Here is a 71,549-nt window from a genome sequence, read left to right as displayed (position 1 = left end):
ACCTGGGTTCAAATCCCAGCTCCCCTGCTTACTATGACCTGGGGCAAGAAGCTTGCCTTCTCTGAGCCTGTCTTCTCACCTGTAAAATGGGATAATGAATCACACCTCATAGGATTGTTGTGAAGCTTAAGTGAGACAAGATTTAAATGAGCTTTTGGTAAACGCCCAATGAGTGCTGGCCCCCTTCTTTGGGTTTCTTGTGTCTGCTGGGGCATAGGAGCCTGAAAGGGTGGCGGTGGGCTGGGGTCCTTCTGCCAGGAGAAAACCAGCCCTTGAGGGCTAGAGCTGTGATGTTCCCACCTCGACCTCCCCTTCCTCCCCACATTCTGCACCACAGTCCAGCACTGGGTGATGGACTGCCCCACGCCAGCCCTCGCCTCTCTCCCCAACTGCCCTGGGCCCCTTGGGGGTACAAGGCCTAGGGAGCCTCCTCCCAAGCCCCTGCCCTGCCCACCAGCTCCCCCATCTGGAAGAGCAGAGGTCTCAGAGCACCCTGCTGAGGGGACACCGTGATGAGGGACCCTGGGCAGGAGGGTGGGGTCTGGGAGCTGGGAAAAAATGACAAGGCATGGCCCTTGAGTTCTCCAGTCTGGACCCTGTCCCCCTACACCCACAGGCTACGAGGCCCTGGCCGAGGCCCCATGCCCCACAGTGCTGCCACCACAGCCATCGGAAGATGTCGTGTCCGGCGGCCCCGAGGACTGCGGCTTCTTCCCCAACGGGGCCTTTGACCACTGCCTGAGTCATATCCCCTCCATCTACACAGACACCTGAAGGAACGCCTCCCACACCTGCCTGACTTCCACCGCAGACGCTCCCTTGCCCACCCCGCCGTCTGTTCCCACCTTCGGGGCACCCAGCCCGAGCAGCCAGGCCACTGCTCCGCAGAACGCAGGGTGCCTGGTCTGCGGCAGCTGTGCAGCACTGGCCGGGAGTGAGCCTCTGAGCCTGAGCCAGGTGCTCAGAGGTGCCCGTCAGGATCCGTGACCTGTGGCATCCCTTGACTGTGTCTTCCTTTTGTTTCCCCAATGGTTTCAAAATCACAGACCTCGTGTATATAAAATGTACAGAACTTGTTTTCCATTCCCCTGCCAGTTTTATATTTTTGGTTTTACAAGAAAAACATTAAAAACTGGAAATGAGACCTGGGAGCCCGGTTCTGCTTTGTGATTCAGCCTAGAGGCCGAGACCAGGAGAGCAGTGGAGGAGTGTGTAACAGAGCCGAGGTGCGGAGCCGAGGTGCGGAGCCCAGCTCGGTCCCCGGGTTCCCTCGGCAGGGACGGGGGCCCGCATCACGGGGCCGCCACCACGTGCTGTGGGCCTTACAGACACCAGCACTGGTCCCAGGACATCAATGAAAGGCAGGCTCATCCCCGTTGGCAGACAAGCAGACCAAGGCTGGGACTGAAATTGGAATCCCTATATGACCCAGACCTTTGCTCTCTGCACTGACTCCTCAGCTGGTGGAAAAACGTGCTTCAATTCTGGCACTGGCTTTGGGTAAACAGGGGAAGCCAGGGGAGGGCAGAGCAGGCCTTCCAGGGACAGAGCCCGAACAGCCTCCAGAGGGCAAGGTGCAGAGGCAGGGCCCCTACAGGCGGGCGGGGGTGGAGAGAACATCCTTTTTACATAGAGCCCCACCCACCCTGAGTGGCCCAGGAGGGAGGGAAGCAGAGGCCAGTTCGGAGGGCACCAAGGCTCCCACAAGGCGGCTGCCCTTCCCACAGCCCAGGCCTATGCAGGTGCCCTGGACAAGTGTCCTGTGTCTCACCATGTCATCCTGAAGGTCAGCTTGTTAAAAGCAAGTCCTCAGGGAAAATTCCTGCCTCCTTACTGCTGAAGTGAAATAAAGCAAGGGAGGGCATGTTTACTGAGCACCTACTTTGTGCAGGGCTCTCCTCCCACCCCACCCCACCCCGGCTCTGGGAAACGGCCCTGTGGAGGGTCTTTCTATCCCCATTTAGATGAGAGGAACAACCAGGATTCAAACCCAGGTCAAAGGGACACCTCTTCGTACTGCATGGCTGCGTTAGGCAAAGCAAGATGGAAAGATCCAGCAATCCCTTCTTTATAAAGAAGAGAGGAAACTAGGATTCAGAGAAGCCACCCAACCAAGTGGAGACAGAACCTGTGACGCGTGCCTGGCTCCCCCCACCCCCCTGCCAACCTATCTCTGGGGCTCCCTTCGTGCTGGCTCCCGGCTGGCTGCAGCCAATGAGGAGCCCAGCATGGCAGGGAGGGCAAGAAGGAGGGTCCCCGGCAGGCTATATCTTCCACTGAAGGTCAGGGGCCCTCTCACATGGCCCCCAGCCTACCTGTTCAGGCAGGGGCTGACACTGGAATTGCTCCCACTCTTAGGGAAATCAGCACACTGCGCTGTCTCTTGCTTGCCTGACACCCGGCTCACAGCCTTGTGTGTAGTCCCTTCATTGAACCTTCCTCAACTGCCCAACACTGAGAGGACCATCTGCTTCCTGCCAGAGCTGGACTGACAGTTCCTCCCATTTTACAGATGCAGAAACTGAGGGACGGTGAAGTTAAGTCACTTGCCCTCACAGCACAGCCAGCAGATGGTGAGGTGGGATCCCAGCCTAGGCCTCGGGCTCCAGAGCGTATGCTCTCACCCAGTGCACCTCTGACTGCTTGAAGACTCGGGGTGACCTGGCTCCCACCTCCTCTCCCAGCTCCAGCCTCCCGGAGCAGGCCAGTTCCTCCCCAGTGACATCGGGAGGAACGGGCACGATGTCACTCAGCACACTGGCATTATGGGATGGAGATCCAGGGCTCTTGACTCCCACCCAGGCTCCCCTCGTCCCCTGGTCCCGTCCCCCACTGGTTTTATGGAACTAATTAGGTCGTGGTAAAATTCCTTTAACAGGGATGCTCAGGAATCAATACTGCATGTCATTGTGAGCACTTAATCCACTCCAGATAAGCAGAATTAAGCTGTACAATGAGGACATATTTCTATTAATAATGAAAAGGGCTGAGTCGTGAGCAGGAGAACACACAGGGAGCTGGCAGTTGGATCCTATTTAATTTCAGAGAGCCAGAGAAAGGGAGAAAAGGAGACAAAGGCAGGAGAAGCAAAGGACAAAGAAAGAAAAAAGACAAGTGAGCTGGGGACCAGGCGGGTGCTGAGAGCCGGCACGCAGTAGGGCTCAGTAGGTCATAGCTTTCATAAGCGCCCATGAGCTAGAAATGTGATTGCTCCCCTCCCCTGCTGGGATCTCCTCAGAGCCTCCGCTCCTCCTCGTGGCATCCTCAGGGGATCCTCTGCCCTGATGCCCCAAGCCTGCAGGGTCCCTCCAAGTCTAGGGGAGCACAGCAGCAGGCAGGGCCCTCTGGGAGACTGGACCTGAGCGCCTTCCCAGCCAGTGCTGTTTGCATCCCTTATTTAGAAAACACGGAGAACCGTGGCCCCTCCTGAGCTCTGACCCTGTGCCAGGGACTCCGCCGCAGGAGTCACACCATCACAGGGGACATGGGGGTTACCGCCCCTAATGAGGAGGCGTGCCTGCTGCCCACCCTCCCAAGGGAGGACCCGGGTCAGGTGGAGGGCGTGGTGTTTCTCACTTGGGGAGCCCGTCCAGGGTGGCCAAGGCTGGGGGCCCTGTGGGGTCTGTAGGGCAGTGGAGCTGAGTCAGCCCGGGGGCCCTCAAGGAGGACCCAGAGTACAGACACACAGGCCTGCAGAGACAGTGACCACGCTCCCCTTCCAGCACAGCCACTCCAGACAGCCCCGCAGCCCTAGCCTTTGTCCAGGCCAGGCTGAGACTGCCTGCCTCCCTTATGCCTGGTCTCTGTCTCCATCGGGGCCCTCTGTCCTCCATCTCCCTGTCTCTCTGACCTCCGTCTCCCTGTCTGTCCTCCATCTCCCTGTCTGTCCTCTGTCTCCATCTCCCTGTGCCTCTGTCCTCCGTCTCCCTGTCTGTCTTCTGTCTCCCTGTCTCTCTGCCCTCCGTCTCCCTATCTGTCCTCTGTCTCCCTGTCCCTCTGTCCTCCGTCTCCCTGTCTGTCTTCTGTCTCCCTGTCCCTCTGTCCTCCGTCTCCCTGTCTGTCTTCTGTCTCCCTGTCCCTCTGTCCTCCATCTCCCTGTCTGTCTGCTGTCTCCCTGGCCCTCTGTGGCTCTCCTCCCTCCCGTTTCCCTCTCCCCGTCTCACCATTTCTCTGCAGCGCCCTTTTTCCCTCCCTCCTCCTCCAATTCTCTCCTTCCTCCCTTTCTCAGCTCCTCCCAGCCCATTCCTTTTGTTTCTCTTTTTCCTCCATTTTCTCTTTCCCTTTCTCTTTAAATTGCGAGGTCTGATCCCAGATAAGGAGGCTTCCTTCTCTCTCTCTCCCGACCCTCCCGTGTGTGCTTCCTTCTTTCTCACTCCCGTCTGAGTCTCTGTGGTCCAGGGGCCGAGGGGGTCTTGCCCAAGGCCCCATCGAGCCTTGATGGCCAAGGGGCAGAGGAGGGCTGAGAGGCAAGCCTAGAGGAGGTTGGTGGGAGAGGTTTTTGGGGCAGCGGCCAGTTGGGGTTTTCCCCAGCAATATTTTATGCAGCATTTATATGTGTTTGGAGTGGGGATGGTAGAGGAGCGTGGTGTCAACTCAGATCATCCTCTGTCGGAAGTGGAATCTCCCAGCCCTGTGCTTCGGTACTTGTTTTCTTCTGTGGTTAAAAACCAGCCCCCGACCAGTTGTTGTTTCAGTCTCCTCTCAAGTCGCGTGTCCCCGGCCGCCCTACCCACGCAGATGCCCCACAGTGGCAGTGATGGTGAGGGCTTCTCTTGTGACTTCAAAGCTTCTGGATTCCTCTGCCTGCAAGTCCCGCACACCCACATTCAGGCCTCTGCCCATGATTCCTGGTCCATCCATCCCGGCGCCGCCGGCAGCAGGCCCAGAGCAGCGCGAGTTGCAGCCCATTTGGTTGAGTAGGAGGCAGCGGGACTCGGGTGGGCAGGAAGGAGCGCCGCCTGGTGGTGGCGGCGACCCGGCCCGCATCCCTTGGCTGGTCCCTCTGGCTGTCCCCGGGCTCCCGGCGCTTCTAAGCTGTTTCACCTCTGGCTCCCTGAGCCACCGCTGACCCCTGCTGTGCCACTGCTGCCTCCAGCTGCCCTATTTCTGCCGCCGGGACCGGAGCCCATGACATTGACGCCCTCCTCAGCCTGAATTCCACCTGCCAGGGGTCTCTGGAGTGAATGGGTTTTAGGACCTCCCCTTTTGCCTTCATAGCCAGGCCCAGGGTTCCCCTTGATGCTGGGCACATACCTGGATCTGCCCTCCAGGGACTCCCCTGCCTCCCCATCCTCTGTTCCTGGTGGTCTTTGTGGTCCCCCGTGACCCAGACCATCAGGGCTGAGAGCACCTGCTGAGGCCACCTGCTCCACCCTCCTCACTTCACAGATGGGGAAAGACCCAGAGAGACTCCATTTCTGCAACCGCTTCCAGCCTCCACCCACACTCCCTAATCCAGCCTAAAGGGCGTGGAGAATGGGGCTCCAGGCAAAGGAGCAGTCAGGAGGGATGTGCCAGGTTTATACCCGAGATGCCACCTCCCGCCTGCGCCCATGGAGGAACGGATTGGGGAAGCTCCCACTAGAACGTTTGCCCTGTGAGGGCAGGTCCTGACCTGTCCTCCTCACTGCTGACTGCCCAGCTTCTAGGACAGCGCTGGGCACACAGAGGTGCTCAACACCTATTTGTTACATACATTGATGGAGCAGAGAGATGGGAGCAAGAAAACAAGGGCCCGTCTGCACAGAACCTCGTGCACAGTATGGCCACAACAAACACTTGTTAATTCAGCTGCCTGACCAAGCCCTAATTTTCAAAATGAGGAGACAGTCCCAGAGGGGACGTGATGTGTCCAAAGTGACGGAGCAGGTCAGTGACCATCAGGGGAGAACCCTGGCCTCCTGGACCCAGCCTGTGCTCTGTCCACATACCCTGCCGGCCCACCAGAAAAGCTGCTGCAGTCCATGTTTTATGGCTCCTACGGCACTTGCATGACGTTGCTGCGACATGCTGCAAGGTAAGTGCGATGGCCCCATTTTACAGAGGAAAGAACTGAGGCTCAGAGAGGTGGTTCGCCTGAGGCTGCCAAGAGAGTCAGGGCAGACAGAGCTGGCATCCCAGTGCGGGTCCTGGGGGGCAACCAGAAGAGTTCTGGCACATGCCCCTCTGCGCCACCCAGAGTGGACCATTATGCTTTTACAAGTGCCAGTTTATATACTTTCCTGGGTCGTCAGCCCTGCCAGGGATTTATAAGTTTCTAAGTGATCGTGTCTCTGGGGGAAAATGCAAATGGAAAGTGAACCGGGCAGGAGTTGCCAGCCCTCATCAGCCCCAGGGCTGGGGAGCCAGAGCTCTTCTTTGATTTATTCCCAGGGGTCCCGGGGGCTGTGGTGCAGCCGGACCCTGCAGAAGGGCCACCAAGAGGCCAGCGAAACAGCCCCTGTGCCAGGCTTCCACCAAGGACATGTGTCCTATCTGTGCAGGAGCCTGGGGGCTGCCTGAGCTCCCACGGGGCCAGGGCTTGGACTGGGGTCTGGTGGGTGATTTCAGGGCCTAGGAAGAACGGGAGCAGCCAGGTTTCAACGTAATTTGGGGAGGGGGGAGGTGCAGAGGGGATAGAAACAGGCTTCACCTTGAGTTGAAAGCACTGAAGCTGGAGGAGGGTCCACTCTACTATTCTCTGGGGGTTCGTTTTACTTCTCTGTACTTTTGGGTATGCTTGAAATTTTCCAGAAAAGAACTGATGTGGTCCTGGTGTGACCAGGCTGGGATTTTTCTCGCTGGCCTGGCAGCCTGGATGGGTCCAGGAGGCAAGTCCAGGCTAGGGCCCTGCTGGGGGAGGGGCTGGAGCCTCAGTTCACCTTCCCTGTATGACTGTCTTGTCACTGCAGGGACCGTGTTGGGGCCCTGTGTCCCCAGTGCCCAGTGCAGGGCCTGGCCCACAGTTGGGATTTAATAAACGCTTCTTTGTTTGGGTTAATATGCCAGTGACACACATGTGTGTGCAGAACTTGGGCCAGGACAGGGAGAGGTCTGCTCACCTCCTACCTGACAGTGGCCGCACGTGCTGGAGGCATGCTCAGGAGGCCTTGGCCCCAACCCCAAAGCTCTGCGGGGAGCCCTGGAGAGAGGGAGCTGGAGACCCTCAAGCAAGCAAGACTGGGATGCCAGGGAGTGGGGCTGGGGGCAGAGCTCAGATTTCTAAAAGGCAAAGCCCTCGAAAGCAGAGCGGACTACTTTGGGATGAAGTGAACTCCCCATCCCTGGGGGTGTACAAGCAAGAGTGTGCAGGAAGCCATGAAGCAGTCCTGTCACTCGGTCAAAGGCTCGACTGCACAATCTCGAAAGGCCTCTCGGGCTCACTCAGGACTCTGAGGCAGCCGCTGTCTCACACCCACCCAGGTTTCAGCAGGGCCAGCCACCCAGCATCACTGTCCCTGAGGCTGGACGGAGGGAAGCGTGTGTCCAGGTGATTAACTGCACACCTGCAGGGAAAGCAGGTGGCCGAGGCTTGGGTTACTGCCTCAATATTTCTCAGAGGTTCAGGGCTGTCAGGCCTCAAGCCCAGGACAGCAGCAAGGGGAGACCAGGATGGGACCTCTGCTCTCAGCCGCCTCTCGTTCCCCCGCAGGCAGCCAGGCATCAGGAGACTACACCTGGTCTGGAGGCTGCAGGGAAGATCAGTGGTGATCCAGGGGCTGCACACTGAGCACACGAGCATCTGTCGGCCTTTGGAGCCTTGGGGGCAGCCAGGCCACAGTTGGGGCGGCATCTCACCAATGCCCTAACTTCCCAGATGGGGAAACCGAGGCTCCGAGGGGTCAGACTGGCCCTGAGGTCGGGAGGTGAGAGATAGGTATTATTGACAAGAGGAAAATTAAGTCCCAGAGAAGGAAAGGCTGTGCCTGAAGCAGCTCAGCAAGTCCCTGGCAGTGAGGCCAGAGCCTCCCCCGCCTGGGCACCCAGCAGCTCCCTCAGGAACGAGCCATCTGAGGGCAGCCGAGTCTTGGAGCAGCAGGGACAGGAGCCCAGATGACCTGTGGGTCACCACGCTGCTCAGAAACCAGCTTACCCACCTACCTGATGCCTGATGCTGCGCAGCCTCCTCTGCCGACTGTGCGGCCAGACCATCCGAGAGCCTCCAACAGCTTCAGTGCCCCGGGAGGGAGGGCTGGGGATGCTGGTCCTGAGATTACACTAATGGCCGTCACTTAGCAGGGGCCGCACCGTCAGTGCTTGATGTGTGTAATCTGTTTAATCTCCACGCAGCCCTGCAGCGAAGGTCTATTCTCATCCCCGTTTTATAGATAAGAAATCTAAAAGCCAGAGAGGTGAAGTCAGTTGCCCAGGATCACACACGGCCAAGCCAGATTTTGGACTCATGTCCTTCTGACTGCAAAGCCCTCACCCTTGGTCAACCTCCGAGCCCCAGTACTTTGCTCTCCCCAAACTCCTGGGGTGAATGGCACATGCCAAGTTGAGATGAAATCCCAAGGTTGGGAGTCAACCCCAGTTTATCACCTGCCTCTGCCACTGACTTGTTTCACACTTGGGGTGTCTGTTTCCTCATCTGTAGAATGGGAATGATACTCACAGCCCCCCTGGCTCCTGGAGAATCAAGAGCTCTAATGGAACAGGAGATCTGCTTGGCAAACTGGGAAGGCCTGTGCCGGGGCGAGCTGGCGCTTTCACAGAAGTTTGGCACTTTGCACTCACCCAAGCTTTCCTCCGGGTTAGTTGTGCCTCCACCCCGGACTGGTGAGCAACCTGAGACAGGGCCCAGGGGAGGTGTGGGGGAGGTGGTGGGTGTCTCCTGCTAGAAAGCAAAGGGGGAGGTGGGGGGTGGCCCCAAGTTGAAGTCATAAGTTCTGCGTGGGGCGGGCTGCCAGCAGCACAGGCTCGTGGTCCCTCCCCAGCAGGCGCTGCGTGTTGTGCAGCCGTCTCCATGGATCCTGGCTTTACAAGGTGCCTGCATGCCCCAGAGAGGCCTGGAATGTGACTGGCACCGCTGCTCTACTTTTATTGATGGAGAAACTGAGGCTTAGGAAGTCTGTGGCTCCCAAAAGATGGTGAGGCCCAGAGCACTGACAGCAGGCGTTCTTGTGTCCTCAGATCTGCTCAGACTGGGGCCCTGGGCAGGTCTCCTCACTGAGTCTGGGCTTCTATTCTGTAAAATGGGATGATGGCCCTCCCCTAGTAGGCAGATTAAATGGGGTGATATTGTCACATAGTAGGATCTTAAGAAATGTAACTACTTTCTTCCATTTGAGGGCTGCCCATTTAGATAAATGCCCTGAGCATTCTCCTCATAACTCTAAACTCAGGGTCATGATACAAGCGGGAAACTGAGGCCCAGGAATTGGTCTGACTTGGCTGGGGACACATGGTAACTTGGTGGTGGATCTGGTTTCAGGGCTCCAGGGCAGCGCTCTCATCACCCCATGTTGTCTTGGGCAGAAGCCTCACTGGCCAGAACACTCCAGTCTCTCTACCCAGGGCTTGGGACCTCTATTCAAATTCTGGGTGTGCAGCCTTAGACAAGTCACATGCTCTCTCTGAGCCTTAGTGTCCTCAACTGAACAATGAAAACCATGATTACACATAAGGTTGTGCTGAGGAAGACATAAGAAATCAGAGGTGGCAGTATTTGGTGACTGTGGAAAGCCACAGTGGTGGTGAGGGATGAGAAGGCGTCAGCCTCCATCTATCAATTCAGCAACTGAGTAATTCACTATACATCACTTTGTTCTAAAAAGAATTTGAAGATGCTCCAAGTATTCTTACACTCATCCAGCAAGGTAGGCTTCTGTAAAGGTGTTTCAGGGACCCACACCTGGAAGCACCCCCAGCGTGACCTACCTTCCCATCGCTTACAAGTCTCTCCTCTCAATTTTTCTCTGTGCATTTAATGTGCTCTTGAAATAGACTTTCCTCCATGGAGCCCTCTTGATGGCCACTGGACGTATGCACAGGAACAGGCACTGCTTTTAGCATCTCCCTGAGTAGGTTGATAATTAAGGAGGGAAAATCTTGCTGTTGCCAGAAACAAAGATAGAATGCAACCTTGCCAGCGGATGGGCCTGGGCTGTCCAAAGGCAAGGCCATCACTCCAAGGTCAAGACATCTTCTACAATCCAGACCGCTTACTCCCTCCCACTGGCCAAAAAAGAGCCTGCCTTAGCCTCCCCAACTTTCAGACCTTGCATATGACAACAAGAGTTTTTTTTTTTTTTTTTTTTTTTTTTTGTGGTACGCGGGCCTCTCACCGTTGTGGCCTCTCCCGTTGCGGAGCACAGGCTCCGGACGCGCAGGCTCAGCAGCCATGGCTCACGGGCCCAGCCGCTCCGCGGCATATGGGATCCTCCCAGACCGGGGCACGAACCCGTATCCCCTGCATCGGCAAGCGGACTCTCAACCACTGCGCCACCAGGGAGGCCCGACAACAAGAGTTTTTTGAGCCCCCTCTGTGTGTCAACCACATGACATACATTAACTCGTTCACTCTTCAAACAACCTAGAGAGAAACAATCCAAACTCAGAGCATCAGAACAGGGCTGCTGGACCCTAAGATTGCTCCTCTTCCTCTGAGTCCCACTTCCTTCAAGTTGGCCTTTTTTTTTTTTTTGCGGTATGCAGGCCTCTCACTGCCGCAGCCTCTCCCGTTGCGGAACACAGGCTCCGGAAGCTCAGGCCCAGAGGCTGCGCCACCAGGGAAGCCCCTCAAGTTGGTCTTTGTGTTTTGTTCACAATGCAGCTTCCAGCACCAGAGCAGAGTGAATGCTCAACAGCCCACATGACAGCGTGCAAAGGCTCTAGATGAGCTCACAGGGTCATGGGCTCAGAGCCAGGAGAGACAAAGGGAAGTGGGGCCTGCACAGGTCACTCTACAAGTGGGAGAGTGGCAGAGACTGGATGCACAGGCTTTCTAACTCCCAGCCAGGGCTCTGGGATACACACAGCCCCTCCAAGCTCGTCAGTCTTTCCATGACCTTTTTCTCAGGGCATCTCATCTCCTAATGATGGGAGTTCCTTGAGGCCAGGTCATTCAAGTCTTCCTTTCACACAACGAATGCTCAGTATGCCACACAGCATGGATGCCCACAGTTTGGCTAGAGATCCCCATGTGGCTGTCAGGCTCCACTCAGGGATATGGCCCCAACTCTCGAATCCCAAGACCTCCAGGTCTGTCAACAAGACACAGAGTTTCACCCAGGCCTCAGAAGGGATTGAAGGGAAATCAGTTGAACCCCCATTTTACAGATAGGAAAGGGCAGGGACTTGCCACTGAGTGTAGAACTCAGGGAAGGAAAACAGGAGCCATGTCTCAGGCTTTGTCAGCTGGTCACTCTCCTTTTTCCCTTCTCCCCCAGGCAACAGTTCCAAGACTCTGTTTCCCTACCTGTAAAATTAGAGGATTGGGATTTATAGTTGCTAAGGTTTTCTTTAGCCCTTTTTGGGTTCTAGCACTCTGTAACTAGTATTTACAATAGGTATCATTTATTAAACGTGGAAAGAATAGTCTCTTCAACAAATGGTGCTGGGACAACATGCAAAAGAATGAAGTTAGACCCCTACCTCACATCATTAACAAAAATTAACTTAAAATGAATCAAAGACCTAAAGGAAAAAATAGGAGTAAATCTTCACAACCTTGAATTAGGCAATATTTTCTTAAATATGACATTAAAAGCACAAGCAGCAAAAACAACAAAGATAAACTGAACTCCACTAAAATGAAAATTTTTTGTGCTTCAAAGGATACCATTAAGAAAGGGAAAAGACCCTCTCAGACCCTCTCCAACCAGGCTTGGCCTAAACCCCACCCACACACCCTCACCCAGGGTCTTACCTCCAAACTCCAGAACTCCACACTCCAGAGCACCCCCTTTGGATGTGCTGCCTCTCCGCTTCCTTACAGGTCCTAAGCAGAGGCTCCGCTCCACGCTTCAGTGTTGCCCTGCCTAGGCCCCACCCCCAAGGCCTTTTCGGCTGCGTGGGTCCTGAGCCTAGGCCCCGCCCCACCCTAAACCCCACCCCTGTCTAAAGGTAGTTTAGTTCTACCACCTGCCTAAACTCCACCTCTGTAGCCAAGGCCTTTTTTTTTCTTCTTCTTCTTTCTTCTTTTAGGTTGGAGTTCTGTTTTACCTTGTTGTTGTTGGTTCATTTATATTTTTATTTTTTCTAATAAATCTTTTATTTTTCTACTTTTATGTTGTTCTTTACACTTTGTTATTGTTCTGCTCATTTTGGCTTGTTCCCCCTTTTTTTTTTTCTTTTTCTGTTGTGGTTTTGTTTTACCTTGTTGCAGTTGATACAATTATATTTTTCCTAATATATTTTTTATCATTCAAATTTTATTTTATTTTTTATTCTTTGCTGTTGTACTGCTACTTTTCTTCTTTCTGTTTTGTTTCTTTTTTCTGTGTGTGTGTGGTACACGGGCCTCTCACTGTTCTGGCCTCTCCCGTTGCGGAGCACAGGCTCCAGATGCGCAGGCTCAGCGGCCATGGCTCACGGGCCCAGCCACTCCGCGGCATGTGGAATCCTTCCAGACTGGGGCACGAACCTGCGTCCCCTGCATCGGCAGGCAGACTCTCAACCACTGCGCCACCGGGGAAGCCCCTTCTTTCTGTTTGTTTGTTTGTTTTTTGTTTTTGGTTTTGGTTTTTTTTGTGGTTTTTTTTGCCATGTCATGCAGCTTGCAGGATCTTGGTTCCCAAACCAGAGGTCAGCCCAAGCTCCTGTGGTGCAAGCACTGAGTCCAAACCGCTGTACTAATGGAGAACCTTAGAGCCCAGGGAATATTAATCGTAGTGAGGCCTCCCAGAGGGCCTCATCTCAGCACCAAGACCTGGCTCTACCCAACTTCCTGCAAACTCCAGTACTGGATGCCTCAGGCCACACAATTAGTAAGACAGGAATACAGCCCCACCCATCAAAAAAAAAGTGAAACGACAAAATAATATGTTGCAGACAAAGGAGCAAGGTAAAAACCTACAAGATCAAATAAATGAAGATGAAATAGGCAACGTACCTGAAAAAGAATTCAGAGTACTGATAGTGAAGATGATCCAAAATCTCGGAAACAGAATGAAGAAAATACAAGAAACGTTTAACAAGGATCTAAAGAACTAAAGAGCAAATGAACAGTGATGAATAACATAATAATTGAAATTAAAAATACTCTAGAAGGAATCAATAAGAGAATAACTGAGATAGAAAAATGGATAAGTGAGCTGGAAGATAAAATGGTGGAAATAACTGCTGGGGAGCAGAATAAAGAAAAAAGAATGAAAAGAATTGAGGACAGTCCCAGAGACCTCTGGGACAACATTAAATGCACCAACATTCGAATTATAGGGGTCCCAGAAGAAGAAGAGAAAAAGAAAAGGTCTGAGAAAATATTTGAAGAGATTATAGTCAAAGACTTCCCTAACATGGGAAAGGAAATAGTCACCCAAGTCCAGGAAGCACAGAGAGTCCCATATAGGATAAACCCAAAGAGAAACACACAGAGACACATATTAATCAAACTATCAAAAATTAAATACAAAGAAAAAATATTAAAAGCAGCAAGGGAAAAGAAACAAATAACGTACAAGGGAATCCCCATAGGTTAACAGCTGATCTTTCAGCAGAAACTCTGCATGCTATAAGGGAGTGGCAGGACATATTTAAAATGATGAAAGAGAAAAACCTACAACCAAGATTACTCTACCTGGCAAGGATCTCAGTCAGATTCGACAGACAAACCAACAGCTTTACAGACAAGCAACAGCTATGAGAATTCAGCACCACCAAACCAGCTTTACAACAAATGCTAAAGGAACTTCTTTAAGCGGGAAACACAAGAGAAGAAAAAGACCCACAAAACAAACCCAATTCAATTAAGAAAATGGTAATAGGAACATACATATCAATAATCACCTTGAATGTAAATGGATTAAATGCTCCAACCAAAAGACACAGACTGGCTGAATGAATACAAAAACAAGACACTTATATATGCTGTCTACAAGAAACCCACTTCAGATGTAGGGACACATACAGACTGAAAGTGAGGGGATGGAAAAAGATATTCGATGTGAACAGAAATCACAAGAAAGCTGGAGTAGCAATACTCATATCAGATAAAATAGACTTTAAAATAAAGACTGTTACAAGAGATAAGTAAGGGCACTACATAATGATCAAGGGATCAATCCAAGAAGAAAACATAACAATTATAAATATTTATGAACCCAACATAGGAGCACCTCAATACATAAGGTAAATACTAACAGCCATAAAAGGAGAAATCAACAGTAACACAATAATAGTGGGGGACTTTAACACCCCACTCATACCAATAGACAGATCATACATACAGCAGATAAATAAGGAAACACAAGCTTTAAATGAAACAATAGACCAGATAGACTTAATTGATATTTTTAGGATATTCCACCACAAAGTGGAAGAATACACTTTCTTCTCAAGTGCACACAGAACGTCCTCCAGAATAAATCACATCTTGGGTCACAAATAAAACCTTGGAAAATTTAAGAAAATTGAAATCGTATCAAGCATCTTTTCCAACCACAATGCTATGAGATAAGAAATCAATTACAGGAAAAAAAAAACAGTAAAAAACACAAACACATGGAGGCTAAACAGTGCACTACTAAATAACCAAGAGATCACTGAAGAAATCAAAAAAGAAAATTTAAAAAATACCTAAAAACAAACGACAGTGAAAACGATGATCCAAAACTTATGGAATGCAGTAAAAGCCGTTCTAAGAGGGAAATTCATAGCAATTCAAGCTCAGCTCAAGAAACAAGAAAAATCTCAAATAAACAATCTAACCTTACACCTAAAGTAACTAGAAAAAGAAGAACAAACAAAACCCAAAGTTAGTAGAAGGAAAGAAATCATAAAGATCAGAGCAGAAATAAATGAATAAGAAATGAAGGAAACAATAGCAAAGATCAATAAAACTAAAAGCTGGTTCTTTGAGAAGATAAACAAAATTGATAAACCCTTAGCCAGACTCATCAAGAAAAAAACAGGAGAGGACTCAAGTCAATAAAATTAGAAATGAAAAAGGAGAGATTACAAATAACACTGCAGAAATACAAAAGATCATAAGAGACTACTACAAGCAACTATATGCCAATAAAATGGACAACCTGGAAGAAATGGACAAATTCTTGGAAAAGTACAACTTTCCAAGGTTGACCCAGGAAGAATTAGAAGATATAAACAGACAAATCACAGGTAACTAAATTGAAACAGGAATTAAAAATCTTCCAACAAATAAAAGTCCAGGACCGCTGGCTTCACAGGTGAATTCTATCAGACATTTAGAGAAGAATTAATTCCTATCCTTCTCAAACTCTTCCAAAAAATTGCAGAGGGAGGAACACTCCCAAACTCGTTCTACAAGGCCACCATCACCTTGATACAAAAACCAGACAAAAATATCAAAAAAAAAATTATAGACCAGTATCACTGATGAACATAGACAAAAAATCCTCAACAAAATACTAGCAAACAGAATCCAACAGCATATTAAAAGGATCATACACCATGATCAAGAGGGATTTATCCTAGGGATGCAAGGATTCTTCAATATAAGCAAAACAATCAATGTGATACACCATATTAACAAATTAAAGAATAAAAACCATATGATCATCTCAATAGATGCAGAAAAACCTTTTGACAAAATTCAACACGCATTTATGATAAAAACTCTCCAGAAAGTGGGCATACAGGGAAACTACCTCAACATAATAAAAGCCATATACAACAAACCCATAGCAAACATCATTCTCAATGGTGAAAAACTGAAAGCATTTCCTCTAAGTTCAGGAACAAGACAAGGATGTCCACTCTCATCACTATTATTCAACATAATATTGGAAGTCTTAGCTACAGCAATCAAAGAAGAAAAAATAAATAAAAGGAATACAAATTGGAAAAGAAGTAAAACTGTCACTGTTTGCTGATGACATGATACTATACATAGAAAATCCTAAAGATGTCACCAGAAAACTACTAGAACTAATCAATGAATTTGGTAAAGTTGCAGGATACAAAATTAATGTACAGAAATCTCTTGCATTTCTACACACTAACAATGAAAGATCAGAAAGAGAAATTAAGGAAACAATCCCATTTACCATTGCAACAAAAAGAATAAAATACCTAGGAATAAACCTACGGAGGCAAAAGACCTGTACTCAGAAAACTATAAAACACTGAAGAAAGAAATCAAAAATAATGTAAACAGATGGGGAGATATACCATGCTCATGGATTAGAAGAAACAATATTGTGAAAATGACTATACTATGCAAAGCAAGCTACAGATTCAATGCAATCCTTATCAAGCTACCAATGGCATTCTTCACAGAATTAGAACAAAAAATTTTACAGTTTGTATGGAAACACAAAAGACCCGGAATAGCCATAGCAATCTTGAGAAAGAAAAATGGAGTTGGAGGAATCAGGTTCCCTGACTTCAAACTATACCACAAAGCTACAGTAATCAAGACAGTATGGTACTGGCACAAAAACAGAAATATGTATCAGTGTTATAGATTAAGGATAAAATGCCCAGAGATAAACCCACACACATATGGGCACCTAATTTATGACAAAGGAGGCAAGAACATGCAATGGAGAAAAGACAGCCTCTTCAATAAGTGGTGCTGGGAAAACTGGACAGCTACATGTAAAAGAATGAAATTAGAACACACCCTAACACCATACACAAAAATAAACTCCAAATGGATTAATGACCTAAATGTAAGGCCAGACACTATAAAACTCTTAGAGGAAAACGTGGGCAGAATTCTCTTTGACATAAATCACAGCAAGATCTTTTTTGACCCACCTCCTAGAATAAGGGAATAAAAACAAAAATAAACAAATGGGACCTAATGAAACTTAAAAGTTTTTGCACAGCAAAGGAAACCATAAATAATAGGAAAAGACAACCCTCAGAATGGGAGAAAGTATTTACAAATGAATCAACTCACAAAGGATTAGTCTCCAAAATATACAAGCAACTCATGCAGCTCATATCACAAAAACAAACAATCCAATCCAAAAAGTGGGCAGAAGACCTAAATAGACATTTCTCTAAAGAAGACATACAGATGGCCAACAAATACATGAAAAGATGCTCAACATCACTAATCATTAGAGAAGTTCAAATCAAAACCACAATGAGGGGCTTCCCTGGTGGCGCAGTGGTTGAGAGTCCGCCTGCCGATGCAGGGGACACGGGTTCGTGCCCCGGTCCGGGAAGATCCCACATGCCACAGAGTGGCTGGGCCCGTGAGCCATGGCCGCTGAGCCTGCGTGTCCGGAGCCTGTGCTCCGCAACGGGAGAGGCCACAGCAGTGAGAGGCCCGCGTACCGCTAAAAAAAAAAAAAAAAAAACCACAATGAGGTATCACCTCACACCAGTCAGAATGGCCATCATCAAAAAATCTAGAAACAATAAATGCTGGAAAGGGTGTGGAGAAAAGGGAACCCTCCTGCACTGTTTGTGGGAATGTAAATTGATATAGCCACTATGGAGAACAGTATGGAGGTCCCTTAAAAAACTAAAAATAGAACTACCATATGACCCAGCAATCCCACTACTGGGCATATACCCTGAGAAAACCATAACTCAAAAAGAGTCATGTACCACAATGTTCATTGCAGCACTATTTACAATAGTCAGGACATGGAACCAACCTAAATGTCCAACAACAGATGAATGGATAAAGAAGATGTGGCACATATATACAATGGAATATTACTCAGCCATAAAAAGGAATGAACTTGAGTTATTCGTAGTGAGGTGGATGGACCCAGAATCTGTCATACAGAGTGAAGTAAGTCAGAAAGAGAAAAACAAATGCCATATGCTAACACATACATATGGAATTTTAAAAAGCAGTACTGATGAACCTAGTGTCAGGTCAGGAATAAATAGAGGTAGAGAATGGACTTGAGGGCACAGTGGGGAAGGGGAAGCTGGGATGAAGTGAGAGAGTAGCATTGACATATATACACTACCAAATATAAAATGGATGGCTAGTGGGAAGCTGCTGCATAGCACAAGAAGATCAACTCAATGCTTTGTGATGACCTAGAGGGATGGGATAGGGAGGGTGGGAGGGAGGCTCAAGAGGGAGGGGACATGGGGGTATATGTATACATATAGCTGATTCACTTTGTTGTACAGCGGAAACTAACACAACATTGTAAAGCATTTATACTCCAATAAAGATGTGAAAAAATTAAAGAAAAGGAAAAGACAATCCACAGAATGGGAGAAAATATTTGCAAATCACATATCTGATAAGAGACTTATATCTAGAATACATAAAGAACTCTTACAACTCAATTATAAAAAGACAACCTAATTTTAAAATGGGCTAAAGATCTGAATCAACATTGCTCCAAAGAAGATTTACAAATGGCCGAAAAGCACATGAAAAGATGTTCAACATCACTTGCCCCAGAGAAATGCAAGTCAAAACCACAATGGAATACCACTTCACACCCACTAGGATGGCTGTCATCAAAAGTCAGATAATAACATGTGTTGGTGAGGATATAAACAAATCAGAGCCCTCATACAGTGCTGGTAGGAATGTAATAGGGCAGCTGCTGTGGAAAACAGTTTGGCAAGTCCTTGAACAGTTAAACATAGTGTTACCATATGACCTAGCCACTCTACTCTTACATAGAATAAAAACCCAAGAGAGGGCTTCCCTGGTGGCGCAGTGGTTGAGAGTCCACCTGCCAATGCAGGGGACACAGGTTCGTGCCCCAGTCCAGGAGGATCCCACATGCCGCGGAGCGGCTGGGCCCGTGAGCCATGGCAACTGAGCCTGCGCGTCCGGAGCCTGTGCTCCGCAACAGGAGAGGCCACAGCAGTGAGAGGCCCGTGTACCGCAAAAAAAAAAAAAAAAAAAAAAAAAAAAACCCAAGAGAAATTAAAAACATGTTCACACAAAATCTTGTACATGAATGTTTACAGCAGCATTATTCATAATAGCCAAAAAAATGGAAACAACCCAAATGTCCACCAAATGATGAATGGATAAACAAAATGTGGTATATACATACAATGGAATATTATTCAGCCCTAAAAAGGAATAAAATATTAATACTGCCACAACATGGGCGAACCTTGAAAACATTATGCTAAGTGAAAAAAACCAGTCACAAAAGACCATATATCGTATGATGCCATTTATATGAAGTGTGTAGAATAGGCAAATTCATAAAGACAAAAAATAGATGAGTGTTCATCCAGGAATGAGAGCTTGGGGGGAATGGGAAGTAACTGTTAATGGTTATAAGGTTTCTTAGCTGGGGTGGTAAAAATGTTCTAGAATTGATTATAATGATGGTTGCACAACTCTGTGAATACGCTAAAAACCATTGAATTGTACACTTTAAATGGGTGAATTGTATGGTATGTAAATTATATCTCAATAAAGCCATTATTTTTGAAAAAGAGAGTCTCTGTGTGGAATTTGTTCTTATAAACCTAGAGAAATGATGACAGAACCCATGCAGTCTAATTAAGTGACATCTTGGCAGCAGCACCAAATGACTAATCTGTTATTTTTCCCACTGGCACTGCATTTCTCATCAGTATGCAGCCCTGTCCCTTGCCTGGTCAGCTGTCTCACCTCAGAGACAGAAAACTAACAGGTCAGGTACTAATTATAGAAAAAACTCTCCTTGAACAGAAGAAAGGCACAACAGGGAAACATGTGCATCCCAGATACATACGGCAGCAAACTTTTTATTTATTTTTTTAATTAAAAATATTTTTTTTTATTTTAAAATTTTTTTAAATATTTTATTTATTTTATTTTTATTTTTGGCTGCGCTGGGCCTTCACTGCAGCGCACAGACTCTTCATTGTGGGCTCAGTAGTTGCAGCCTGTGGACTTAGTTGTCCTGAGGCATGTGGGATCTTAGTTTTCCGACCAGGGATCGAACCCACGTCCCCTGCATTGGAAAGCAGATTCTTAACCACTGGACCACCAGGGAAGTCCCTGCAGCAAACCTTTTATATGAACTAAAAGAATTAAGGTCAAGGGTTGATCTCTAAAGAAACCTCAAAGAAACACCATGGAAAAACATGCTCTTACAGACACAAGGGCTGATAGGAGGTGAGTTGGGTGCTTTTACAGCTGTGCCGGGAGCCTGGGTAGTCTTTGTCCTTACAAGCAAGTTTTCCCACAACTTCTTTTGTTCTTTCTCCAGGGGAACAGCTTATGCAAAGGTGTAGAAGTGGGAGAGAGACAGTGGGGTGAGCCGAGCACTGAGGTCGTTCAGGCCAATGCAGTGGGCGGGGTGGGGAGGGTGGGAGGCTGGAGAGGTCAGTGCGCCAGGACCACCCAGGGCTCTGACTCCGGCTGACGAGTTTGGATGGTCTAGCTGGGTGACCTTGGGCAAGTCACCGGCATCTCTGAGCCCAGTTGCACATCTGTAAGTGTCCTCAGAGGGTGGTAGTAAGAATCCCATGAGATAATACATTGTAATAGGATTAAGAATGTTCTTGGAAGGAGCAAGCACTGAGTAAATATTAGCTGTTACAAGGATGATGATGTTTCTCTGGCTTCCCCAGATTGCCTGACACAGGGAAAGTCTAAGTGAAATAAGAGAGGGAGCCTTGGTAAGTGTTGATCTCATCTCCTCCTAAAACCCCATTAAGGTGACAGGACAGAAATAAGAAAGACTGTGGGAACAGGAGAGGAGCCAGTGGAAGACGGGGTTGATGGGGCCGTGGAGACTGCACTAATCGGGCAGAAGTAGCTCCCCATCTGCGGAGGGGGCAACTGCTGGACATGAACAGGGTCTCCCATGGAGCCCCAGAAACGCTCAGGACTCAGAGGCACCAGATATTGAAGAAGGTGGGGGCTAGGGGTGGATTAAAAAGAAGGGGGGCGGTGGAAAGTCAGTGTGGGAGAGTTAGACTTCCTGGTACTCCCTTTCCCAACCCTAAAGCCAGGCAACTAGTCCTCTCCCTACCACTCACCTCCCACTCCCAGGAGACCAGGAGATGAAGGTTCATTCTCCAGAGACAAAGAACCAGGGTGGATCCTGACCCAGAAACATCCTCAAGGACAGGAGGATGGAGAGTCTTTTCTGGAGTAATTGGTCTCTAGAACCCTCTCCTCGAAAATCTGACTTGCTACCAGATCACCCCAATGGAGCCCACAGTCAACAAGTTGTGCCCCCCGCCATCCTGAAATCAGGTACACAGCTTCTTTTTTCTTTTTCTTTTAGTGCCTGTAAGAATCACCAGGAACAAACAGGGACAAAATAAACCCTGGAGGAAACAGACAATGCAGGCAGCAGAGCAAAACTGAAACAACAAACAAAGGAGAACCGAAATGAAACCCTGGACAGAAGGTTTGAAAGGTAACATTAAGGAAATCCTTCAGAGAGTAGGCAAAAAGTATAGAAATAGAGAATAGGAAAAGATAAATAAGAAGGCTTGAAGATCAATCCTGGGAGTAATATCTGATTAATAAAAGTTCCAGAGAGAAAGGAGAAAATGAAGGAAGGGAAGCTATGAAAGAAACATTATAAGAAAAATTTTCATAATGGAAGGATATGAGCCTCCAACTTGGGAGGCCAGGACAATGGATGAACAAAAGAGCTTCACCGAGACACGTCATTTGAAAACGTCTGAAGACCAGGGATAAAGGAGGGGTCCTAAAAAGAGGAGGAGGAAGTGGAGGCTAAAAGGAGCAAGGAAGCCCCATACAAAGATACAGGGTCAGAACCTCATCGAATTTCTCAGAGTAACACTGGAAGACAGACAACTGTAGAGACAAGTCTTAAAAATTCTGAATGGAAACAATTTTCACCCTAAAATTCTATGCCCAGCTAAACTAGTCATCAAAGGTGAGCATGGAATAAAGATATTTTCAGACGTGAACTACAGAAAATATTTTCTATGCACTATTTTTCAAAAAGCTACCAGAGGACAAGCTCCACTAAACTAAGGAAATAAAGCAGGAACGAAGAAGGAATTGGATCTTGCAAACAAGGAAGCCAGTGCAGGAGAGGTCAAAGCCAAGGCCAAGTGGACAGCTGCGCAGCAGGGCTAGAGGAGCAGAAGGCTGAACTGGAGCCTCTGGCGCATGTGGCAGTGTGGACGGTGCTATGGAGAGGTGATATACATGGCTATCAGAGGGTCTGGGAGGGATGAGCAATAGGAACATAGAAAACTAGACAAATGAGAAAACAAGGCAATTATTAATTTCAGAAAACAGTAGAAGTATGAGAAAAAGAAACTAATCAGAGTACAGTACTTGGATTAGTAAATATTTACACAGTCATGATAACAAAACTCCAGAACATCTATTTAATGAAAATTTATGTGCTATAACTACTGGGAGTTTGGGGAAGAGGGAAGTGGTGGGAGGATCAGAAGAACACCAGGTCATCACTGTCCCCCAGGAAGCCAACAGAAAGTATCTCAAAGTGAAGGGGCAAGAAATAGCAGTTAACGTATTGTATTGAAGTGTGAAAGTGAATACAGAGGGAAAAGCTTCAGGATTTGACTGTAGCTGCCCCTGGGAAGTGGAACTGGAATTGAGGCTTCTTGAGACGGGGATAATTTGGGGACTCTTGATTTTTCTTCTCAGCCCATAGGATACCACTTGATTTTTTTAAAAAAAGCAATGTATTTATATTATTTTAAGAAAAATTAAAACGAAGGAGCAGTAGGTATAATTAATCCTCTTGGTAGGTGAAGATACTGATGCCCACTAAGTCTAAGGGGCGTGCCCAAGACCGCAGCATGGCCAAGTTAGGACAGGAGCTGGGTCCCCCGCTGCCAGGTGGCTCTTGGGTACCAGTGACGGTAAGCCACGGTCACAGGAAAGATGAAAACGGGAACGTTACCATGTTGAACCTCAACCTTCCAACGCCAGAAGGACCATTTGAAAAAAGTTCAATCCATGTATGTTATGGCTGGTGAAGCCAGTTGAGGTCAGGAGAAACGTATGACCAGAATTTGTATTTATCTGATCCAAAAGCTTGACTTTCAAAGAGGGGGAAATATGGGACCATGGGAAATTCTTCTCAGTGACCGTGAATTCCTGGGCCACAAAGCAGAGGAGACAATTTCCATAATATTCCACCTTATTCTGTACATGCTTCCAAGCAGCCTTTGAAGCTGCAGTTTAGAAAGCAACCGAGAGCCTCTTGCTCTAAAACAAGTCAGCTGTTTCCCGCCTACCCCTCCCCAATGCCCACCCCCTCTACCCCACCCCACTGCCTACTTTTGCAGCCTCAGCTCCCAGCAGCCCCCTCTCAACCTGCATTCCGAATGGGGCAGCTCAAATATAGGGTGTGGGGTTTGGGGTTGCCAGGGCTGGACCGGGTGTGGTGGCTCTGTGAGTGCCCTGGGCACAGGGAGCCTCGCCCGGACTGGAAGCCGATTAATGTTGACGGAGGGAGGAAAGGAATGAACATGTGAGTGCCGGGCTCAGAGATGCATCCAGCCTGGCGCTCCGGACAAGCTGCCTTCGCCTGCAAAGTGGTGTCTCATAGGGTTGTCTGTGGGTCCCCTGGTTCAGAGCCACTGGGGGCCACTGGTACAGATTCCCGGCTCCCTCTCAGGCCCTCTGAGCTTTTCAGCCCGTGCCCCAGGGCTCAGCGCCCTTCCTCCAGCTGTGGCAGCCTTCTACTGGGCTGAGGAGTCTACTTGTGTCCCCCAACCCTGGTCCCAGGGATTTGTGCCTCCTGGCTACTCACAGAGCAGGGTGAAAACAGAGCCCAAGGCCCTGGCACAGCCTCCCCTGGTGGGGGCATTTTGGGGCAGGTGGCCTCGAAAGCATTCAGTTCCTTGTGCCTCAGTTTCCACACCAGCAGAGTCAGGGCCCTGACTTCCCAGAAGGGTGTGGGGATTGGGCCAGTGTGGAAACATCCTCGGCAAACTTCAAAGCCCTTCAGAGCCGGGAGGCAGCCTCCTGGCCGAGAACGCTAGCGGAGGCTGCGGTGGGCAGTGGGTAGGTGGGTCCAGGCACAAATCACTGCAGGGTGGGGGGCTAGGGAGGCACAGGCGCTACTGGGCCCACCTCCCTGCACTTCCCACACCCACCCAAGCGAAGAAGGCACCACCATTGACCAACAGGAAACAGGCCTGACAGCGCTTGCGGGGACTTTACCCAAGGTCTCTGGCAGAGCTGGGAACCGAGCTGGGCCTCTTGCCTCCTCTCCAGGACGGGAGAAGCCCTACCCCGTGACAAACTTTCAAATTCTCATTGCAGCTAATAGCCCCTTCGAAATAGAGTTAAGTAGAGACTATGGAGCCCTCTCTGCTGGAACAGCCGGTTGGCTTGGGTCCTGGCGCCCCCTCGTGGCCGTTCCTTCAGCTTTCCCCAAATGCACATTGCAGTCCAGCTGCCTGAATTACTGATGGGAGGAGACCCGGGGGTCCCCACCAGCTGCAGGGGGTTATCCCAGGTGGAGGAAGGGGTCAGAGGCCTGGATGCCTCTTGGATTCACTGTGCAACCTTGGACAAGCTCCTGAACGCAGCCAAACCAAATTGTCAGGGGAGATTAGAGCAGAAGGCACCCTGAAGACTACTAACCTCCCCCAATTCATCTTACAGGGGAGCAAGCGGGCCTAGAGATGCCAGGCAGGTGTGATACGGGAGTGGACACGGGGGTGCTGGGGAGGGTGCACCATCATGCACTGGCTGGCTCTGGAGAGGGGGGCCTCCAGAGCCAGGAGAACGTGCCCTCCCCACTCTCACCCCCAGCCCAGGGCCCAGGGTCTTTGGGTCAGCCACTCCCCTCCCCCCTCACTGTCTCCACTGTCCTCCCTCCCCACAGCCTGACTTCTGGCTGCTCCTCCAGCCCCAGAGCCTCAGCACTGCCAGGACGGTCGCTGGGCAGGCTGGGGGCAAGCTGGAATTCACGTCCAGCCTCGGTGCCACCCCAGCCTTGCCCCTGGGGCCCCCTCCCAGCTCCATGCCCCTCCACCCATGCAGTGCTCACACTGAGGACCCCACAGGCCACGTCCTGTCCGGGTGCTAGCGGCAGACTCTCCTGGACGGGCAAACCTCCCTTCCCTCCTCCCTCCCAGACCCCCAGCCACAGGCCCTCCTCCCGCTCCCCCAGAGGCGGGAGTGCTGATGGCCCTCTGTGACCATCAGAGGGCCCTCTTGTGACAGCTGGCCCCAACCCCCACAAACTACCCCCCATCCTCTGCCTCCTCCATCTGTAGCCTCTTTGCTCTTTCCTCGTCAGCACTTAAAGAAGTTCTCAGCTAATCTTAACACACACACCCACAGCCCCCCTTCCCTCACCAGCTACTTCCTACTTCTTCAGAGCCCAGTTTTCAAAAGAGTAGTTACACTCATTATCTCTCCCTTCCCGCTTCACAATCACTCCAAAGCCTTCTTGTCCTGAAATCCATCTGACACTCTTTAGTCCACTCTTGACCCATTCACTTCAACCAGCTGACCCAGGTCCTCCCACTACGTCTGTCCTCTCGGGTCTCCAGGGCTTTGCATATGCTGTTCCCTCTGCCTGGAACACCCTTCCCTCCCTTCTTCACAATACTAATACCTTCTTATTCTTCAGCACCAAGCCTGAGTGTCACTTCCTTTGGGAAGCCTTCTCTGATGCCCTAGGCTGGTCTGGCACATCGTCTAAAGGCAGCCCATGATTCATGTGACCTGGCCCCTGGTCCTCTCAGACCCAGGGAATTTCTTTCAGTTTCTCAAATATGAAAACCTTTTTCCTACCTCAGAACTTTTACATGTGCTACTTTTCTGCCAGGATCCATATCTGTCCACCCTGTCCCCGATTTACATCTGGAAAACTGGTGTCTCTTCTTCCAGGAAACCCTCTCTGCCTCTTCAGAGGCCTCCCTGGGTTCCTGAGGTCCCAGGCTTCCTCTGTCATAGCACTGACCCCTCTGGGTGTCACGGAATGCATATGTCTTCCTCCTGTAAGCTTAATGGCTCGTCATTCCTGGGCACCGTTCGAAGCACTTTGTATATATGAATCCTATACTGTATAGAATAATCCTATTGCTATCCCTGTTTCACAAGTGGAGAAAGTAAGGCCCTGTGTCCTTCATTAAGGCCAGAGCCAAGCACACAGTCTGCAGCAGGCAGAGCTTCCCAGATCTAGAGCTGAGAACCGACGCCTCCAAATCTGGTTTAAATGGAAACCAGCCTCTGAGCAGCTCCCCACCCTCCCACCAGCCCTGGATGAAGGCTCTGCATCCCCTTTCATGCTGTTTATTCTTTTGAACAAATTGTGAGTTTTATAAGACATTCAAGGCCTGTGGTGGCAAACACATGTTCCCGTGGTGAGAGTCATTGGACCTGCTGGGCAGAGGGCTGTGCGTGCAGACAGCCCAGCCACCTACCCCTGCTCTTCCCGTTCTTACTCTTCTGAGAGCTGTGGACACCCTCAAGCACCTACAGCCCCTTGGACCACTGGAGAGAGAGGCCACAGCTTCATCTCCGCAGCTCCCTGACTCCACCCCCCACCAGAATCTCCTTCACATCCATGGCTCCCACACTCCAAGGAAGGCCCCCCAACCCCACTCTGCAGCAGCCGGAGCCTCACAACACTGCTATCATCTCCACTCAGCAGGGAAGGAAACCGAGGTTCAGAGAGGGGAGGTGCCTTACCCAAGGTCACACAGCTGGTTAGCCGAAAGGTTTTGTGTCCCTTGCACCTGGCACGTTGTACTCCACGCATGATGTCCTGGAAAATCCTGAAGCTCTGGGAAGCAGGGGCGCTGCAGTCTAGGCCTGACTCTGCACCTTGGGAAGTCACTCACCTCCTCAGGCCTCAGTTTCTCCTTCTGAAGAACAAGGGGGATGGGCCCACGGGGCTCTGCAGACCCCAACACTTCCAAGGAAACAGCTTGGCCGTGTGGCCTCAGGCAGCCCTCACAATCATCAGGTCCACCCCTCTGAATGCTGACTCTGTCAGTGAAAAGACTCTCCCTATCTCTTTTTTATCAATTTTACAGGTAACCCTCATATTTGATCATGTACGGTAGCTGTCCCTCCCCAGAGGCCCGGGGGAGCACCCTGGCTGCACTAGGCCTCTTTCAGGGCACCACTGACTCTGTGCTCCAGCCACACCCACAGCAGCACCTCCCTGAACCCCCTAAGAAGACTTTGGGGATAGATCCTAGGAGGGGAGGGCTGCAGACCAGGGTGGGCTAGGGCAGATATGTGAGACAGTGACATTGCACCAAAAACAAAATGATGAAGAAGAGCTAGACCAGCAAAAGCATTCTGAGAAGAGGAAACAGCAGGTGCAAAGGCCCTGGGGCAGGAATGAGCTGGGAGTATGTACTAAGGGGCCAGAGTGGCTGGCATGAGGTGGGTGAGGGGAAGAGTGCTAGAAGGTGGGCCAGCAGGGACCTGGGCAGTGAGGTTCATAGCAGCACTGCCCCCCACAGCCAAACCTGCACACCAAGTGCCAGCCAGAGGGACAATGTGAGAAACCTGGGACACCACACAAGAATATCACATAGCAGGTAAAACAAAAGGGCCACAGCAGCCCACAGTGATGTGGATGAGTGTGAAAGATATATTGTAATATTCGGTGAAAAAAGTTCGCCCCAAAGACTACAGCCTAAAATAACTTTAAAAAAACATTTAGGAAAACATATGGATGTGATGAAATAAACAAAGGAAAGCTAGTGAATGAGACACCAGGATTCAGGGTGCTGGCTACAGTGAGTGGGGGAGGTGAGGGTAGAATTGGGGACCAGATGGCTGGATGGATACTGTCAAGGGCCTGGCTTTTGTCTGGAGAAATGGAGTGATGGGTGCTTATCACATTATTAAAAACAAACAAGCAAATGGAAGTAGGCCGTGCATGGACCAATGATGAATTTGTCTCATGTACCAGCCTGCGTGGTGACCATTTGATTCAGAACCTCAGAAACCAGGCCAAGGAGTTGGGGTTTTGCTGGAAGAGCAATGGGAGCCACTGCAGGGTTTGGGGCCGGGAGTGACCTGATTTGATTCATATTTTATAAGGATCACTCTAGTTGCTTATGGAGAGTGGAGTGGGGAGGGGAGGCAGGGCGTCCAGTTAAAAGGCCACTGCCATCCACCAGGCAGGAGGTAATGCTGGGGACAGGGGTCAGTGGTGGCTGATAAAGTTGAGAGCTCCGTTTTGCCATGTCCAGTTTGAGATGTGGAGCCGGTTACTCTCTCTTTGCATCTCACACACAGATCCCTTCTCCACCCTGTTTCCAGAGGGGCTGACCCCTGTGGACAGCATCTCCTGGGCTCCTTGGCTCTCTGGCTTCCAGTAGGAGACCAGAGGATGGGAGGAGATAGAACTTGGGATATCTCCTCTACAGTGAAAGGTATGTGGCTCCGTGTGGTAACAGCTACCACTAAATGAGAGGCATGGTGCTAAAGGGGCCTCTGGGTTTTGGAGGTTGCATACACCACACCTGGGGGTGCAGCTCTGACCTATTGACTGGGGAACTGGTACGCCTGCCAGTTTTGGATGGGCCCAAAGTAAGAGCGGGCTCTGCATTTGGTCCAGACTATAGTGCAAGCTGTCCTGCCACACGGGCCTTATGACCCAAGAGATCCAACGGGACTTGGGGTGACGGGAACCGAATGGCGTTGGGTGGTGTCCCTGGCATGGCCCCCACAGAATCGCAGCACAGACCGCTGAGGTTTGGGAGCCCAGCTTGCTCTCCTCCACTGACAGCTCTTCGGGCTCTGGGAGACACTGGACCCCGTGGCCATGGGACACTGAAGGGCTGGGTGACCTGAGCTGCTGGCTGGATGTACTCCAGCTGCCTACCCTCCGCTGCCCCTGTCTTCTCCCCTGCTCTGTGCCCTGGAGCCTGACCTGTGTGGACTGTATCAAGGGGCTCCTTTGTCCTCTGGCTTCTGGCTGAGCTCAGCATTGAGGAGCCCCAGCAGGAGACTGGAGGGGGGAGGGGAGAGGGGTCAGAGTGGCGTGTCCCTGGGGGAGGTCCTTGCTCTGTCATAGCAGACGTCTCTACATGACTCCTTCCACGTCCCACTGGCTGCCCTGTCCCCTCGCCCCTCAGCCACCCCAGGGATGCTTACCAAGCTCTCTAGGTACCGCACTATCCTTGTGGTTTCTTACTCCTCACCAAGCTTTTTTTTTTTTTTTTTTTTTTTTTGCGGTACGCAGGCCTCTCACTGTTGTGGCCTCTCCCGTTGCGGAGCACAGGCTCCGGACGCGCACGCTCAGCGGCCATGGCTCACGGGCCCAGCCGCTCCGCGGCATGTGGGATCTTCCCGGACCGGGGCACGAACCCGTGTCCCCTGCATCGGCAGGCGGACTCTCAACCACTGCGCCACCAGGGAAGCCCCCCACTCACTTTTAAAAACAATAACAACTTTATTGTATATAATGCACATGCCATATTATTCACTTATTTAAAGTGTACGATTCCATGGGTTTTGGTTTATTCATAGCAGTGCAACCATTACCCCAGCCCACTCACGGTTATCCCTTCATAACCCACTTACGAAGTTTTGGCTTCCCGTCTCTGCAACATAACAGATCATGTTGGAGTTCTGCCCAAATTCCCTCAGATTCCTGTTGTCCATGTTTGGGTCCTTCCTGGGTTCGGCGTGTTTTTGCTTCCAACAGGCACGTCTGAGACCTTTTCAGAGAACATCCCTTGGGCTTCCAGAGCCTGCTTGGCCCACAAGCTCAGACAGCTGGAGGTGCCTGGGCATTTACATCACCCCCCGGGGCGGTCCTTAACCAGTGACTGAGGGTGAAGGAGTGTGACAGCCCAGTTCTCTGGCCTCAGCTCCCGGGCTGAGGCTGAGCGCTTGCCTGAAATGGCATCTTCCTGGTTTCTCCCCCATCCCTGTCCTGCTCTCCCCTCTCCCTAACTGGTCTCTCCCAAAAGCACCTCCTTCATAAATCACTTCTACACTAACCTCACCTTGGGGTCTGCTTTGAGGAATCCAAACTATGACAGCGGCCTTGGGCTCAGCAGGCTGGGGGTGCTAGTTCTCAAGGCTTCCACCAGGAAACACTGCCATGGTTCCGCTAAGTTAGAAGCTGGGCCACTTTGGGCTCCGTGTGCTATTGAACTGACAGGCAAAGAGTTGCCGTGCTGTCCTGAGTGGGTGACCGCAACTACCAAGGGGCCACGGGGCTCTGCTGCACACAGGGAAAAGAAAACTGGGCCTGGAACCTGCAGAGCCACTGAGGTCGGGGACAGATGCTTCCATATCCTCTAAAACAGTAGGCGGAAAGCTGCAGCAAATGACAACGACGGGCTGACCAAGGACTCGGGCCACGTGAGGAGGAAGAACTGGGCCACCCTCCCAGGCGCAGAGCTCCCACCAGCTGCACGGCTGGCAGAGCATGAGGGGAACGTGGAACGGGTGCTCGAAAGAAGCACTAATGATGACTCGCCTCTGCCCCTCAGCCAGCTACAGACATGGCAACTGCCGCCACAAGCTGCGTCTTATGCTGACTAGTCAGTTTCTTTCCCCTTTCCTGCCATCTAGCTGATGCTCTGGTTTAGGTTCCAGGCTGGAGTGTGACTGAAGTGACATCACACCAGGATGATACAGAGGCCGATGGCTTGTGTCCCTCCTCTGATTTTTTTTTGCTGCTCCGCGGCATGTGGGATCTTCCCGGACCAGGGCACGAACCTGTGTCCCCTGCATCGGCAGGAGGACTCTCAACCACTGCGCCACCAGGGAAGCCCCCTCCTCTGATTTTGAAGATGAGAGTTTCTTGCTCTGAGAGAAGGGCAAGGACGCTGAGTGGCACGGGGTGGACTGTGGCAGTGACTCTCTGTTTGCCTCCCCCCAACTATTCTCTGCCCTCTTGCCCTATTCTGTGCCCAAGGGGCTAAGCCAGAGCACTGTGAACTGCATCCCAGCCGCCTCACCCCCAACGCCACCGCTGCCCACAGCTCCTTTGCCCCGTGGCTTCCAGTTGGGTTTGGCCAATGGAAAGCACCAGCAGGAGATCAGAGGGTGGGAGGAGAGTGATGTAGGGCTGTTTCTACCCAGTTCCCTCTATGGTCTAAGCTATTTTGGGGGCCAAAGTTATATCCCTCCATGACTGCAGCCCCTGCAGGCAGACCCACCTCCACAGGCTCCAGCTCACTCTGGGAACACTATTTTCTAGTCTAATCTTGAACCTTCCAAGTTGACTTCTGTTTCCTGCCAGGACACCTTTTAGACATGCAGGGAAAGAGGTGTGTAGACAAAGCTGACACAAGTGTGGAGCCCAGGCCAGCCCTTACAGTGCACTAGACTGCGTGTAAGGACGTGGATCTGGACGAGGAACTCCAGAGAAAGAGGATTGTCAAGAGAAAAGGAGGGTCCAGGGCCTGCCTGAGGAATGCCAACATCCAGAAAGCAGGCAGAGGAGGGGGCAGAGCAGCGATGCAGAAGGAGCAGCAGTGAGGCAGGAATCAGGAGAGAACAGCGTCCCAGAATCTAGAGAAATGTGTGTAAAATGCATCAGGAGGTCGAGGGAGCAGAGGGCAGAGAACTGACCACTGGATGTGGCCATGAGGCTATCACTGGTGACCTGGATGGGTGAGTCAGATGTCATCCGTACCTGTGACGAACCCACAGGAGAGGCAAGTGAGTGCAGTAATGTCTTGGAGGGAGAGGTACAGGACTCACCTGGCATCAAAGGAGAGCAAGACCGGACTTCCTTGGGAGGCTCAGAACAGGCTCCATGGAGGTGCTGATGAGGCCCAGGGGAAGGGTGGCCCAGGCAGAGGATGCTGTGTGAGCAAGGCATTTGGGGAAATTCTCATGCAATGGGGGCAAAGAGGCATAGAAGACTCTGAAATGATCAGCTGGACTGTGGGTTGTGAAAGGCCTGTAGGCCAGCCTGAAGAACTGGGCCTTGCAGCAGTGGAGAGCAAGAGGAGGGTTTCAAGTGGGGGAGTGCCCAGGCCAGGTTGTGGGAGGGAAAGAGCCACCTTATCCTAGGAGCCCAGCACAAGGCCTGGCCCATTGCAGGCACCCAATAGATGCATACTGGCACTGCGGACAGAATACGGGCCACTGCTGATGTTAAAGATGGTGGCTGACATCACCCTATGACTAGGTTGGTATACTGTGTTAGCAAAAAATTCATTCCAAATTGGAAAAAAAAAGCCAAAATCCAGCTGTTCAAAAACACTGACAAAGACCGACAGTCAAATGGCCAGGGTTTCCAAACCAGGTGTGTTTCACATTTTGGAACGAGGTGTTATTATCTCTTGTTTCCCCAAGTTGGGGGTTGGGGGGAGCAACTCTTCCAGCAAATGGCTGACAACACTGGGAGGCAGCTCAGTGTTTGCTGGGTACCTGGAGTATAGCTGGGAATTAATTGTCCATGAATGTGGAAATGCAGCCAAGTCCACACAGAGTGTTCCATGGACAGCATCTGCTCCCAGGAAGAAGGGAAAGAAGGGAGGGAGGAAGGGAGGGAGGGAGGAAGGAAAGAAGGAAGGAAGGAAGGTAGAAAGAAAGAAAGAAAGAAAGAAGGAAAGAAAGAAAGTCCTGATTCCAATTAAAAGAAGAAAAAAGATGAAGACACCACCCAGCAGCTAATTACTGACAGACAATGCCTGTGTTAGCTCGAATGCAAGAGCTGACATGATAGAATGTTAGCATCTCACGATCTGCTGTTAATTAAACGTAGCACAAAGGCACAGAGGAGCCGTACATCTGCTCACAGGATGCCGCATGGCTTGGGGAACACTTGCTGGCTCGCCCACCCGCTCGTTCACCGGGGCTGGCATGGAACCCCCAGCCGGGGCTTGAGGGTAGGGGTGAAGGACTCTATGGTTGGAGGTTGGACGGCCCCAGAAGGAGTGAGAGGTGGGCTTGAGCCTGCTCACCCAGATGCCCTCTGCAGATCGGTTGCGTGTGTGTGCCCAGCCAAGGGTTTCTCTGAAGGCAGAGGGGTCAGTTTGATGGTCCTGCTTGAGAAGAAAATCTTAGCCGGAGAAACCTTTAAAATTTTAAGTTAGCAGTAAGAGCAAAATATTGGAAACAACCTAAAAGTTTCGTAGCAGGGCACTGTTTACATAAATTAAGGTGCATCCATGCAGTGAAGGACTACTCAGCTGCTAACAAGAATGAGGCCAGGAGGACCTCCAAACTCTGATGCGGAAGTTCATAACCAGGGTCCGGAAGAGAATCAAGGGCTCTGTGAACTTGGCTGGGGGAAAATTACATCTTGATTTTCACTAACCTCTAACTATAATTCAGTGTTTCTGTCAATTATGAGTTCAGGCCACCAATCCCAGTAAAATTAGCAGTGACTTGGTCACCAATAGAAATCACAGATTTCCTCATATCACTTTACAATGGTTGCAAATAACTCAAAATATCAATTATATCACTACTTAAAAACGGCTAATAGGGCTTCCCTGGTGGCGCAGTGGTTGAGAGTCTGCCTGCCGATGCAGGGGACACGGGTTCGTGCACTGGTCTGGGAAGATCCCACATGCCGTGGAGCAGCTGGGCCCGTGAGCCATGGCCGCTGAGCCTGCGCGTCTGGAGCCTGTGCTCCGCAACAGGAGAGGCCACAACAGTGGCCGAAAAAAAAAAAAAAGGCTAATAGTGATTAGACGCACCGATAGATTTTGTTACTTAATGTGTTAGTAAAGAAGTACATGTATTACTAAACCACAAATGTATTTCTCTATTTTGACAAGTATATTAAACATAATTGGTTTCCTCTGTAACCTTATGTGTTTTATTTTATCCATTTAAAGCACTGCTCTGAGAAGAGGTCATAGGCTTTTCCAGACTGACAAAGGGGTCCATGGCTCAAAAAAAGCTCAGAAAATCTGATCTGGTGTTAATGAAAAGAGAAATGTGCAGAACAGTGTGGATCATACACTACCATTTGTGTGTTTTAAAATATCAATGGAACAGATTAGAGAACTAAGAAATAGATCCACACAAATATGCTCAATTGATCTTTGACAAAGGTGCAAAAACAATTCGATGGAGGAAAGATAGCCTTTTCAACACATGGTGCTGGAGCAACTGGACATCCACAGGAAAAAAATTGAAACTCAACCTCACACCTCAGACAAAAATTAACTCAGATGTAAAATGTAACACTGAATCTGAAAAACCTGAGTGAGCTGTATCAGTATCAATATTCTGGTTATGATATTGCATCATTGAGGGAAACTGGGTAAAGGGCATGTGATTTCTCTGTGCTCTTCCTTAGAGCTGCATGTGAATCTATACTTATCTCAAAATCAAAGTTCAGTTAAACAAACAAACAGAAAAGCTTGTACAAATCATCTCTGGAAGGAGACAGAAAAAAGAGGAGATGTCTCTAAGGAAAGAAACGAGAATGGGTAACAGAGGTGGTGAAAAAAAAATCTGCTTCTGGCTTATACTTTTACCGTTTTCTTATATTCACGATTAATTAATTATTTTAAAACAAAAAGAAACAAAAAGTTTGGAGAAAACTGAAGAAATGAGCATGAAGAGAAATCATCCTGATGAAAATCAAAACTGTTTCCTAGGTTACATTTGAATTAAAAGCACCATTATTGATAATTTTACTATCTACCTTGTGGAAGGGTATATATTTAAATTTTAATATACCTCAAGTACTCATTTTTTAAAAATCAACTTCACGCTTCTTTGTTCATTTTCAAAATGAAAATTAAAGCTTTTAATTTTTTAAATAATTTTATTCCTTGTATAAGATCTGAGCTAGGTTGTTCTTTGTGTTTAGCCTGTCCACATGCCTTGAAAGCAGCTAGGCTGGGTGGACTACAGTTGGGCAGCAAGTCTCGGGGGACCCATGAGTTCCCCAAGACTCCCAACTCTCCCTTGCTGAGAAGCAGGAGAGGCCAGTATGGTTGGGAAGTTAGCTCTGGACTCAGGTGGAACTCAGATTTGATCCTGGCTCTGCCACTTATAGACTGTATGACCAAGAGCAGGAACTTAACTTCTGTGGGCCTCAGTTTTGCCATCTGTAAGATGGAGGAATTACGGTGCCTCCCTGGAGGAGTCGCTGTGAGAATTCACAGAGAATTAGTGGAAGCACTCATACAGTGCCTAGCACATGGGGAGCATCAGGAAACAAAGAGCCGCAGCTGTTAGCCTTTGTGATTCTTAGCCTCCTGATACAGACTCAAAGAGGATGCTGCCTTCAATCATCTGACCACACAAGTACCATACATATACTGTGCACTGAGAGGTGGCATCGAAGGCGTATTTCTCACGAGAGCTCCCTGCATCCTCAGCACACCCCTGAGCCAGTGCTAAGAGGGCAAAGGGAGGCTCAGAGAGGTTATGTGATGTGCCCAAGCGCACACAGCTAGGAAGAGGTAAGGAGGAAGAGTGGGGCCCTAAGACCTTGGGCTTTGGCCAAGGAGAAGTCACGGCTCATTCTAGGGCCTCTGAGCAGCTCTCTAGTAAGAGGGGCCTAGGTCCAAGCCCACCAAGACCACAGCATCCAGGAGTGGAAGGAGCTGTGATAATCCCCAGGGTGGCAGGAGATGAGGGAGAGGACCTCGTCTCCTGCCCTAGACCCAGAAGTGTATGTTTAGTCTGCAGAGGATCCCCACCCCACTCTCCAGGAAAACTGGGAAGGTCAAGGTGGGAGGGCTTCTCTCCAGTAGGGTTTGGGGGGCCAAAACCTACAGGTGCAGCCTTAGAAGACACACCTCTGTCCTCCACTCTGGCCACAAGAACAAGCATTCTGTCAGTCCCAGCTCACACCATGGGGCTTGAGGTGAAGCCCAGGCCACAGCAGGGGCTCGAGCAACAGGAGGTATTGACTGCCTTCTGGCCCAAAGACCCCAAGGGCCCTTTCCACACTGCTCACAACAATGCCTATTTTAGCATTCTCTCAGGAGGCTTTGGATGCCGGGGTCAGTGAATAGATTGAGCAGTGGTTTTAGGAGGCAAAAGTCCTCAGGCCGCTCTCTCTGTGCTGTGCTAGAATCTGCCCAGAAACGAGGGTGCATTCAGGTAGTCTGTGTTAAAAAAAATCTCAAGATGGTAAGTCAGGGCAAAATGGATATTAACAACTCTGTAACTGGTGCCCAGGGATGTATGTCGTCCTCTGTACGCCCTCAGCCACTTATAAGATGTGTGACTTTAGGTGAATCACTATCCCTCTCTATGCCTCACTTTCCTTCATGAAACAGGGATGATAACATACCTCTTCCCTGGGTTGCTGTGAGTATTAAATGAGGGAGGGGTGCGGGGCTTGGCGCACAGTCGAGTTTCGGTAAAGGCTGACTCCCTGCTCCTCTGCCCCCGTGTGACGCCCGAGCAGATAGAGCACAGGTGCAAGGCAGAAACGCCGAGTGAGTGGCCAGAGGCAGGGTAACTCAACCCTCCACACAATAATGCACAAAATGACCCTGAAATTCTGCAACTGGTGCTGGAAAACTGTAGTCCTAACCAATGCTGAGCCCACCTGGGAGTGCAGAGACAAATGAGACCTTGTCATTGCCCCCAGGAAGCTCACGGGCTTGTGGGAGGGACATCTACTCGATGGGATCAGTGTGATAGAGGGCGGCAGAGGGCCTGGGCAGGCCCCATAGATCCTCCTAACCCAAGCTGAGGAGCCCTGGAGGAGGGGTCACCCGGACCAGGTCGGAAAGGGATAAGTAAAAGATGAATTAGTTAGGTGAAGCTGGAAAGTCTAGGAAGAAGGCTTAGCGTGAGCCAAAGTGCAGAAAGGAGAGAAAGGGTGGGGGGATACGTCATGGGACACGGATTGGGGCTGGTGTTTGAACACAAAGATAGTAGAGTATCTATTTCAAGAGCAGGGCAGAGCAAAGGTGATTGCTGAGAGGTTGGTGATCATACAGCCCGGGCTAGAAGCTCATCATTTTTATTTCCCAGGGAGATCCCAGGTCTCCTGGGAGCATTGCACGCCTATTCCTCCAGCTGTGCTTGCGGAGTAGCAGCCACGGACCCTCGTGCTTCTGCGGAGGCCAGTCGCTGAGCAACAGGCCCCGCCCCTGCGGTTGTCTCGCCTCCACGCGCCCTCTCCTGGTGGCCCCTTGCCAGTGCATCCGGCGTCAGGGAATGCCTCCTGCTGCCTTCCAGAATGTTCCCCCAACTCATAGCCAAGCCTTGGTCGTTTGGGTTGAGCAATGCTGCCCCCGCCGACGGTCTCTCTGCTTCCAATCTTTTTCTGCCAGGACCTGGCTGGCTCCACCCCTGCAAGACCTGGGCTGGGCCAGCCAGTGAGGGAGGCGGCCAGAGAGGGGGGCAGGCAGGTTGTGCTGAGAACGCTGGTCTCAAAGCAGTAGGGAGCCATGGAAGGTGCATGAGCAGGACAGCAACATGAGCGGATCTGGTGTTTCAATGCTCACGCTGAAGCTGCTGGAGGACAGCCTTGTGGGGCAGGGCATTCAGGGAGCACGATTAAACTGACTGGAAAGGCTACAGGCAGCAGGGGTCAACTGAGCCCACCAGGAAGAAACCATGGTGACGGCACACAGGAAAGGGCAGGCTGGGGCTCTCAGAACTTGGGGTTCACATCAAGGGGAAGGGAGCTAGGCAGGGTTCCACCCTGCCCCACAGCTGGTCTTTTCAGCCCCAGCAGGTACCCTCAAGGCTGCACGAAAGATGCTGAACAGTCTCTGAGACTCATCAGTTCACAGGTCTGCAGGACAACTGAGCAATCCTCCCCTTCCAGGAGTCCTCTGGACATGGATCCCTAGAGGACAAGGGAACATTGCTCTTCTCCATAGGACAGAGCTTCCCATCTCAACCCTGCAGGCTAATTAAACATTGGTCTGGAATGGTGTGGAGTCCATGTGGTCACAGACTGCCTCTTGTGTGTGTTGATCAGAAATGCAAAAACAGCTTTATGGATTAACGTAGTTTGGTTGAAAAATCTTTCAAAGCATGGGGTCTAAGATAAAGCAAAGTGATGAAAAATTAGGGTCACTGATCCAGCCCCACCTGGCCATACTGTCAGAAGGTCATAGGTCCAGTGAGGGCAGAGTTATGCCACGTGGAACCAGACGCCGGGTCTTCTCCCCCCCTCCTGGGGTTCCTGCAGCCCTGTGGACCCAGGGGCAGCACCAGCACTGGGGTGGCTGATAGCTTTAGCCTCAAAGCCAGGCTAGTCCAAAATCGCTGCATCATCAGGTCCAGACTGAACCCAGTGTGACCTGCAGGCCTCAGTATGCCTGGTTCTGCTCTGCTGAAAGCACTGTCTGTAAAGCAGCAACTGAAAAATTCCTGACTGTACTTGCTCCAGTACCTTCCAACAGAACAGGCCCAGGCCCTTGAACTCCAGCCACCACACTGATGTTGAGAGAACAGATAGAATATCACTTCTCAGTGTTCTTCCTGCCACCTGTCCTAAGACGCCTGGCCCACAGGCAAGACAGGAGGCAGGTCGGCCTAGTTTCCTGGGTGCCAATCCTTCCCAGACAGAGAACAGGACACCATCCCTCACCCTCAAATCTGTCACTCCAGGTCTCCTACCCTTTCTACCTCCCTACTGACAGTGCCTACCCTCACCTAACTCATTCTTGCACTTTAAGATGCAGTCAAAGCACCAATTTTTCCAGAAGGCTTTCTCTGACCACACACCCCCGCCCCCGCCAACAGCCCCTTTACCTCTCTCTGTCCCATGGCAATCCCACTGGACTGTCTATTTGTCTGTTTGTCCCACTAGATTCCATGCTCCTCGTGGGCAGAGCTGATTGCCAGGTTCTGAATCCAGCGGAGATGCAGGATGCTTTTTAAATGACAGAGGAAGTGAAAACAAGGGAAGAGAACCAGGACCCTAAAACACAAAAATGGGATCAAGTTCTGTTTTTTAAAACCATGTCACTCGGCAGGGACCATGAAAGGAACTAGGGAAGAGAAACTAAAAGAAATCTTTACATTTTATGTGTCTGCATCAAATTTCCTTCAAAGGTCTCTCCTGCTTAAAATAACAACAATACTGATAGTAAAAAACCTACTAGCCTGGTCCAAGGCTCTCACTTGGTAACTGAAGTAAAGGAAGGGCCTTGCCTAACTACATAGAAAGAGCAGGCCAACAGGCCACGAACCCCAGCTCCCGACTCCCCTACCCAATGCTGCCTTCCACAAAGGTTTAAAGAGATGATAAACTTTCCACAAGGATTTCTACTGCTGATTTTATTTCAATAGTCAACTGTTCCCAGAGAAGAAACTGCTGGTGCCACAGGTGATGTGGAAGAACCGTCCTCTTCTCTGAGAACTGCATCAGCGCTTATGAACAGACTACTTTTTAAAGCTGGCAATCACTATAAAAACACCAAATAGTCAAACTTTAATAGATTTTTTTAAACCAGAAATGATGCCTATAATGGCTTAAACTTCACGGAGGACAAGTGAAGCAGCCCTAGCGGCCACAATGCTTATAGTAAAGGCCCCTGGAGAAGGGGCGAGGGGCAGTGGCCAGGCTGAACGTGGGGGACACAGCAGCAAGGAAGGATGCTGCAGAACCTGCTGTCAGCACCCTGGTCCTGGCTGCTTGCGCCATCCACCTGGATGTGCTGGATGCCTGATGTCTGTGTGGCCCCCAGCTGGGGACCAGGCAGAGGCAGCGGAACCAGAAGGCTGAAGTAGATGATGCCTCCTGTCCTGGAATGGGACCTGAGGAAATCAAAGGCTGCCTCTGCCTTTGATTTGAGCCTGATAACAGCAGCACAACCCAGAGATGGTGAAATTCGTTCCTTAACGTGAGCTTCCACCAGTCCCCCACTCCTTACAGCCCTGGCTCTGCCCTGGTGACTTCATCCTCCAAGCTCCTTTTCAACCCCCTGTTATCTCAGGACTGAGAGAACTTTAGCAATCACCTTCCTTCCTCCAATCTTGAAATGGGAATTAACTGCTGTCTTACGCCTATCACTATCCTTCCTCCCTACACATCACTTAACAGAGACAAGAAAATCATTGCTGTTAACACCCCCAAGGCCCCACTCTGCTGGCCTGAGGGCCTGGGCCTAGTCGGACTGCTCCTGGGACGAAGGCTGGCTGGGCTCACACGGCCCCTCCGCATCCTGGTCATCTGTGGAGGACAGAGAAGAGGGGCTGGATTTAGCAAGAGGGAAAATTACCTGTTTTCAGATGTAAGTTTTCTCTAAGGCATTCTCATCATTCCCAGTCCCTACGGAGAATTAGTTATTCCCACTGCCACCTTTAATTTGCTAGGAGTCAGGACACTGGAATTCTAGCCCTGGCCACATGATACAGACTCAAGTTCAAACTCCAGCTCTGCTTGTCACAAGCTGGGTGGGAGGAAGCAAGCTACTCCCAGCTGTGAACCTCAGCTTCTCCTTCTCCTCACCTTCTCCTTCTGTCAAAGGAGATGATGCCATACTTTGCAGCATCAGGGGATTAGGTGAAACAGTAAATGAGAACTAACTTTTACTACCGCCTTCATCGTTTCAGCCATCTTCAGGATGGCCTCATGAAGTAAGGGACCCTTATTAGTCCGCTTGTGCAGATACTGAAACTGAGGCACGAAGGAGTGAATTAACGTGCCCGAGGTCATACCGTTGGCAAGCGCTGGAGTCAGGACTTATACCCAGGCTGTGCGGCACCAGGGCCAGTGTACTTCAAGCCACACTGCACCACCTCCCCCGCTAACAGATCTAGGTGTTGCACACACAGCAAGTGTACAAGAGGCCTCAGTTTCTTTTCCTGTGGAGCCTCAGGGGAGGATGGAAAGGGTAAAAAAAAAAAAAAATCCTAGGGCTTCCCTGGTGGCGCAGTGGTTGAGAGTCCGCCTGCCGATGCAGGGGACGCGGGTTCGTGCCCCGGTCTGGGAGGATCCCACATGCCGCGGAGCGGTTGGGCCCGTGAGCCATGGCCGTTGAGCCTGGCGTCCGGAGCCTGTGCTCCGCAATGGGAGAGGCCACGACAGTGAGAGGCCCACGTACAGCAAAAAAAAAAAAAAAAAAAAAAAAAAAAAAAAAAAAAAAAATCCTAGAACCTTTAAAGCTGCAAGGGCCCTCAAAAGAAAACCCAAAGCATTTTCACATCCAGAGTTGCAGTTGACCCTCACAGTAACCCTGTGACAGGGCCCATTTTACAGGTGAAAAGACTGAGGTCTAGAGGAGGGTGTGAGTGCCCAAGATCACCAAGTGCACCAGTGGCAGAGCTGTGAAGGGCAGGTTCTCTCCAGAGTGGCCTGGGGGAGAGGAATCATCCCCACCAGCTCCCAAACTGGCTCCAGCTGCTGCTCCAGGCTCAGCACGTGCTGTTTCCCCAACCAGAGAGGCCTGGCACCTCTGGTCTTCTGAACACACCACATGCGTGCCATCCTCCAAGTCTCTGCCCACGGGCACTGCCAAGGTGAGGAAATTAGCATTGGACCTGGAGCCAGGCAGAGAATTCTGTTGAAATCTGAGCTCCGCCACGGACATATAGGAGAACTTCTCAGGGTTCTGTCGGTTTCCTCACCTGAGAATGGGGACCCACCTCCCCTAGATGCTCACAGATGGAATTTAGGGAGGGGTGCAAGGAAGAGCTTACCCAGGGCCCAGCACATTTAAAATTCTGTTCGCCATTTCCCTTCTCTGCACGTCCACTTCACAGTAGGGCCCCCTTCCTCCAGAAAGTCTCCCTGGCCCCCCGGCAGCTGGAAGATGGGGGCTCACTCACCAGTGTTCTCCTCGTCCGCGGCAGACACGATGGACAGCGAGGACGACGGGGGTGGCAGGGGCAGGAAGTGGAGCATGGAGAGGTACCGCGGGGGAAACTGGGGCGGCAGCGGCAGCAGGGAGTAGCGGGTCTGGACTTCTACTGGCTCCTCCACCTGTGGGGCGCACACAGCAGAGAGCCAGAGGGGAGAGGGTTGGCCAGAAGGGCCGACCCAACGTTCATTCTCCTGAACGGGGGGCTCCCCGTGGGGCAGATTCACCTCCGTGGCCCAGACACCAGGGCACAGGGCGCCCGGAACAGGCTGCTCGGCAAGCACCTGCCAGATGACTGAGGCAAGAAGAAACACAGGCACACCTCAGATAAGCCCGGGAGCAGGCGCACTTGCATAGGTCCACAACCTCCTTCCATCCTTACGACCCTAGGAGGGAGGTTCTATTACTGTCCTCACTCTGGTGACCAAAAACTGCATCAGTGAGATGAAGGTACAGGCCCAGGGCCACAGAGCTGGTGAGTGGCAGAGGCAGAACTGAATCCCAAGTCGGCCTGACCCCACTGCTTTGCCATGGAGAAGGGTCTGCATGCATCCCGACTAAGTGTGGCCCCACCTTCCGCACGTGTAATGACTCAGACTCCAGGGTCGCTGGGCCTGGGGGGTGTCCCCCTTCTAACCGGGCAGTGTCGTTCAGCCATTACTGAGGCAAGAGCAGCTGGGTGACCTCAGCAAAGTGGCTTCAGCCCTTCTGTATTTCTGTTCAGCCCTTCTGTTATAAGCATTCACACCTTATTGCTGGAATCTATCAATGGCCCTATGAGATAGGACTCTTACCCCCATTGTACAGATTAAGAACCCAGGTGAGGTCCTCAGAGGTTAGGTGACATCCTCAGGCCATGTGGCCAGTAAACAGTGGAGGTAGGATTGGTCTTTGGGTCAGTGCCATTCCAGGCCTGTGCTCTTTTGTGGGAAGAGAAAAGAGGAAGCAAAGAAGTAGCAGGTGGGGCAGGACAGGAAGAGAAGGTGGAAGGCGGCTCGGGGTGTATCTCGGAGGCTGAGCAGGGGCCAGCAGGACAAGGATGAAACAATTCATAGGCTCTTGGGTTCGAAACAGCTTCACAAATAAATGCCTGATCCTCTATCCAGACGTGAAGGGGGTGGGAAGGGGGATTATTAGTGTTTTAATTCCAAGCTGCTCAGCGGAGTCTCTCCCTGGATCACAGCTCCTGCCTGGGGCTTGTGGTGGCAGCTCAGGCCCAGATAAACCAACTGAGATCACACTCCTAACAAAGGCCGTCTGGCAGGCCTGTCAATCAGAGCCCTGCCCCGGATGCCAGGCCCCAGGCTTCTGTGTGAGCAGACGGTGGGTGTGTGCTCCATTTGGCCAAGGTCCCTCTCTTTGTGTGGAGGCTAGAGACGCCCGTGCTCTCCCTGGGCTGCAATGAGGTGGCCGGTACCCCCAAATTTCAGGCAGGGCAGGCGTGGCGGTGAGAGTCAAGGGCCATGTTTGCTCTGCCTCTGTCCTGGCTCTGTCACTGACCAGCTGTGTAATCTGAATCCTAGTCCCTCACTCCCCAGTCCTGTGACCCTGGACAAACACATAACTTCTTGGAGCCTTCTTCCTCTGCCCTACAATGAAATAACATTCACCTCGAGGGCTGACATAAGGGCCAGTAGGCACTCTGGAAATTATCAAGACCAGGGGTGTTCCAACCTGAACATCCCCTTGAATGAATGGAAAATGATTTCTAAATAAAACTTTAAAAGATCTGGAACAGGGCTTCCCTGGTGGCGCAGCAGTTGAGAGTCTGCCTGCCGATGCAGGGGACACGGGTTCGTGCCCCGGTCCGGGAAGATCCCACATGCCGCAGAGCGGCTGGGCCCGTGAGCCATGGCTGCTGGGCCTGCGTGTCCAGAGCCTGTGCTCCGCAACGGGAGAGGCCACAGCAGTGAGAAGCCCACGTAATGCAAAATAAATAAATAAATAAATAAATAATAATAATAAAAGATCTGGAACAGACAGAGGAGATGCTGCTGAGGTGAAGCAGGAGTGGGGATCCAGCCCCTGCATGCCTGACCTGCCTGGTCACAGCTGGAATCTCACTGAACTGGCTAATGACCTGTGGCTAATGACCTCATTATGTAAATGCCTTTCTCTTACTCACTTCCCACATTAAACCAAAGAAGCCTACCCTCTACTCAATCTTCTCCACCCTCCACCCAAGGGAAACATCTCTGTAACACCCAGCATTAGGCTTGTAGCTCTGAGGGAGAGAGTAAAGGTAACAGTGGTCTACATTTCCATGAACTTGAACTGCGTCTGAGCCAACCTCCCCCACAGGTCCAGCCTTATGGGGTCAAAGTCAGGACTGGTCACCCAGGCCTCTCACTATCCTGCAGTCCTGATGGCCCTCAGTGGTTGCCAAAAGGGAGAAGGGTGGAAGGAGCTGGTAACCAAGGCCACAAAACCTGGTCCCCCCACCCGTATCTCACACAACAGCTCTTTTACACATCCAGCACTCAAAACTCCAGGCTCAAAAGCACACCAGTTAGTAGCCAACCACTGATCTTATAACAGGATTAAATTTCATCCATTCTTTCAACAAATATCTCCTAAAGTGACATGTGTTTGGGGAAGGTTTCCATATTTTTCATGACTAAGCTTAAATGCCACTTCCTTCTGAAAGCCCTCTGTCGTGTCCAGTGGGATGTACCTTTGGGGCAGGGGACCTACGTCTGCTCCTGGCTCTACCCTCAAATGTGTGGCTCCAGGAAAGTGATATTTCCTTTCTGGTACCCAGCAAAATGAAGGGCCCTTCTAGCACTGGCATTCCATGGGTCAAGGCTGGTGGTCACTCAGTGTTACTGTGTGGTGGTTCCTCAGGCTCATCTGAAATGTGTCTGTATTCCTTCTTGCCTGAGCTCCCGGAGCCTTTTAACCCACGCCACAGCCCAGCCTGACTTGTCTACATGTGTACAGACTTGGCTACACACATGCATTCCCAGAGGCGCACACAGTACAAGGTCAATGCTGTATCCTTCTGACCAGTGCCCAGGGCCTGGTACAGAGTGGACACAATGGCTGGCTTCCTGGGACTGAGGGTCCGTAAAAGCAGCCAGGGTAACTGGGGTAAGGAGGGACCTCGAAGAGTCAGGGATGGGACTCACCAAGCCTGCTCCACTGTAGTGGCTGTAGGACACGTGCCACAAGCCCCGCTGCAGGGGGGCCCCCAGGGTAAGGGATGCATCCTGGTAGCCCAGCAGGAACGGGTGGTAGGGGTGCACGCTGGAGCAGCTGCGGTACAGCTTGGAAGGCTCTCTTTCCAGGTACTCAGACCCCACCACACGATCTGAGTTGACGCTCAGAGGGGGCCCTGAAAAGGGACACAATGAGGGAAGCGTTAAAAACACACGGAGCTAGGAAACAGGGCATCACATTACTGTCTGAAGGTAGCAGTACAATAAACACTCATATCCATTTACAGAGAACTCCCACATCCATTATGCTCTTGACCCTCCCTGCTTTTTAAACCCTTCACCCATGTTCCACTCACTGTTCTTAGGAAAAGTCCTTTGGCACAGCCATGAAGCCCCATGTGGGCTGGTTCCTGCCTCCACTCCAGCCTCCTCGTTCCCAAAAATCTAGCAGCTCCTTCTTTCTCCTCCATCTCAGGACCTCTGCAGATGCTGTTCCCTAAGCTTGGAAGGCTTTTTCTCCTGACCCCACTTTGCCTCCTGAAGTCCTCAGTACTCAGCTCCTAATCTTCCTTCTGACCACAGCTAAACCATTGATTATTAGAGCTCTATACACCAATCTGTGCGACTCTTTGATCAGTGGTGTCCCTCTCCCCAGGACAAGATCCTTGAGGGCAAGGAATCTGACTCATCCTTTTCATCATTAGTGTCTGGCACATAGTGCTCAGGGCTCAGTCCCTGTTCTTTGAGAGACGGAACAAAGAAAGGCACTGTGGGGCTTCCCCGGTGGCACAGTGGTTAAGAATCCGCCTGCCAACGCAGGGGACACGAGTTCGAGCCCTGGTCTGGGAAGATCCCACGTGGCGCGGAACAACTAAGCCCGTGCGCCACAACTACTGAGCCTGCGCTCTAGAGCCCGCATGCCACAACTACTGAGCCCGTGCTCCGCAACAAGAGAAGCCACCGCAATGATAAGCCCATGCACCGCAACGAAGAGCAGCCCCCACTCGCTGCAACTAGAGAAAGCCCGGCCACAGCAACGAAGACCCGATGCAGCCAAAAATAAATAAATGAAAGGAAGGAAGGAAGGCACTGTGTCCATGGAAAGGTATCCTTCTCCTAGAATTGCTATTTCAGATCTGTCTTCCTCATCTAGTTCTCTGGGGTCCTATATTTTCCTAGAATGTCCCAGAAGGCAGAAACGGGCTTCAGAGAGCATCAGGCCAATCCCCTTAGCATACAGAGGGGAGAGACTGCCACAGAAGGAAGGAGCTTGCCTAGGGTTACAGAGTGAGCAGGCCCCCAGCGTCCTGACTCAGACTTGTGCTCTTTCTACCACACTGCCATAGAGAAAACCAAGAAAACACGTGTCTGCACCCAAAAAGAGCCCCTTTAAAAAAGCTGCAAATCTACATGTGACTTGAAATTGTAATAGTGAAAGCCACAAGACCTAGGGAACAATGTAATTTATGCATTTGGAGGGAGGGGAGAAAAAACAGGCGACGACAATCATCTCAATAGACTCCTCCTGTAGGGAGCAGAGATCGCATTCCCACCCACGCCTGGGAAAGAGCTGGAAGGGCTGCACAGAGATAGACCTATTGGGGCAGGGCATGGCTGAGGGGTGGGGCCTCTAGGGTACAGAAACGGAGGGGACGGTGCGCAGGCGCAGTCTTGTTGCGCTAGCCCACCCATAGGGACGTCCTGGGGGAGGAGCCTCCAGCCCAAGAAAAGGGCGGGAAGAGGCGCGCAAGCGCAGTATGGTCAGGCGTCCTCGGGCCTCTCCGTGGAGGGGGAGGGGCAGCTAAGTCGACTGGGGGCCATGTTTTTCCTTTCAGGATGGAAACGAAAAAAGCTGTAGCTAAATGTTAAAAGCTCGCAGAACCACCCATTCCTTTCTCTCTTTTACCTTTTTGCAAAAAGGCACCGAACCCAAATGCCTACTCAGAAAAGGGTATCCCAAAGCAAGGTTACCTCTAGAAAGCATCTTCCCCACCCCCACCCCTTCCCCGCGGGATCCGAGCAGGCCTGGGATGCCGGCGTGGGGAGTGGGGAGGCGGCATCCCGGAGAGGAACCAACAGCAGGGCAAGGCCGCGCGGGGCCCGGGAATCTTACCGAAGTCGGCGAACGGCGGGCTGAGCACCGGCCGAAGCGGCTTGCTTAGCTCCAGGCGGCCGGGGCAGCCCCGGCCAGCGGCCTCCGCCCCGAGCTGGGGCCTCAGAGAACTGGGCATGGCCGCGGCGGCTCGTTTGCTCGGCCCTACGTGGCCACGGCCGCGCAGAACTGGCTGGAAGGCGCTCGGGCCGGGGCTCGGGCCCCGCGGGGGTCTCTCGAGGAAGCAGGCGGCCGTGCGGCCCTCGGGGCCCGGGTGCGCGTCTCCCGAAGCGGCAGGCGGAGGCAGCGGGCGGAAGCTTGAGCCCGGGACAGCGGCCGCGGCCCCGGAGGCCAGCTGGGGCCCCTGAGCACACAGGGCCACCTCCTGCTCCTCCTCGGAGACCTGCTTCTTGTGCACCTGCTGCTTGGCCATGATCTTATGGCGCTTGGTAATCAGGTAGCACTTCTTGCAGGTGCACTGCTTCCAGCGGCACTTGCCCGCGTGGCCCTTGACGGGCACCAGGAAGCCATGGTTCCGGCACCGGGAGCACCTGGGGGTGCGCAGCATCTTGTTGGCCAGCTTGGCAAGGTCTGCCTTCATAGCACATCCGCTACCTCTGGGAGCTGCAGAGCGAGTGGAGCAGGGATGAGCAGTGCCCCACGAGTCGCTGGTGCTGGGGACTTGATACACTTGTAACAAAGCGACTCTCAGTGCGTCCCAGGAACTGCAGCAAGACCCTTGCATTTTCCCTTTTTTGGGCGCAAAATTTGGAGAGTTTCTATCCCTTGGTTAATAAGATGCAAGGGATTGGGTTGAATAAATTCTTCATGGAATGCTATTGCATAGATGTCATCTGGATTATCTGACGTTTTAGGCATTTAATTTCCAAACTCTCTATTCCCGCCATCCCACAGACAGAAGCTATTTCGTAGTTTCAAAAAAAAGGCGGAGTGATATTCAACGGTGCACAGATTTAAAGCTCCAGAGGAACATATAAACAAACCCATTCCGGTAGAAAAGCATTCCAAAAGGCAAACCGTGTTTCTCCTTCCAAAAGCTGCTGCTTCTGCTGAATTTAATTTATCTCCCCTGCAGGGAAGCAGCCGTTTACAGTGATGCTTCCAGAATATTCTCAAGAGCTCAGTGCAGTGTGATAGCTGCTCAAGGGTGTGCCCTATAGTAATTCCCATTTTTTAAGAGTCTTATTGGTATAGGAATGCATTTCTGGAAGATGGCATATTGCTGTTGCTGATGCCTTCCAAAGTCAAGCATACTTAGAATGCTTTAAAGTAAAATAGACTTAGGATATTTTAGCATGAGCTTGAACCATTGTCTAACTGCCATGAATTTAGTTACCTCTGTAAAACAACCCAAATCTCGGGACACCTAAAAAGCTGCCACAAACTTCATAGTTTCCCAAGACTACTAAACTAATTCATTTTTTTGTTTTATAGAAATTTGTGACACCCTGAGATCTCCCCCCCCGCCCGCCTTAGGTCCAAAAAAGAAAGAAAAAAGCTTATGATCATAGGATCAATCATTTTCTTTAAGGAGGTAGTTATGGTTAATACCTGGCGAAAACGTGTGTATTTTTAACTGCCCTTTCTCTGAAGTTCTCTCTTTCGGGTAGCAGAATGGTAGAAACTGAGAGCCAAGGCCTGGTGTCCACCTTGATCTTCCTGAGCCTCTGGTTGCAGCTGTATTTTGCATTTCTCACCAGCTGCCTGACAGTAGGAAGTGGTTGCCAATCTGAGGCTGATTATGTACTGGAAAGCTGAAAAGAGGTTTCTAAAATCTTTTTCTGCTTTAAAGAAATATATTCCTTATCTTAATAAGAGGGCAAAAAGTATATTCTTCCTGTATTATTTGGCCCTTTAGGAATTTCACTGGTAATTTAAATCCATTTAAAGAGATCTAAGTTTGTCTCTGCTTTGCTCTAACACCCTGTATCTTAATTTTTGATTGAAAAAATATGGTCCCATAGATACAAGGACAGGCAAGCTCTTTTTCTGACTCTACTCAATTCAGAATGTCTAACTTTTTCACCAACCTTGTCAATTGAAAATGTTACTTTAAAATCATATTTTCAATACTACTGTCAAAAAATCTGGGGCATAAGCTGCAATGTTTCATTATGCTGTAAATTATAAGGTCATTTTCTGCATTATCAAATTTAAATTTTAACATCAGGTGAGATCAGCTGATAAGGCCTAAACAAGAAAACTACTCTCATTTACATTTCATGCTTGACCACCCAAGCTCTCTTCATTTTCCTATTAATGATTTAAAGGAAAATCCTATTCAAAGACAACTATTTGAATTAACTTCTTTTAGCCTTGTTAAGGACAAAATGCTTCCATATTTATTTCATAACTTTAGGGGCAAAATTTACCCAAGGTGATGTGAATTTGCATAGTGCTTTGAATTAATAAACAACCATATATCTTTTTAATCAGTAGTCACATTATAAGATGCAGAAACCTCAGGGTTTATATAGTAAACAAATAAAAAAATACTAGTTTATTTCTCTCTTCCCCGCAAAGTCTCAATCTGTGTAGGTAAATTCCAACAGAGCTTTATTTATTTCACTCTTGGAAATTCAGGCAAATTGATAGTTTTGTTTTATTTAGGTTGATGACTGATTACTTCTTAGGCTGCTGCTGCTATATAGAAATAGATATAGATATACTTCTTTAAATTATTATTTAAAAAGATGGTAAGATGTAAAAGTGAAAAACGAAGTCAAAGAAGGATGAGAGCAGTAAGTACATAGTAGACCCCTTCCTTCCCCACACCTAAACCTTTGGATGTTATGTTTAAGAAAGTGTGCATCATCGTAAGCAGTAGTTTATAAAATGACAAGTTATAGTTGCTGGGGAATCACCAGTTTGACTAGTTAACCACAAAGGGGCTGGTCGATGGTCATATCTGAGTTCCAGCTTTAGATATGACTACTTTTTCCTCGGAGTCCCAAATTTCCTACTTTGAATGATGCCTCTTCTCTTCGGTTAATATGATTGCTATTGGTACTGTTTAATTCATATTCATTTTAAAGAGCCCTGTATTATGCAGTACACAGGGGTATCATTTATAATCATTAAATATTGCATGCACTATAATGTTTCCTCACTGGTAGCACACAAGAGCAAGGAAGGGCTTTTTTGTCTATATCATCTTTCCCCCAGCAGCTATAACCTAGATATCTGCTATCTTCTTCTTCAGGCTCTCTCTAGTGAGCAATGAAAAGTTTATTGAAGATTTTGTAGGGGATAGAGGGGAGGATTTACATGACACATCCTACAGCAGATGCTTTAAAACCCTGCCTTAGCGTTTCTTTTCTCTCAAGATCCTCCTGTGCTGTGCCACACCCACTGGAGAGGAACTGGTCTGGTTTCCCCACCCACCCACCCCCATCTCCACCACCTCCCACCCCCACCCCAGTACCCAGCCTCTCTAGCTTTTCTCTCCTTGATTTTTGAGAGTTCTGTAACGGATGTGACTATCTTACTTTTCTTTATGTCTAGTTCAATATAGACATTCAGTAAATATTTGTTGAATGTACAAATGAATCTTACCTCCCTCTCCTGCCAGTGTCAAAGTCATCTCCTTTCTCACCGGCACAGTAAATCAACTTGAATCCACCAACTTTTCCCAAACATCATACAAAACAGAAAGCCCAGAGTGAACAGGACTACTCTCCCGACAAGCAAAATCTGGGGATCAACTTTGGTTCCTTGAGCTTACCCCTTATCCCTGATGGTTTAATACTTACTAAGTGTTTGTATGTGCCAGTAATTATTAAGCCCTTTATGTGTATTTATTCGTATAATACTCAAAACAACTCTCTAAGGTAGATACTATTATTTTCAGCCCCATTTTACACATGATGAAACTGAAGCCTACAGAAGTTAGGTATCTTGCCCAAGGTTTTCAGCCCTTAAGTGACAGGGCCATGATTCAGAACCAGGAAATTTATCCTCAAAGTCCATGTTCTTAATCATATATCTGCTAGCTCAATATTTCTTGTGAGCAAACACAGTGCTCTCCCCAAGAAAGCACTGGTGATTAATAGAAATGTTTGTCTTGTTACATACCCCATTACAGTTGGGGCAAAGGAGGATGAAGGTGTAGCAACTTGGTGAAAATTCCTAGGATGCCCTGTTTACTTGCTTTTCTTTACCCATAGCCAGTATTCATTGAGTGCCAACTATGTGCTAAGCATAAAGGACACAGAAGTAAATAAAAAGATAGGATCCTTACCTTTATGTATACTTCCTAGCTGGCAAACCAGACAGTAAATAAACAATTCCAGATGAAAGCTGAGGAATGGTGGGGAGACCCAGGATGCTATAGGAACCCATATGAGGGTCCTAATCTGGGTCAAGAAGTCAAGGAATATTTCCTTGAGGGGATGATTCCTGAGCTCAGACCTAAAGGATGAGTAGGAATTAGCCAGGTACAGGAGCAGGAGAGGTGTGTCCCAGACAGAACAGCATGTTTAAGGCCGCAGCATGGCTATCGTACAGTGAGGTCAGGAGACTGGAGGGAGAGGAGATGGAGAGGTTGAGCAGTAGCCATGTGGAGGGAGTCCTTAGAGGAAACTATAGCAGTCACTTCTGAAACTGAGCAGGACGCTGCAGGGCCCTCCTGCGTACAATAGCCCCTCCATGTCTCCCGTTTCTTATAAAGAAAAGGCTTTATAGTCTCCTAAGCCTTCCCAGAGTTCCAAAGAACAGATGCAATCAGTTACTAATTAGGAAAGTGAGGGAATGCAGAAACAAAGGAAAAGCAGTCAAGAAACAATAGTTCAGCAGTAAAACAGAGTCCTAGTTCCTCCTCAAGGGATATATGCAACAATCTGACACGTATCTTTGAGTTATTCTGTAGGAACTGGAACTAAGACCCCCACCCGAGTGGAGGATGGTGATCACAAGCTGAGCAGGAGCACTAGACCCCAGACTGGTTGGAATCAGAAAGTGAATGGTTAAGATTCCTGAAACACCACCCTGTTACCTCACCACCAACCAATCAGAAGAAAGTCATCCCCCTGCAACCCTCACCCCAAATGTTGCCTCTAAAAGCCCTTCCCTGAAAGCCATCGGGGAGTTCAGGTCTTTTGAGCATGAGCTGCCTGTACTCCTTGCTTGGCACCCTATAAATAAACAAACAGCATACTTTCCTTCACCAGTAAACTGGCTTTGCTGCACAGCAGGTGAGCAGACCCAAGTTCGGTTCAGAATCACTCTCTAAGACTAAGGAGTGGAAATGACATGGCAGAACCAGGCCAAACTAGAACCCACATATCCAGACATCTAGTCTCTGTCCTTGGTTTTTCTTTCAGAAGGTGGAACAATAAGTAACTAGAACTCACATAGGTATTGCAAGATTAAAATGGAGCTGAGTGGGGTTTTCTTTGGGGCAGTTGTTCCAGGTGGGGCACACACTTGAGGCCAGTCATGGCCCTGGACTAGCACTACGCTAGGCAGGGTTGTTCCTCCTAACCCTGGGTCCCTGACCGATTCATATGACTTCTCCTAGGAATCTTAAACAGATGAAACACAAAGCAGCAGTGATGGAAGACAAAGGAGTGAGAGAAAAGAAAAATGAGATGAAATCAAACAGAAAGCAGTTGAAGAGATTGTGTAGATAAAGACTGGAACAAACAATTCTGTGGAGCGGATAAGAAGTACAACATCTGGGCAGAGAGGGCATGCTCATAGTGGCATTGCTAGCTGAGTCAGACTCCATAGCACTGACATTTGTTTTGTTTTTACTTGCTAATTTGATGGAAAAAAAGTGTTTTTACACACACGGAAACTTTCACAGTATAGATAACTGATCACCTGTACTTTTGATAGTACTATCCAACTTCCATAAATTTCAAGACATTTTTTGTCTTAAAGGGTGACATGTCCCTATAAGTACAGTGTTAAAAGTGGCTAGTAGCTTTAATATCTCTGTCCTTTGTTAAAATGCAGATTTGTTTTAATACAACATGCATGAATTTAATGCCAATATACGCAGGATACTGTTCCCTAGTAAAATCAGAGTAAAAAGGAACAAAGGATACACCAGAAACTAGCACAACATTGTGAATCAACTCTACTTCAATTTAAAAAAAGAGAGAAAAAAAGAACAAAGAAAAAGTTAATCTTCCTTTCTCTATGTATATTCCTTGTCTAGTTTCTCAGAACAGTAAATTCCTATTTATCAAAAAAAAAAAAAAAAAAAAACACAAAACACCCAGTATTTTCCCCTGAATTCTGCTTCTATGAGAACAGCAAGCAGACATCAGGAATTTATCTTTCAAAAGACCTTTTCATTTTATGTATAACGTCAGTACAAATTCAGTCCATGTTATAACTGTAAACAGATGGCAAGAAATACTGCTCTAGAGACAGGGAAGCTGGGTTGAGAACCTGATCATTACTTATGAGCTGTGTTACTTTGGTTGTCACTTAACTTCTTTGCACCTCAGTAGTAGTAGCGGTAGTAATGTTTGTATAATTGCTGCAAATTCTGAAGTGTCCCACATTTATCCCATTTAATGATATTAAGATTTAATGTATGCTTACAGCTTTGCAGGCAATGCAAAATGTAAAGTGCAAAATGTGGCCTCACTTAAACCACAGAACATCTATAAGGGAGGTACATTTATTTTGTCCATTTGACAAATGATAAAACTGAAGCTTAGAGAAATTAAGAAATTTCTTACCCAAGGTATACAGGAAGTGTCAGAAATCTGTATGAATAGTCTCCAAGTCTGTATCTTAGCCACTACACTATAGTACCATCATTTAGTTATTTCATTTACTTTAGCTATAAAGTAAGATCTCTGATTCTTGCAGGATTAATGAGATAAGGCATTTAGAATATCCAGCACAGCAACCAGTATCTGGCACATGGTTAGCATGCATTACATGATGTCAAGGAAGAGGAAGGGACAAGGGAATGGAGAACGAGGAGAAAGAAGTAGTACCTCTGGCTTACCCAAGGCTACCTCTAACCAGAAGATTCGATTCAGCTGCACAACCTTTTTGTGGTGTCAGGCTCTCCAAGCACAGATTAAACCCAAGCTGTCCAGTACCATAGCTATGACCCCATGTGGTTATTGAGCACTTGAAGTGTGGCTAGTCCAAATTAAGACATGCTGAAAATAAAATACACACCAGATTTCAAAGACATAGTATGAAAAAAAGAATGTATCATTAATAATTGTTTATAGATTATATATTGAAATAATGATTTTTTTGGATGTATTGAGGTAACTTTTTTTTTAAATGTGGTTTTTTACTTTTTTAATGTGGCTACCGAAAATTTTAAATTACATACTTGTCTCACATATTTCTATTGGACAGCTCTGAAAGAGAGATTTGCCTGCTCAATCCTCCTTCCACTTCTGAAGACCAGGTTTTCAAGAGCAGCTCAAAGTCAAGATGTTTTGCCATTGTCATGAGGAGTACACTGCTTTCATACAACCCTTCCTCATGTTGGCTACATTACCTTCACTAACTTGAATGTACTCCTTGTCATTTCGGGCCTTTCCAATGGGATCAAAACACTCATGCTGGGCCTCCCTGGTGGCGCAGTGGTTGAGAGTCCGCCTGCCGATGCAGGGGATACGGGTTCGTGCCCCGGTCTGGGAGGATCCCATATGCCGCGGAGCGGCTGGGCCCGTGAGCCATGGCTGCTGAGCCTGCGCATCCGGAGCCTGTGCTCCGCAACGGGAGAGGCCACAACAGTGAGAGGCCCGCATACCACAAAAAAAAAAAAAAAAAAAAAAAAAAAAAAACACTCATGCTTTACAATTGGAAATATTTATCTGACTACTAGAATATGTTAGCTAGAAGAGTCTAATAAAGCTCTAGTTTGTATTTTGAATCTGCAGATGCATTGACGCTATTTTCATAGGAATATTTTCATATTTATCTTGTTAGCTATAAATTACCAATAAACTGCTGTGTAAACTCGGAAAGAAAGAAGGGTGTCTTTATATACTAAGGTTACACCATTACTGTGATACATAGTCCATCAGATTCTCCTAAGATTCCAATCAAAGGGCACAGGTAGATTATGTACATGCTGCTTGATCAGTGGAGTTCTTTGGAAATTTAATATTGTTAAGAACTCTGGAAACTTAAAAAGTACTTGATGTATGAACTTCCCTCTCCAGAACCTACCACAGGTAAACAGTTATTACCACTAGGAACACTAATGTTGCTTCACACAAGTACTTCCTTAAACAAACAAACAAAAAGGCATGAAGATCTGTTATGAACGATTTTCATCCAAACATATAGGGATTATTACCTCCCACAACATTCTCTTTAAACATGGTTAAACTGAGTTTAATGAGTCTGGAGATTGTTGCTTTTCCCCCTTTAACTTGGCAGATAAATCAGAAATATTTATTTTAAGAGACAATTTAAAGAACTCCGTAATTCCCAATCTGACGGAGTTTTACAAATAAATCTCAGTTAAATGCCTGTCATTGTTTCCAATCTGGTCAAGCAAAAAAGGGGAAAAAGTATACAATTCATCAGAATAATTAGTTGATTGGGGTTAAATAATTCTAAGAATAAACATTTGACCCCCTGGCACATCACAAACCTCCTGGAGAGAGGAGGATTATAAATTAAATGTACAAGATTTAAAATGGTCCAGATACACCCTGAACATTATTGCAGGCATGTGGGACACATTTAGATAAGTTAAAACCAAGTGTGGGTTTAGAGTTTAGCCATCTTTGATCAGTGGTTTACTAAAGCTTCATTGCTTTGGTGTGAGGATGGGGGGAATGCAGAGCAGCGGGTAGAAAGAGAGGAATAGTGGCAACAGTGCCCCCTGCTGTCCAACGGGCCACCTCCCTTCCTTGAATCAGGGATTTTTAGAGACATGGTACCCCAGGGGATAATGAAACCCTCTTAAGTATGTGGAAGTCAGGAAGGAAAAAACTAGCATTCACTGAGGGCCTATAACATTGCAAACACTGTACTATCATTTAATTTAGTAATAATATGAAGTTCATTACAAATTCAGGAAAGAATAAGATGAAGTTTACAGATATAGAAACTGCGGTTCAAGAAAGATAACTTTTATAATACTCATAGCTAGAGTTGCAACGAGCCAGGATTTGGGCCTAGGGCTGCCTGGCTCCAAAGCCAGTGATTCTTATGCCACAGCACACTGGTAGTGGCTGGAAGCCACCAGCACAGCTCAGACTCCTATAAGTACAGTGACCAACTGTCCTGTTTTGCCTGAGACTGAGAGGGTTCCAGGGACACTGGACTTTCAGTGTTACAACCAGGAGAGTCTGGGAAAAACTGGGATGAGGTGGCAGCCCTAGCTAGAATTCAGTTGAATAAGGTGCTAGGCTGGAAGAGTCACTTTGGAAAAGGAAAAAGGCAGCCCAGTTGTCTATCCTGTTCCTCTCTGTGGCCCCCCCTGCTGTGCCACAGGAGAGCAACCTCTGTCCTACTTGTTTTATGCCATGACATGTCCTGGGGCATTGTCAAAGAAGTTCACACTTCTGTCACTTAGGATTTCTTCAGTTCCTGTCCTAAACCGTCTAAGTCAGTTGGAATTTAGTCAACAGAATAAATCATCCACTCAAGTGGAGGGGAAAGAGCAGAGACTATGGCATCACAGAAACATGGCTTCTGAGAGGATTAAGGAGGACCAGAAAAAGGGGACAAGTAACAGAATTGACATTCATGGGATGCTCATTAATGCACAGGGCACTGGGCTAGATGTTTTGTGTGCATACTCTCTTCTTATAACAACTCTAAAAGGTTGTAATTAGTCCTAATTACAGATGTCAAAAATACATAAATAAATTGGAGATCAGAAAGGGGCTAAATAACTTGTCTAAGGTCACACAGCTAGAAAGAAAGGTGAACTCAGAACTTATTTCTGCCCAAAGCATGTGACTTTTTCCACTATACATAGTGTCTTACACATAGTAGTGCTTAATAAACATTGAATTCCCCTTCCCATTCAGTTCCTAAGAACTTAAATTTATTAATTTCAATGTCCTTCATGTGCTTTTTAAAAAAATGGCATACCAAAAATTGTATTCTCTAAATGTTTATGATGGATATAGAGATTCACGATGGGGGAGGAAGTTACCTGCTTAAGTTCATTGTATATGTTAAAGCTAAGAAAATAACTCAAGCAACTACTCCAGTTCACTCTCACTGATAAGTGAGTTGGCCAATGCCCACAGAGACTGGATAGAACACCGAATCATGACCTGATACACAAACAAAGTAAGCTGTGTTCTTACAGTCTCATCTGAAGTATTTCCTTTACAGTTTTCTAAAATGGCAATTTACCAGTCCAGATTAAATACAAATGAATGTCTGGCAAATTAAACTGTAATTACCAGAAAAACACAGAGGAGGTAGGTTAATAAAGGAAAGTTTTCTGACATACATACTTTGCCTCTGATTCTGAAAAATGACATGAACTGGCAGAGGAAAGTGGAAAGACATACACAAACACATGGACATAGGGGTAAGGACATCGTGCACAGATATATACTTGTGTAATTGGAGCAGAGAAACCATCAATGGGCCTAAGTATTTACAGCTGAAAATCAAATACCCTACCTGCAAGTTAAAATGTCATGAGAAGAAAGTGAGCAAATATGATGTAGAGATCACAGGATATCTGCCAGATACCTGAACAAACAGAGGTTCTGTAGCAAAGAGGAATAGGCAATTGGTTTTTGGGTAGACAACAGTGTCTGCCATTTATATCTATAAAATGGGGAGAATATCTATCTTGTACAGTTGTTGTAAGGATTAGAGATATTTACATCACCTGGAAAAGAGCAGGTACTTGAGAAGTGTTTGCTGTTTTATCTGGGAACTCTGTGATTCTGTTTTAGAGCTCATGAAAATTCTGTTTGAGGACAATGTAGATTATTAGCTCTGCTTTGGTATATTAATTCAAAATATGCCTGGCACATAATAGAAGTTTAGTAAAAATCTGTTGAATGAATGAATACATTTTAACTTTCTTCTCTTTAAGTGTAACAAATAAGACAACATAAAAGTCTACATCTGGCCCTGCAGAAAGGCCTACTGTTCAACTCAAGTTAGCAGGGAGAATACAGCAAAAGCGTAATAATGATTTCAAGACAGAAATGTTGCCCTATGTTACATAAGTACCAAGGAGATAAACTTAATAGTGGTGGTTTTTGTGCTCTGTAATGCCAAAATATTTTTATAGGCTACTTCCAGTTGTTTCTGACTTTATGGCTTAGTTATTGAACTAAGAATTGTTTAAGAAAATTCTGGTCCTGAAGATTTCTAGATTGGTTTCTTCAACTTGTACATTTTCTTTAGCAATATCTTAATGGTAAAGAACAAGTATCTCATACGAATGAGATAAGTTGATTTAACCTCAGTTTTCACAAAATAGTTGATGACCTGTGTTACATGTTAGCAAAACATACAAGTTGTACCTTTAGGAAACAGAGGCCTAAGTAAATGGTAATTGCTATTATTACTCTGGTCCTCTTTACTCCTTTTTTTTCTCTAAACTTCATTTTTGGATAGAGTTCAGCAGTTCCCCAAATATGCTCCACGGAAGACTACATCTGTGAAATGTGAATAGGTATAATATAAAAAAGGGCTTCTGAGATCCAGTAAGATTAGGGAACCCTAAGTTAACAAAGTGAAGTTCTTTACTATAGAACATCTCTTTAAGAAGGGAATCTGCAAGAGGAAGCTCTAGTGTTCCTTAATCTTTTATTCATTATTGGCCTTCCCTTCCCACATCCTTTTAGACTTTCTTTCCCTAATGGCCTTTTTCTATCCCCCTGACCCTCCCTGCTCTCCTCCCCCAACCTGGAAATTAAATAACAAGGAATAAGATTTTGTTGGGTAGAGTTGAGTTTTGGAAGGTCTCAAACCACTGTACTAAGATTTTTTTGCCCCTTAAGAACCAATTTTCACCGCCTTGGGGATAATATCACCTCAGTTGAGAATGAATGCTCTAGTACGAAATGCCCCTCGAACTTGTTGGACCACTGACCTTTTTCAAGTGGACCAATATCCTCAGGAACATACTTTGGGAAGCCCTGATTTCATCAGCATGGAGTATTTTAACGCTTCATTGTTCTCTTATGACTCAAGGAGAGAGTCTTCTCTTTAATACTGAAATTCCTGGTGTTAAAAGATAAATTGAGGCATATTAAGTATTCTAAGAGTTTATTTGAGCAAAAGTGGATCTTTTTTTTTTTTAACATCTTTATTAGAGTATAATTGCTTTACAACAAAAGTGGATCTTAATCAGCATCGTTTAGCAGCACCAAACAGGAAGTATTTAGAAGTGCTCCGGTGACAGGAACTAGGGGAAAGACTTTATAGAGATGCTGAAGCAAAGCAAGAAAATTATTTGGTTATAGCTTAAGCGTTTGCCTTATTTGGAAAATCAAACCCAATCACAAACAGCCTAGCTGGTTGGTTTCCTTACATAAATTGCCAAAGCATTAAAGTCTTCTCAGTCTAAGGGCCTTGTTTAATTAATTAACGTTGGTATAGGACTACAATAGGGGCTTCCCTGGTGGCACAGTGGTTAAGAATCTGCCTACCGATGCAGGGGACACGGGTTCGAGCCCTGGGCCGGGAAGATCCCACATGCTGCGGAGCAACAAAGCCCGTGAGCCACAACTACTGAAGCCTGTGAGCCTAGAGCCTGTGCACCACAACAAGAGAAGCCACCGCAATGAGAAGACTGTGCATCGCAACGAAGAGTAGCCTCCACTCACCACAACTAGAGAAAGCCCACGGGCAGCAATGAAGACCCAATGCAGCCAAAAATAAATAAATTAATAAATTATTTTTTTTTTTAAAAAGGCTACAATAAGGAAACGAGTTCAATAAGACTTGTTGATTGAGAAGTCTTGTATCTGCCTCTGCTTTCCCTCTGGCCATCATCCCTAGTTTGTGGTTAGAATTTTATACCAGCCAATTTAAAAAAAAATAATTATGATATAACATGTGTAAAGTGTGTAATGAGCACTAATCTTCAACGTACAGCTTGATGAATTTTCAGAGTTGTATACACATCCAGGATATAAGTGTTGAATTACTAATCAGAGAACCTTAAAAAAAAATTCTTGACCTCCCATCATCCACATTCTGTGGCTTTCAAACTTTAGTGAAGTTTAATGAAGAATCCACCCAAGGGAGCTTATTAAAATTGCATAGTCCTACTCTCAGATTCTCATTCAGAGGGCCTAGGGTGCGATCAGGGATTTTAAATAAAATTCTCCAGATGATTCTGATGCAGGTGGTCTACGGATCACACTTCTGAGAAACACTGGCCTCCCTACATGATAAAAGTCAAAGTCCTGAACAGGTATTAAGGCTTTCCCTAATTTGACCCAATTCTATTTTTTTCAGACTCAACCCTTGGTGGTTTCCACCATGCCAAATTACTCACCTCTCCTCAGTGGCTCATGCACTCATGTTTCCCCTAACCTGGAATTATCTTTCCATTCTTCTTTATGTAACCGACTCCTACTCATCCTTCAAGACCTCTGAGAAGTCTTCTTAAATTCATCAGGCAGAATTAGTTGCCCCTCATTGTTCATCCAGAACTTTATTCAAACTCCTGTCATGATACTTATCACACAATACCAATTTTTAATCTCCTTGTTTATACGTAAGCAAGAATATGTCTGGCTCTTCGTTAAACCCCTAATCCTGCATAGGGGCCAGCATACAGTGAGTGAATGAATGAATATATGCTACTTATTTACACGTGGAGTCGTTTAGTTCTCATTTTCCAGGCCAATGAGACTGCAAGCTCCCTAAGAGGAGAGAGGATTTCTGACTTTCGTAAACTCCAGAATCATGGCAGGGATTCAGTAGTCAATGAAAATAATCAGCATCCTCTCTCAATTTAGTGAGAACCTCCATGCTTCCTAAACCTTCACAACTCTTGGAGGGAAACAAGAGTGGAGTGTGGGTGTTGGAGGGAGATATCCTTCCCATCTGCAAAAGAATGTTAGGTAAGGCCGGAAGCTGAGGCACTGGGCCTCCAACGCCAGGTTCCTGGTTCTCTCTGCCCATTCTCTCCATAGAACACTCTGTGGCCATGGAGATGACCATTACCATAAGCGGGCAGTTGAGTGAGGACTCCAGAAAAGCCTTTCAGGAAGGCAACAGTGCATGGCGACTCTTCGCCCTCTCACTCACCTCCTTATCTATTTACTTGCCTATTCATGTGTTTACCCATGTTTGTACTTGTTGATTTATTTTTTTAGCATCTTTGTATTGGACTAAGCCGCTGAGCCGGACAGAAGCCACTCTAGGCACGGAAAGCCTTACCCACCAGCGAAAGTGAGACCTAGGGGCCACTGACCATTGGCTAAGAAGGGCTGAGGGGTGGGATTCCTGCCGTTACCAGAAGTCCATTCACCCGAAGGCATGAGGGCGGGGCAAAGGGCGGTCCTGGAGGTGAGGGGCGGGGCAATGCCCCTACTTAAAATGTCAGGAGCGGGATTGTAACCCCAAAGCAGCCCAGCCGATGGTAGGGGGTGTGCAGGTGCAGGTAGAGCGCGACTGAAGCCCTGTGGGGGCCGGCCGGCCTGTCCCTCACCCTGACCTTTGGGTTGGCAGGCTCTCGGGGGGTAAACTCAGACGCATGCGCAATGCACCGGGGCCCCTGAGGGAGGAAGGAGCGCCGGCTGAGGGGAGTGTGTGACTAGACCGAGCTAACTGCTCGGTGTGACGTGCCACGTATGACGCTGGCAGTTACTGAACCCTGCAGGTGAGAAGCGCGGGCCGACTCAAGGGCAGGCCCTGGGCGGCGGCTGCGAGGAACCCAGCTATGTGTACGGCTCCACAAAGTACCTGCAGCTGTGCGGCCTGGGCGGGATGCTGAGCTGCGGGCTGACGCACACGGCCATTGAGCCCCTGGACCTAGTAAAGTGCCGCATGCAGGTGGACCCCGGCAAGTACAAGGGCATCCTGAGCGGCTTCGGCGTGACGGTGCGGAACGACGGGCTGCGCGGCCTGGCCCGAGGCTGGGCCCCGACCTTCCTGGGCTACTCCCTGCAGGGCTTCTTCAAGTTCGGCCTATACGAAGTCTTCCGTATAGACCCGCTACGCACAGCTCCTGGGCCAGGAGAAGGGCTACGAGTGGAGAAGCAGCCTGTACCTGGCCGCCTCGGGCCGCGGCCCCCAGGATGTACAGTGAGGAGGGCCGGTGGGCCTTCTACAAAGGCGTGGCGCCGCCCTGGATGCGGCAGATCCCCTACACCATGATGAAGTTCGCCGGCTTCAAGCGCACCGTCGAGGCGCTCTCCAAGTACGTGGTGCCCAAGCCGCAGAGCCAGTACACCAAAGCTGAGCAGCTGGCCGTGACCTTCGCGGCCGGCTACATAGCTGGCGTCTTCTGCGCCGTCGTGTCCCACCCGGCCAATTCCGTCATGTCCGTTCTGAACAAGGAGAAAGGCAGCACGGCCTTTGAGGTTCTCTGCAACCTGGGGTTCGGGGCCATGTGGAAGGGCCTGTTCGCCCGGATCATCATGATTGGCACCCTGACCGCGCTGCAGTGGTTCATCTGTGACTCGGTCAAGGTCTGTTTCAAGCTGCCTCGCCCTCCGGTCCCTCAAACATCCGAATCCCTAAAGAAGCGAAGTAGGCGTGGATTGGATGACTCCTGTGGCCACCGTTGGCCAGTATTTCGATTCGGTGCAGGATTGCATTCAAAGAATACTAGTGTGTAGGATGTTAACGTTTGTGGAGAGGTGACTTAACACGCAGACCGACTTTTCTTTAAGTGATTGATTCCTTCTTTCTGGCAATCCAAGAGAATTGCAACCATTTCTTTTGGGGGTTTGAACCATTATCTTTGGGGAGTCGGCATGGTTGCTTTAACTCAATAGCTTTTCCACAATCATAAGGAAAAAATTCTTAACAGGAAGTAATGTTAGGTGATTTCGTGCCTCTAGATTGCATCTTCTTTGATCCACCATTCGGTGGAGATTATCCAAGCATCACTACTGAATAGCCTACTAATGAGGTTTTAAGGTCAGCACAACTATGTGGGACAGAGCAAAGTAAAATTCTGCTACATGGTGCTCATCTCAGTAGAAATCGTGCACCTATTGAATAGATAAAGGACCCATTCCATATTTCCTGCTCATGTCCATTACAGGTAAAAGTTATTAAACGTTAAATTGTGACTTACATTGCCTGATAGCTTAGAAAACATTCACTGTTTTCAAAGAGCATGACATGAAATCTGCATTTTCTCATTTGGCTTTGTCCTATTCTCTTCCTGATGTTGCTGATTAGAACCTAGCTCGCTCCAGGAAGTGCTACAATTGGATCAATGTGGAAAACCAAAATGAGATGAAGGGCAGGCTCTGGGAATAAGTATGTAAAGAAAAGTCTCTGTTCTCTAAAGATTTCTTTTGTACAACTCAGCTTTCAACAGCCATACATCGAAAGAAAATCATACCACCCTGACATTTAAACACACACACACACACACACACACAACCTTACAAATTCCAACAAATTTTGGTTAAATATTAAAGAATGGTTTTTGTAATTTTGAAAGGAAAAAATCTCACTTTTAATGTAACAAATGTCATTCATTTAATGTGGTAGATATTTCATTGATCTTTACAGTGGTTGAGGTTCATAAAATTTATTGAAGTTATAAGGCACGTTTTCAGTTTTCTGTAGCCTTCACATCTCTGACTGGGGAAACTATAAAATTAGTGAAATTCTGTGAATTAGAGATGTTTGTAGAATGTGAATAAGAAATAAACTTCAATATGATATTTGATATGATTTACCAAAATGTTACACAATTGCCCTAACAACTTGTATTAAAAACCACAAACTTAGGATATGTTAATGTTTTAACTATGTAATAGTAAACTGTTTAGTGGTTAACAGAAAAAAAATGTCTAAGTATGTTTGAACGTCTTGACTGGATAATAAAGAGCTTGGAGGAAAAAAGTCAGAACTTGTGAATGAGATGCAATGAAATTTATATTTAGCGCCCCTATTTTGTTAGGGAGGATGCAGGAGACAGGTCATTATGGGTTTTTTTGTTTTGTTTTGTTTTGTTTTTGTGGTACGCGGGCCCCTCACTGTTGTGGCCTCTCCCGTTGCGGAGCACAGGCTCCAGACGCGCAGGCTCAGCAGCCATGGCTCACGGGCCCAGCCGCTCTGCAGCATGTCGGATCTTCCCAGACCGGGGCACGAACCCGTGTCCCCTGCATCGACAGGCGGACTCTCAACCACTGAGCCACCAGGGGAGCCCTCATTATGTATTTTTAAGACACTTTCACTTTCCCTAGGAAGTTAGTGTCCAGGTTTGTGGAAAAGAAAAGTTCTCAAGGAAGGAGAATGATAAATTTTGAGGAAATAAATTGTGCAGTTTCATTTTTGCAAAATTTTAAGACATATTTTTGACTAGTGTTGTAAAATGTTTGTAGGAAGTTGCTTTGGTCAATAATTTATTAAGTAAATTGCTTTCTAATGTAATGTAATTTAAGGAATTGCTACAAAATCTATGGAGTTTCAAGAAAGTGGGAGACCGATTATTCTGGTCTGTGGTATTTCATGATTGTTCTGTTGACAACACCAGATAATTTCTGTAATATACAACGTGTATGTTTAGACAAGTATAATCTAAGGAGAACTGTTTGGCATGATTCTTACTGTCATGGACATGGTTGAGAGGATGGGTTTACTTAGTTTGGGTCAGCAGTTTTCATATTCAGTCCCTAGATTTCTTTTTTTTTTTTTTAATTAATTAATTTTACTTTTGGCTGTGTTGGGTCTTCGTTGCTACGCATGGGCTTTCTCTAGTTGTGGTGAGTGGGGGCTACCCTTTGTTGCGGTGCGCGGGCTTCTCATTGCGGTGGCTTCTCTTGCTGCGCTTGTTGTGGAACACCGGCTCTAGGCGTGCGGGCTTCAGTAGGTGGCATGCAGGCTCAGTAGTTGTTGCGCATGGGCTTAACTGCTCCGCGGCATGTGGGATTTTCCCGGACCAGGGCTCGAACCCATGTTCCCTGCATTGGCAGGCAGATTCTTAACCACTGCACCACCAGGGAAGTCCCAGTCCCTAGATTTCTATTTGCCTTTTATCGTTCATGGTAGTTTACAAATGTCTGAATAAATAGGGACCATGGTAGCTAACAATGAAGAATAAAGCATAATTGAAGAAAGATAATGTGAGTTCAGAGTCATGAGGTGTTTTTTTCTAGTTACTATTCCTTTGGAACAATTTAAACTTCTATTCAGTGTTTTACCTTGTCTGTAATTACCACTCTGTGAAATCGTGCATATCTGTTAGAATTAGAAAAGCCATAGATTATGTCTGGTATTGTTAGACATTTTATATTCGTTTTCATGCAATCTCAATCTTTGAAGTAGTCCATTTTATATCTAATGAAACAGACTCAGAAGCTAGGTAGCTTGCTCATAAAGCTAATAATTGATATAGTCTGAATCAGAGTCCACATTTTCTTCATCACTCTAGCCCACCACCTTGACATAACCAATGACTATACTTTTCATAAATTGCTTTTTCTAATACCTCAAAAAATATATTTTTTAAATCTTCTATTTGTATATACTATAAAACTTTACTTATTTTGCACTAATGGAAAGTTTGTAATGTGTCTCAATTGTGAAAAACCTATTGTGTAATAACTTAGAAGTAATCAAACTGCAAAATACTTAAATACATTTAATTTAATATTTAAATTATTTCCGGCACCAGGTCAGTGCCTCATCCCTAACTTGAAGGGACTGATGATCATAAAAACAGTGATTTTAATTTTTAAAAAATTTGTGGTACTGCAGTTTCAACAAGAGGCTTTACCCTATCACATTCTCTAATTTTTTCCTCTAAGCTTTAGTTCCTACAGCTAAAAAAGCTAGCTTGGGCTATTTATCTTTTCCCCCAGGTGGTGATTAAAAGTAGTTTTTTCAAGTATTTGAGATTAATTTCATGATAGGGAGCTGTAATCTCATCCATTGATCTGTCTTTTGAGAAGTGAATAAAGAGAGTAGGTAAAATCTTGAAAAACAAAGGCCATATTTACATGTTAAACCACACTGATAAAGATTGGAAAGAATCAAAGTATTAATGTTATGAGTATTTTTCCTTGCTGTACAAGTGTGTCTTTAGAAAGTTTTTCTTCAGATCCTTTCAAAGGCAAGAATAATTTTCTGAAGTCAGAAGATCACATTTTGATAGGCAACCATTCAATTAAAGTATGCTTGTTTTATGTGATCTTAAAGATCAATTATTTTTTAAATCATGAGCAAAGAACTATTTGAAAGGAAATTTAAATTTTAGTATTATTTATGAAGCTTTGTTTTGTTTTCCTAAATGCTATTATTTGGATGGGTTGGTGAGTAGAGAGGATGCTAACGATGTAATTATAACTAAGATTTGTTTGTATGTGTGTCCATTTTAGTTAGCATATTTTAAGACCTTCAGTTATAGAGTATCCAAAATTTTAGAGACAATTTGCTAATTCTGCCTGTACCCCAGTCTGTAACACTGTTGATCAACATCTACCATGTGCCAAGCATTGTTCTAGGCAGAAGAGTTCTCATGAGGAGCACAACCCATGGTCTTTGCCCTTGTGGAGCTTAAAGTCTAGTGGAAAAAAAATTACAATTGTGCAAATGCTGCAAAGAAGTGTAGGGTGTTGTAAGATTGTACATCTAAGTGGCATTTGAGATGATACCTAGAGGATAAGTAGGAGGTAGACCAGCAAAGAGAAGATACACAGCACAGTATGTGCATTTCCCCTGAAGAAAGAGAAGGACTGATGGTTTTGAGAAACTAAGACTTCACTTTGGCTGGAGCCCTTCAGTTGCAGACAGCGTGATGTGAAGTGAAATAGGAAAAGTAGACAGGAAGACATTCACCACAAGCTCTGTAGTTCTTGTTGAAGATTCTAACTTAGAGTGTTCTTAGAGCCGTTGGAAAACCCTCGAAGGACTATGAGCATGAAATGACCTTCAATTTACTGTCTGGAGAGAAATGGAGCAGAGGGAGAGAGGTTAGTTAAAATGTTCTTGCTGGGGACTTCCCTGGTGGCCCAGTGGTTAGGAGTCTGCCTGCCAGTGCAGGGGACGTGGGTTCGAGCCCTGGTCCGGGAAGATCCCACATGCCGCGGAGCAACTAAGCCTGTGCACCTCAACTACTGAGCCTGCGCTCTAGAGCCCACGAGCCACAACTACTGAGCCTGCGTGCCACAACTACTGAAGCCCACGAGCCTAGAGCCCGCGCTCCGCAACAAGAGAAGCCACAGCGATAAGAAGCCCACGCACCGCAACGAAGAGTAGCGCCCGCTCGCCACAACTAGAGAAAGCCCACGTGCAGCAACAAAGACCCAACACAGCCAAAAATAAATTAATTAATTAAAAAAAATGTTTTTGCTGCAATCCAGGTGAGAGAATGGTACCCTGGACTAGGATGATGACAAGTGAAATGTTAAAATACCATGAGAAGCCAAAAGGTGGAAACAACCCAGATGTCCATCAGTGGTTGAAGAGATAAACAGATTATGATATATGCATGCAATGGAACATTATCCAACCATAAAAAGGAATGAAGTACTGATACATGCTACAACTTGGATAAGAAAGAAGCCAGACACCAAAGGTCACATATTGTATGATTCCTTTTATATAATATATCAAAATAGGCAAGTCCATAGAAACAGAAAGCAGATTAGTGATTACCTGGGGTCGGGGTGAAGGGAATGGAAAGTGCTTATTTAATGGATATGAAGTATTTTCCTCTGGGTGATAAAAGAGTTTTGAAAGTGGAGAGAAGTGGTAGTTGGACATTGTGAAAAATTAAATGCCACTTAATTCTATACTTTTAAATGGTTGTGTGTTAAATGAATTTCATCTCCATAAAAAAAGCTATCATGTGATGCTTTATGCATAATAGCCCCAAAGTGGAAACAACCCAAATGTCCATCAACTGATGAATGGATAAAAATGTTGTGTATCCATACAATGAAATATTTTCACCATAAAAAGAGAATAAAGTACCATTTGCCGTAAAAAGAAGCGAAGGAATAAAGTACATGCTACAACATGGATGAACCTTGAAATCATTATGCTAAGAAGCTAGACACAGCTACACGTTGCATGATTTCATTTATATGAAATGTCCAGATTAGGCAAACCCATAGAAAGTAGATCAGTGGTTGCCAGGGGCTGGAGTGGGAGTTGAGAGATGGAAGGGAGGAATGAGAGTGACTGATGATGGGTATGGGATTTCTTTTTGGAGTGATGCAAGTGTTGTGGAATTAGTGGTGATGGCTGCACTATTTTGTGAGTATAGTAAAAGCTGTTGAGTTACACACTTTAAAAGGGTGGATTTCATGGTATGTGAATTATATCTCAATAAAGCTGTTATAAAAATATCATAAGACTATAAAATGCACCTTAAATATCTATTTCTTCCTTAAAGTACAGCCCTTACCTCTATCTTCCTCAATCAAGTTAAGACTACAGCTCCAAATGTAAACTGCTGTCTGTGATGTGTTAAATTCCATATAAATGAGTAGGAAAAAATCCACCATGTTGTGAAGGCTGGAAATTGCCTCTAAGGAATGAAAAATCTCTTCGTTTCTAGTGACGCAGAGATGATTAATTTTGGAGAATCATCTCACAATGTAAGGTGTTGAGACACCAACAATTTTGCCCTCTATTGTAAGGAAGAAAGGGGAACAGATGGATTTTGCGAAAAGCAGGTGTATGTATAGTGTCCAAGAAAATCTCAGTTAACCAGAAACATTCAGGAATTGGTGGTTTAAAATCCCCTTTTGTTTAAAATCCTTGATTAATTTCTCTGTTATAATATGCTGAATATGATTAATAATTTAGAGATTATTTTGTAAATAACTTTTTGTAAAGCCTCTGCATAAAGCTTTGTAAAGCCTCATGGGCCATCAGCTATGAAAATCAATGCTATGAAAATCAATGCTTGTTGAATAACTATAGAAGGCATAGGGCTTTTGTGGATGGATATACACAGACTCTAGACATAAATGGATATGGATGTGAGTATGCGTGTGCGTGTGTTTAATCCTCAGTGTTAGTTTGAAATCTTGTCATTTGCCTCTACTAAAACATAGAGTGAAGGAAAATATCTGGTTTACTCTAAGATTATTTATTGAGTATCTACTATATGATATTACCTCTGTTAGCTAGGTACTTTCACATGTTATTTTACTGTATTTTTAGTTTGTGTTCTAGTAGGTTATTTCAAAAATTGGTGATTTCATGTCTAAACTATAGGTAGTCCTGTGAGTTACCACAGTGCTCCAAAATGGTAGGCTATTTCTAAGGAAATGATATTTCTAAATTATTATATTTTTAATATATGTATATCAGTATTTCTTTCCTGTCATAAAGACATAAAACATGTTTTCAGAAAATACTAGTAAAAATTGGTATTCTGGGGCTTCCCTGGTGGTGCAGTGGTTGAGAGCCCGCCTGCTGATGCAGGGGACATGGGTTTGTGCCCCGGTCCGGGAGGATCCCACATGCCGCGGAGCGGCTGGGCCCGTGAGCCATGGCCACTGACCCTGCGCATCCGGAGCCTGTGCTCTGCAACGGGAGAGGCCACAGCAGTGAGAGGCCTGCGTACCGCCAAAAAAAAAAAAAAAAAAAAAATTGGTATTCTGGAAAGAGATTCTGTGAGTTGAAAGAACTCTGCCCCTTTGCAAGGCTGGTAATTCACATAATTGTCACAAATACACTTAACTGTCAGGCTTCAGACAGGAATTGGAGCTGCTGACAGGGTGATTGTCCGTTTTTAAGAGGATGGATGGAAACCTGGCAAAGAACCATGGTCCCTTCATCCCCAGTAGTGCTCGAATTCTGGCTGTAGTTACATCCTACTGCCAGATATGAGGATTTGTCACTGTAATCATTTTCTCATACCTTAATGTCTCCCCCAACTCTTACCAAGAATATAAAGCTTTTTGGTTGCGCTAAATCAGTTATCATTCACCTATTCATCTGTATTGTATTTTGAAACTTTTGCTTTTTTAGATCATTACCTATATCTGATAAATGCTGTTACTAATATTTATAGCAACCATTTACTGTACCAAGCGTTGTGCTAAGAACTTTACATACAATGTATCATTTACTTACAACCATTTTGTGAGTTTGTTACTTGTATAAGTTAGGATTTTTTTTTTTTTTTGGCTGCAAACAACACAAAATCTATTATTACACGACAGGTTAAACCATAAAGACATTGATTTTTAACAAGAAATCTGGAGACAGGAGGACCAAGTTTGGTTCAGTAGATTAGTATTGTCCCCAGGGACCTAGGCGCTCTTGGTCCTTCTTCTCTGCCATCTGTAGTGTGTCCATGATGTTTCCCCTTGTGTTCAAGAGATGGCTGCCACCATACCAAGCATCACATCTCAGCAACAGCATCCAGATCAGGAAGCAAGGAAGGCAAAGGCAGATGGGCTTTCTCTTCACATGTCTCTCTTATCAGAGAGAAAAATCTTTCTCACAAGCTTCTGGCTGATTTCCCCTTTGGCCTCATAGGCCAGAATTAGGTCACATGCTTTCCTGTAGCCCCTATAAACCAATCATTGACAACAAGAACGGAGGACTTAGATCAATGTGACACATCTGCGGGGATTAGGCACGTGGAGTCCTGAGCAAAACCAAGATTTTCTGTTGTTGTTAGCATGGAAGACGAGGCAAATGGCTGTTGGGTAGGCAACCAGGGTTTGCCCTTATATTCTTTTCCTTTTTTCGCAAACGAGGCAACTGAGGCTCAAAGTAAGGTAAAACCATAGTGAGAAAACCAGGATTCAAACCAGATTTGCCTGCCCCCAAAACAGTTTTGTTGTCGCATTACTTCCTTTAGCTTGGAAATTGCTCTGAGACAGAGCTACTATAGATCATATCACAAGGGATTTATTACTGAAAGTGTCAGAAAAACTCCTTTCTAACAGTGACTAATCCATAATGAAGTCTCAAAACCAGAAATCTGGACAATGGCGGTCCATGGATAATGAGATATGATTAGATCTAAAGTTTGCTATCATGCTCTGTAAAAGAGAAACCAGGTGAGAAGAAACACACAAAGAAACATCTTAAAAGAAAGAAAATGTTTGTAAACCTTTTTTTTATAGTCACCCTCAGTCTTTTCTTTCTGCACTTTTCTCCCCACTGACTTTCCAGAAATGGCCAATTTCTTTCAAATGCTGCGTACCGGAAAAATGCAAAGGATTCATCAGATGAACAAATTTCAAAGAGCCATTACCAATTTTTTTTCCTTAAGAAATACACCAAGGGCCTCCCTGGTGGCGCAGTGGTTGAGAGTCCGCCTGCCAATGCAGGGGATACGGGTTCGTGCCCCGGTCCGGGAGGATCCCATATGCCGCGGAGCGGCTGGGCCCGTGGGCCGTGGCCGCTGAGCCTGCGCATCCGGAGCCTGCGCATCCGGAGCCTGTGCTCCGCAACGGGAGAGGCCACAGCAGTGAGAGGCCCGCGTACCGGAAAAAAAAAAAAAAAAAAAAAAAGAAATACACCAAGCCAAAAAATAAAAAAAGTTATGAAGA

At 47.5% G+C, this 71,549-nt stretch overlaps 2 protein-coding genes and 1 pseudogene across 5 annotated transcripts in view; 2 read left to right on the top strand and 1 right to left on the bottom strand.

Moving 5' to 3' along the window:
- Positions 1 to 1,083, top strand: part of GLIS1 (GLIS family zinc finger 1) — a gene marked incomplete at its 5' end in the record, with an annotated part of 211,517 nt that extends 210,434 nt beyond the window's left edge. For all 3 annotated transcript variants that reach the window (XM_079725339.1, XM_079725338.1, XM_079725337.1), the window contains one exon: positions 617 to 1,083. In XM_079725339.1, coding sequence (XP_079581465.1) covers positions 617 to 774 — 158 coding nt within the window. In that variant the 3' untranslated portion in view covers positions 775 to 1,083. The remainder of the gene's footprint in view (positions 1 to 616) is intronic.
- A 38,901-nt stretch (positions 1,084 to 39,984) lies between these two features.
- On the bottom strand, positions 39,985 to 47,530 carry DMRTB1 (DMRT like family B with proline rich C-terminal 1; the record flags this gene model as incomplete). Its single annotated transcript, XM_079720843.1, has 6 exons — positions 39,985 to 40,049; positions 41,648 to 41,801; positions 41,859 to 41,974; positions 44,686 to 44,764; positions 44,808 to 45,013; positions 46,951 to 47,530. 6 exons carry the CDS (start codon positions 47,528 to 47,530, stop codon positions 39,985 to 39,987), a joined length of 1,200 nt encoding a protein of 399 aa, XP_079576969.1.
- Positions 47,531 to 61,374: 13,844 nt separating this feature from the next.
- LOC307064337 (solute carrier family 25 member 3-like) overlaps positions 61,375 to 71,549 on the top strand; it is a 20,681-nt pseudogene continuing 10,506 nt past the window's right edge. Inside the window, exons 1-2 of the transcript in view lie at positions 61,375 to 61,404; positions 61,718 to 62,589. The product of the transcript in view is annotated as a solute carrier family 25 member 3-like (transcript). The remainder of the gene's footprint in view (positions 61,405 to 61,717; positions 62,590 to 71,549) is intronic.

The sequence above is a fragment of the Hyperoodon ampullatus genome, assembly GCF_949752795.1.
Source record: "Hyperoodon ampullatus genome assembly, chromosome: 2".
NCBI classification, from domain to species: Eukaryota; Metazoa; Chordata; class Mammalia; order Artiodactyla; family Ziphiidae; genus Hyperoodon; species Hyperoodon ampullatus.
The sequence above is the reverse complement of the archived record's forward strand: the minus strand, read 5'-3'. Positions and strand labels throughout refer to the sequence as shown.